The sequence below is a fragment of the Camarhynchus parvulus genome, chromosome 5 (assembly GCF_901933205.1).
Source record: "Camarhynchus parvulus chromosome 5, STF_HiC, whole genome shotgun sequence".
NCBI classification, from domain to species: domain Eukaryota; kingdom Metazoa; phylum Chordata; class Aves; order Passeriformes; family Thraupidae; genus Camarhynchus; species Camarhynchus parvulus.
In genome coordinates, this window is record NC_044575.1 from 43,918,211 (window position 1) to 43,990,299 (window position 72,089).

A 72,089-nucleotide genomic window follows, 5' to 3' on the forward strand; every position below is an offset into this window, starting at 1 on the left:
GCAATTAAGATGGTTATAACTTTTTAGGAAGCTACCGAAATGGAAGGCACTTAGAAGTTCAAAGCAATATTATTATATTGCTCAGAAAATGACACAATATGCTGACAGAAATTATGCAGTATACTGCTTAATAAACTTAGAGCCAGCATAGTAAAAATTCTGTCAGTAATAAACTGCTTTCCCAGTTGACTGCAGTTTTGCATTGCCAGAAATTATCATCTTGCAGGTCCTATAGCATTCCACCTTCATACTCAGTAAAATAGAACCCCAATGACATTGGCAGCCGTATTATTTATTATCTACAGTAATGAAAAACACAAATAATTGACCTTGGAATTCTTGGGCTTGCTGCTAAATTGACCCATTAAAAAAGTAATAATATTTTATGCACACTTAGGTGAATGTGTTTCCATCTAAGCGGGTATGCCATCAAGATGTGGATCTGCCTGTATTTAATATCTTGGAGGTAACCTTTATTCCCCTTTACATTTCTGCTCCTTGCTGCCCCAGATGTAACTTACACTTATTGTCTTATTGAAGGATCACCTGGGCAATCTGTTCTTGTGTCCCTGTCTGGCCTACAAAGTAACCAACACACATCCAGAAGGCTTAAAAACAATACCAAACAACAATAAACCATTAGCTGATATTTATTCTACTTTAGCACAGTGTCAGCTTTTCCTATTATTTTAAAAATGGTCATAAATGATGAATTTGTGTACATGGGTTATTTGGGAGAAAAAACATGTTACCACACATGCCAATGGCCAGTAATATCAATGGGACCCTTTTGAAAGGCCTCTGATTTACTTCCTGTTAGACATAAATGATCTGGACATCGATTATCTGATCAAAAACATCATCTTGTCCACTCGACTGTCAGCACTTTCTAAATGGAGAACAACACAATCTGAGAGTAATTTGTAAATAACAGAGCGAAAGCTGTTCACGTAAACAGATCGATGGACAAATGCATAAAGGGAATGGGGCCTCCTGGCAGATTACTCATAAAAACAAGTTATTAGAATTCATTAAATAAGCATTACCAGTTTACCAGCTTTAACTATCACACTGCAGCAGATGATGGATTTCAGAAGACACGGCTCAGTAGTCTGAGCACAACGCATTCAAAGTATTCGAATGCCGGTGAACTACTGGGTTGAATCCAGGCATAAGGCATAACATTTTGTCCCTCCGTGGATGATAAGCCACATATTGGGTGTTTATGGAATGTAGATAAAACTTAGAGAGCAGTCTCTCCTGCTGGGATAATAACAATCACATATCAGCTTTTCATTAAAGGAAAAGAATTAGTCAACAGTGTGCTTGGCCAATCTTCTCAAGTCCAGCGTGGGCATGTGTGACTCACATCTTTCTGCTCAGTGCAAAGCTTTGGTGAGTGGCTTTTTTTTAGAGAGACTATCTTTAACTGGCCAAAGCTGAATGCCAGAGTATGCCTGGTAAAACTGTATAAGGGGAAATGGCAATTCATCACAGGGCACAAACTGTGCAGACAGAAAGATGCTACCACCAGTGCTAGAGCAATAAATCTTTACCTGAATCCTATCAAAGGGTTTAAGCATCATCCTGATGAGATTCTTCTTTTTTGCTTTTGCTATGAGAGAGCACTCATGACTTGAAACTGATTCAGAGAAAAATTATTGTGTGAAACAAATTCTAAGACCAGCGTGGCTCCTTCTTGCACCAAAATTTTCTTATGAATCCTTAAAAAGAGCACACACACACAAAAAAAAAAGAGAACTGAGAAAGTAATTTGGCAACAGATATAATGAAGAGGAAAGTTCTTTTCTAAGCAGTAATGTCTCAAGAACAATACTGATTCATTGTAGTGTGGGAAACATCTACGTTTTTTGATATACGTCCAGTTACCCTGTGATATACAGTTACCCTGTGGTATGTCTTCTAAGAGTGTGATGACCAAATGCCACAAGGCCTTCTCAGAAATGTAGCATAGACCTAATAAATACATAAATAATCCAACATTTCTTTGACATTTATTGACTTCCCAGGGGCTTGTGGAATATGAAAGACCAGAATTTTAAGCAGTGTTGCCTTGTGTAGTTGAAAGGCAAAAGATTGAAGGATTTTGTTTACCTGTAGTTGGAGATGCAGAGAGAATATTAGAAGCTGAAAGTGGAGGAGAAGTAGCCACTGAACTTGTTCTGAAGCCAGAGATAAAACGGGTTTAGATCTCTGACACAGAGAGCAGAGGACCATGAGTTAAACCTCATCTGTCAGAATAAGCTAGGCTTGATGTTTAATATTCATATTCCATAAAAGAAGAATTTAGGGTTGGGCACAGTTCAAGATGCCTTCTCATGTCAGAGTACCTGAGATTTCTCCTTTGACCAGTTTATTAAGGTATGGATACTGCCACAACCCTTCAGTGTAGAATCAGGAAAAAGAGTTTTTACTCCCTACTACTTGACCTCCCTCCCCAGCCCATCAAATATATAAGACAGTGGTAAATGGGAAACATATTTTGCCATTATTCAGGTATTTATTCAGTCTTTCTACAAGATGCTTCTTCCAATTGGCTTATAAGGTGCTCAGTTTGGAAAAGAAGAAATGTACTGAAGAGGATTTTATGAAACAAAACTAGCTTTATTGGTGATAGCTGATCCAATATTGTGCTGTTTGCTTAAAATGTATTGTTGCTGTAAGCAACACACTGAATTGCAAAACTATAACTGCAAATAGTTTATATGTCTGTGGGTGTACACATCAGCAACAAAGCAGAATGCAAAGTTGTTGGAATAGCTCAAACTCTAATTCTGCTATCATGCTTGCAGAGCTTGATTTACTGTTTTAATAGGGTGTCTTCTCTATGCTGGAGCTGTCTTAAGCATCATTAAAATCCTAAAATTTGTTGCCAGCTAAGAACATACATATGTTTTTACAACAGCTCATCTCAAATATCATAACTCATCTGACAACAATTGTAAACTAGCATAAGATGAGGCTGACTCCTGAGTCAAGCCTCCTGTATCCCCCCCCAAAGTAGCAATCAGCCTCAACAATATGGAAACACAGACTGTCAGTTTAATTTCCAGGACTAAAGCACAGAGAACAAGGGTCCAGATCCATTCCCACTGACTCGACTGCCAGGCTGTGGGTTGCTCTGATATGAGTTCTTCTTTCTTCTATCTGAAAAATCCTGCTCTGCTCTGGAATGGTAATATGTACTTCTAAAATCAGCATTTCAAAGGGCTGTCCATGTTTACCATGAAATACTCATAGGAAATCATGCCTGAAATCACTTGTTTTGGTGCTTTTGGATAGGGGGGTGTGCCAGATACACCCAGTGGATTTAACAAAGAGTAACACTGAAAAAGGTTCCTCTAAGTTCTTATGCTTCTCAAGCACAAGAAAATCCAGGGAAATTATTGGGTTAGGGTTATCTCACTTTTGCACATTTTTTTTGTGAACTAGTGTGGCTTCTCAGTCTGAATTCTTCACCAAGTGAGTTGTAAGGACAGATTGCACAAATTAAGCCTAACCAGAGACCAGGGAACTGATCTGCAGAAGGGCTCACTACCCTCAGCTCCTGCTGAAGGTCACCCCTGCCTTCACTCTCCGTGGGAGCTAGCTCCATCCCTCGCTTAAAACATCCTACAGCTAGCTCAGGTTGCTGCTCAGCCAGCTACTCCCTTGGCCCAGGGGCTGACACAAGCCCTGCTCCTGGTGTGGTGTTTTCCACACTACAGCCCTCAGAAGCGTTTGCTCTGCCGAGTGCTATGCGCAGCTTTCTGAGGCATCGGATTGTAGTTCTGTTCTCTTACTAGAACTCTTCCTCCTCCTCCTCAGCTTCACTGCTCTGTGCTCTGCATTACAGCCCAGGGCAGCCCGAGCTCCCACAGTGCTGCAGCACCACGCCCAAACAGCTGGATTTTCATTCCTGGTGGGGAATCCAGCAACAGGAGCTCCCACCAGCAACTGGCAAGAACAGATTTACACCAGCATCCTGCCCAGGCTCCTCCCTCTCTCGCAGGAGCTAAAGGCTCTGTCTTAAAAAATTCACTCACTAAATAATGCAGGAGGAGCTTTTCAAAATTTTCCAAAACATTGCTAACAGGCTGCCAAGCTGCATGCCTGCCCTGGTTATACAAAGCACAGTCATCCTGGTGTTATCCTGCTGGCTGAGACAGGGCCCTGTTACTCATCTGCTCCAAAGATATTTGCAAAGAACCACTGTCCCCAACAGGCCACGTACCTTGGGATCTCTCTTTCAGTTTCTTGCATATCCTTCACTTATCCAAGCACGTTTTTTGGTAAGCAATTTGCCTTCAAAGCACTGTGGGTGAAAGGGAAAACCTGTCAAAGTTTCAGCAACCACATTTCTTTCTCACTTTTGCACAAGAGACTAAAGTTATAGCAAGGAAAAGCAAAATGAAAACCTGAGATGTTCCTGAAGATCACTTTCTGTCAGAGCAAACAAGGAAAAGAGACATGACCCTGAGGCACAGAGCACCTAAAGGCCTGTAAAAACAACCAGAGGAACTTCATAAAGCAAACAGACAAAGAAATACCCAGACAGTATTAAGATTATAAACCAATAATCAAAATTTCTCTAGTTTTTCAAAAAAGACCTTACCTCTCACTAGATAGAGGGGCATGACATTCCCACAGAAAGCATTATCTTCTTCTCCCACAGAAACTCACATTAAATACTGGTCTTAGGAGCCACATAAGACAAAGACAAATAAGCACCAAAGTCCTTGCCTTGTGCAGTCTCCCCACCCCACATATGATATATCCACCCATTAAAGAGCAAACCTCAGGGATGCCTTACATAAAAACAGGACTACAGAACAGCCTCCACCTCAGTTTCACACATCCTCTAGTTATTGCAACAATCTCTGTCAAAATCAGAAACATTTCTCACTTTGTTTCCCAGAAGACAAGGCATAGTGATACTTTTTCCTGTCAGGATCTTGTATCTTTGTTTTAATTTACACAAAGACTTTCTGCTTCCCAGTCCCTGCATACATCCAGGTAGGCTCTTTCTAGAATAATGCCAAAGGTACAGAAAGAAAACCAGGGAGCCCATAACTAAGGATTTCCTTGAGTAAGGTGTTGCTGGAGAGGCTGAGCTGAGATAGCCCACACTGATGTGCAGAGTTGTGCTGCCTGACCATGGGGGTCTGTGAGGGACAGGGAAGGACATCACCTCAAGAAGCCTGGGGCTTAATTCAGAGTGAAAGCAAATAGCAAATAGCTGGCTATTAACCTACAGCACATAAAGCTTTTGAAAACCTGGCATGAGGGAGTGAATTGCTTTCCCAGTGATCACTGCTCATTTACCTCTCCCATATTTCAGATTATGATGTTCTGAGATGCTTGCTAATGGACAAACCCATCCTCCCTTTCTGCTTTCACACTGTTGACCTCTTTCTTTTCATAAGTTTCTCGATCACCCCAAAGTCAGTCAGTTCCAAGTCCAGACATGATCTTTGTATCCCCCCTTCACATGTTTACAGGGCTGCTGCCTTTCCTTGTCTCCAGAGCCCTTTGAGCAAAGGACTGCCTTGCTCAAGTCTAAGCTGGATGACAATTCCTCTCAGTACAAATCTGCTGCTTCCTTCTCACAGTGTCTCCATCCCTTGCAGCTGCTCAAGCTATCAATTTCATATTTTAAAACTTCAGCAGAAAAATGAGCCCCACACCTCAGAAAACCTCAGACTGCTGGGAAATAACCATCTTGCAGCTGTACACTGTAAAAAGCTCCTGGACAGCATTCTCCTCCACTCGAGTCTGGGGTTTCACCCTGTGATCCCACCTGCACATGAGCACAGCTCTCCCAGACAGCCTCAGAGCTCACACAGCTGCACACAGCTCACACGGAGACCTTCTGACAGTGGGGCTGGGGCATGGCAGAAGCTTTTAGGATATAGGCTGTAGCAGTGAAGAGCAAACTCGTTGTACTCTAAAAATAATCACTGCAGATCCTTTCTTAGTTTGAACAAGAGTTTAAAATTACCAAGACTCACACAAAAGCTATGCCACTGGCAGCAATTAGAAATTGGCTTTTTCTTCATCTAATGGTTTAGATCCAGACAAACCACTGTAGGTAATAGACACTTTACAAAGCATTTGGGGTTTTGTAGGTTAATCTGCTTTAAGGCAATGCAAAATTATTAAATGAGGAATTAGTATTCCTTGTAAGGGAAGCCTTGAGTTTTGTGCACAGAAGGCCGCCCGTAGTCTCAGCCTTATCTTTCTTCTCAAGCAAAGCTGCCTTCATTCCTCGTTTTTCATGGCTCAGGGAGGCTGGCCCCAAAGCCCGCAAGGCAGCTGTTTCTGTAGCCATGCTTCTACTGCCATCTAGTGCCTCCAGCACAGACTGCAAGGGCCCCTTTTGCTTTACGAACTTGTCACAAAAGATAAAAAGTCCTAAGGTTCATGTCAAACCTCAATTTTTCATTCGGAAACCAATCTTTGTGATACCACTATAGTTTTTTTTTTCCGAGAACAGATCAGACTTGCTGTAATGAGGTGGGGTTTTTTTGCAGCCTGAAGTATGAGCTAGCCCTCCTGACTGTCTGGGCCGAGTGGTGATTTCAAATACCGTGTCAGTCACACTCAGTGAACTGGAATAGCATTGTTGTTTATCTGGTTTTGGTTAGGACTGAGAGACTTTTCACAGGACACAGAGGAGAAGAAGTAGCTATAGTCACCCAATAATGCGAGCAGTGTTCATTAGCTTCAGGAAAACACTGAGGAAATGTGACTGCAGATGGAAAACTGGACTTGGCCTTGTTTTTCTCTCATGCCATTCTGCTCTTTTGCTGGGTACAACTTACATCATTTTTTTCAGCAGAAAAGGAGAGAGCCTGGACATGAGACCATATTATGAACTCAGGTTTTTACAGATGCAATAACAGTCCTCCTGCCTTTTTAAGTCATATTAAATACACAGGGACGGATCCAACTCTGAGAAGACACTATGTAAGCTTTACATCATTACACTTTGTGTTTCTCTATCAAACAAAGCCATTTCCAAGCTATCCTGCTCATCTCTATTCTACTGGCCCCACTAGGAAGGCAACTCTGAAGCACAGCATGTTTCCTTAACTTTTCCAGATCTCCTTGCAGGGAGTGGGCAACTGTTAGTGATGTTATGTTTCAACTCACTGATTCCACCACTCTTGCCTGTTTTTTCTCTACTGTGAGACTGTTGGACTATGAACCCACAGGGTTCCAGTGTACACAGAATCAATGGAGTCCTTTTCAAAACTCTTGAAGAGACCCCCACTCATAGTGTGACTATCCTTAGGTAGAGCATTATCCCTGTTCTATGCAGACACAAAGAACAAAAAAGGCAGCATGTTCAGTGGCAGATTGAAATGAAAATAAAGTCATTCCTTCCAGTCCCCTACCACCTCTAACACAGAGCAGAGGCACACCCTCAGCAGATTGTTCTCAGGGCTGTCATTTCCTCACAATTTCAACAGGAAGTGACACTGAGGTGTTAATCAGTGTTGTCCCCACTAACACATTAAGTCTTTGTAGGAAGGAAGTTAAAGCAGCAGCTCTGTTTCTACTGAGGTCTACTAAGCAAGAGTGCTCAGTGCCATGGTATTCCTGTGTGCTTCCTCATGAGGAAACTGAGGCACATGAAATGATCCTAGGAACAACGCTAGGAGGTACTCCAGACCTCCATCCACCACTCATTTAAAGCTCTGATAACTGTAGTAAATTTAAATTTATTAAAAAACCCAAATACCAGGAGCACTATACACAATGCTCCATAATCACTTAAAATCAGAAGAGTACATTTTGAAAACTCAGTATATACACAAATTCATTATATTCTGATTTCTGAGCACTGTCCCAACAGAGAGAAACCTAAACAGAGACTCTCTAGAGCATGAAACACATATTTCTCTCATTTGCAGTAGAATATTTGCATGGTGTTGAGGTCCTTGCAGATTAAAGCAAGATGTGGCCCACCATCTTTTGAAGTGGTAGAATCGGGGAGAAAAAGACATTTCAGTTACAAAATGCAAGGCTAAAAGACCAAAGGGCAGAAAACGCCATCACACTTAGAATGAGCATGTTACTGTAGAAGAAACTAGCTACTTTTTCAGGGAAACTGCCCTCTGAAATGACTGAGTACAGATAACTAATGCCGGCAGAAGTCTTCAAAGGCATCTGAGGATGCAGTGTAGGCTCATCAGGGAGGTTGCTGAACACAGAATTACTGTAATCAAGTTTTGATGTAATAAAAGCAACCAAGTACCCTTTCTGCATGAAGCTTCTTGAAGAAAAAAATTAAAAAAATTAAAAACAACAAAGAAACATGGTTCAAAGGAAAAGAAAGAAAATCCTCCAGACTATTACATTCCAGTGCCTGATTGTATAAAAAAAGTGATCAAAAACCTGCCTGGCTTCCAGGAGGCTGAGCTCCACAGAGAAGGTACAGAAGATTGGCATTTATCATTCCCAAGTCACCATGTCACACAGAATAAAAACACCCACCTTCAATCACTGAGGATGTTACCCAGGTAGCCACCCTACATGGCACTGGAGAATGTGTGGGAGAAAGGAAAAATACAAGTAAGGTGACTTGTGCCTTGGGGGCTATAACACCACAAGAAATTTTAGATGTCTAGGTGGCCCTTCTGCTACCTCCTTGCAGAGCCGGTTTAGATTAATTTTATTTATTGTAAAAATCAAGAGATGTGACAGTATTCAGATTCAGCACAAGAAAAATATAATTAGCTGCAATACTGAGGTAAAAAGATTCAACTGTTCAAAAGATGAAGATTGTTGCATTTTCATGTGGCTAAGTATTTGTTTGAGAAGCATTCACCATTTTAAAAGTACAATCAGGAATGCAAAATGAAATCAAGATACATACTGAATGTATTTACATATGGGGAGGCTGGATTTTTTTTGTGAAGATTTATTAGAACTAACATTTAGGAAAAAAGATTTGTATCATACTATGGTATTTGAAATGAGTTTCCCATGTGAAGCAACACCATAAAAGAAACTCCCACTGGCTTGGGAAGTGGGTGTTCACAGTTGATGTATCTGTATGAAAGCATTCATCTAATCAAAGTATTTTGTTTCTCAAGGTAGAATCACAGGTGTTTCATGAAGGGCTCAGTCCATCCTGCAAGTAAACACTAGAGCTCAATAAACACAAGATACATTCTGCAGTAGCAACCTTGCTTTTATCATGAATTGGGAAGAAAAGTTGAATGATCGCCCTGCATCCCTTACACAGATCATAAACAAAAGCAATGATGCTGTTTGTCCCCAAATCCATAGAATAGCCATCTACAAAAGAGAAGTGGAAGCTCTGCCACCCTTTTGTCTCAGCACTCTACTAAGGCAGGTCCTAAAAACGTACAGTCTGTCTAGCAAGGAGATGGGCTGAATGATCAACAGGGTATTCTCAGCCTCCTCCTTCAGGTACAGGCTTGCCCTGCTGCAATGAGCATGTTCCATATAACGCTGGCAAAACAATTGATTTAGGACAAAGTATCAGCTGGGCTGCAAGAAAAAAAAAATTAAGCTGAACCATTAAACAGCAATCTCAGACTGAACAGGAAACAGGCAGCTCATGCCAGAGACATTGTGGATCCCAGTGAAGCTTTACAGATCTCTGCACCGAGCCATTTGTGTGCACCTCTGTTCAGCACAAAACCTGCCTGATCTCTGGCCAGTGAACACTACCATTTACTGCTCCCACTACAAGAGCAATCACATCAGAAGGGAATAGGGACATCCTTAACAGGATTTGCTCTTAGCCATTGCCAGCTGCTCTTTCAAATGACTGTTAACACTATATAATCAAGCTAAGAGGCTACAGAGTCACTCCTGAGTGATCTCAGATTGGCCAATGTACAAAAAACTTCCCAAAAACTTGGAAGTGGGAGTGGCAGTAACAGAGAAATATTTGTCTTCTGTTTTCCATAAAGTTCTGCTGCTAGGCTCACAGGGAAGAAATCTTCTGCAACCAGGAGAGGGATTGAGTCACACCTCACAGACGTGCCTTTCAGCTGCATAACCTGTTCTTATGTTTTATAACCTTTTCTGATTCCACTGTTTTTGGGAAACAGCAGTGCCTATGATTAGCTAAACAACATTTGCTTTTTAGCAACAATGAAGTCTTGTGTTCTCTATAGGCATTTTAACTGAATCATTGTCCATGGGAAACAGTAAGGAAGATGGCTGTGTTTTCCAGCAGTAACTGAACAAAGGAAGCCAAGCTAAATCCAGATTGTTCTTTGCTTTTCCCTGCACTATTTGGGAACATGTGTGCAGCTGGGGGGGGGTTTTGTTGGTGATGCTGTTTTGGTTTTTTTAAATAGTCATTTTGTTGTTACCTCCTCCATTTTGGACCATGAAGGATTCCCAGACCATAGCTGCATAACATTAGAATAATATTACACGCTAGGTTTAGTTTCCTCTTGCATACCCTGAAGTTAATTCTGTACTGAGATACCCCCTACAACAGTAATATCTTTGAAATGCCTCTGTGAGCACAGTAAAACCAAAGATTACTGTTTTCCTGCACTAAGTGAAGTCAAACTCAGTCAGGTACACTTGATACCAAGAGAAAAGGCATTTTTAACAAAAATAAAAGTCAACACCCCAACAAATACTTTTAGGATACTTTCATGTCTGCTTTCCTGAGACATGTGTAAGTTTAGCCTGGGGTACACAAAAGTAAGAGTGAGGTTTAATGCACTCATTGCAAAGTTACCAGGAGCCCCTGACAAAATTGGTGTTGGGTTGTGTGTCTGTTTCTAACCTTATCCAAACGTAATTCCTTGAGGGGAAAACCAGAGTTTCACAGTTGTTTGTCTTAGCCACTATGAAAACCACAGAGAAGTATCTTGGCACACAGCAAAAGCTTGGCTACACTGCTGCAGCACACTTTTTCCTCTCCTCAATTACTAGGGGCCTTTTGGGCTTTTTTTAGAACACAAGTTCTAGAAACACAACCCTTATTGTTTCAGCAACACTTGGGCATAAATGGAAGGAGCACAGCAAGAGGAATTTGCTCATGCTGCCTTTTCAACGCACACTACACTCAAAATTCTAAAAAAGCTACCTGATGATTCCACTACCAGCCTAGGAAGCCTTCAAAACTAGAGGGTTTTTACAACCTGCCTGTCTGCCACTCCCAGCATGTGCTAGACTTCTATGAATGTAGTACTTACAAAGGGTTTAAAAACAAACAAAACCAAAGCACAAACAAAAACCCAAAAAAAAAAAAAAAAAAAAAAAAACAAAAAACAAAAAAACACACAAAAACCAACCAAACAACAATACCAAAACATCAAAGAGAGGATAATAAAGTCTCCAAGTGCTGTCCCTCTTTGGCCATACCACCTGAAATAAGACAGCTATAATTATGATTGTTAAATTCATAATACCCACTCCCCTCCAGAAAATGGACTCTGGATAGAAACTTCAGGTAAACCAATGAAAATTTATAAAGTGAAAAGAAACAACCTGCTGCTATGATGCAGTAAAACTGATTCTATAAGGCAAAAGCAAACCACTACCACTCCAAATCAAATCTGGAAGCAGAAATTTAGTTTTGATACAGAGATACAAGGAGGCAGCTGCAAAAGGAGCCTAAAGAGTCTCCTGTAATTTTAAAGCAAAGGAGTCCTAGTGTTTTGCATGAGTTTGAAAATCCCAGAACTGCTCAAATCTAACCTGAAAGGTGGGGTGGCAGAGAAGGGATAGAATTGATTTTGATACAGTGTTTGTGTAGGTGGTAGCACAGAGCTGGAAGGCAATAATTCCAGGGTAAGCCATATCTACTGGTACAATGGGAACCGGGAAACATAACTAGCTCTATGGAATTTCTCCCTTCCATGTAAAATCAAACCCTAAAGTTTAAGTTTAGCTTAAAGAAAATAATGTGTTTGAAGACAGATTCAAAAGGATATTCAAAATAAAGAAGCCTTTAAACCACAGAAGTACATCCTTAAAACACTGTCTCTTTCCAAACCTAGAAACTGACTTTCAGCTAAATCTCACATGACCTTAGTACTCAGCAGTTTTGCATCACTGGTCCTCAAATACAATTTAATTCCCTTCACTAAATTTAAAAAAATCCAAATCAAAAAACCAGAAAGAAGCAAAATGTATATTTCTATAAGAAAATCATTTCGTCAATAGCACAAGTCCTAATGCATATGGATTTCGAGATATTTTTAATAAGGACTGGTTGGCTATACTCTTCCAATCCAATTAAGTTAATGTCAAGCATATTTATCAGAAATCACAATGAAAAAATTGTCAGCTTTCTTGCTGGAGAAAAACAAGACCCATTTTACAGAAGCATTCTGCACAAATAAAGCGTTTTTAAGTGGTTTATTTGTCCATTTGGAATGATTAGCATTTATAATCAACAACATAAATCCACCCCTCAGTGAAAAGCCCGACAGCTTGTTATTGCCAAACATATTACAGTCTACTGAAGGGTGAAGAATTACAGACATATAAAGATGAATAACATTATGTCACCATTAAATCACTTACTCTGTTCATAACACTTTAATCCTCCAACATTGTAAATTAAGATTAGGGGGAAAAAATCAACATTTCCAGTGATAAAATACATAATGTTTAGTACACAATATAACAGTATAGTGTATTACACTAGTGCATTAGAAAGTTAAAAACACGGACAGCTCCTTTGGAATAACTGCATCGTTGCTGATCTCTCTGCTTGCAGCCACAGAAGCTACCAGGAAGTCTCCAAGAAGCATCCAACTTCAGAAATCCATCACAGCTAAAATAATTTATTCTGAGATTATTATACTCATATTACCTGAATATGAGGACCTAAAATCAAATTCTTTCACATGTGGAGTGACCAGCGACATTCCATAGGAAATCAAGCAAGCAATGAACAGATCTGCATCCATACTTGAAAATTACATGGAAAATTGCCTTTCCTTTTTCACCCACTTAAGTAAACAGTTACTTAACATTTGGAAGTCTTCTACTAGAGTTTTAAAGTTTAGTGGTTTAAGCCATTTTTCAAGGTTACTGGCATGTATGAAATTTCCAAGTATGAATAAGTAGTATCAATATAACAGCTAAAAGACATAACATTTTTACTTACTAGAGACAGAATTTTAAGAACTCTTCTCCAAAAATGAAAATGGAAGATCACCTTTATAAAAATTTTCCAGGAATGATCTATATAACATTAACTTTATATTAGATGACAACTTCAAAGACTGAATTTAACAATTATTGGAATCAGCCTTCAAAATAAAGGGGACCAGAACAATAATCTCTATAAATCGAACTACACTGAAAATCTTTTTCTCCAGATGTTGCCTGCTACAAATGGCCTCATACAGCTATTAGAGCCTTATCAAGTATGTGGAACAACTTGCTTGTCAATTAAACAGGATGTGAATGTGAAAAGTAGATGGACACAGGAAGTACATTTCATTAAGGGAATGGACATCATCTTCCTTCAAACTGACCAACAACAAACAAGAAAAATTCTGGAGCAAATTGAACTGCAAATGGGTGTGAGGAAAAACCCATTCAGTACCTCATGTTCTCAATTAATTGCTTTTTTTATAACACAGTAACTTGGGGAAAAATAAAATGAAGCAACAGCTAAATAGAATCCCTCCATTCCCAAAGATCTGAATTATCCTCTGAACTTCACTCCACGATACTGAGGAAAAGTTTAAAAAAAGATACTCTTGTGTCATTACCACTGTTTGGCACACTAAACAATTCCCTCTGGGTCCACCAACTGTTATATACCTTTTAATCAGTTTGCAAGCACTCAAAGGCAAAGACCACTTTTTTTTTAAATTTCTTTTATACCAGGAAGTGATAGTATCCATATCTTCTCTGTGCCACAGTAATATAATAAACTAAATATCATTGTTAGGCTTTAATTATTTTCTGTTCAAAGCTCTAAACCTATCAAAAGAGAGACATGTTTGCCCAAGTTTCTAGGAACAAAAGGCCAGTTTCCACATGTGACCTGACATGGAAATACCCATGATGCAATGTTTTTACTCTTTGTACTATGCAAAAAACCCCACAATATTATCATCAACAAACTGTAAGTTATGGTATCTTTTCCTCCATTTCAACCCTTTCAGTGGAAAGAGGAGGTAGATTAGAAATAAGCCACATGCTGTACTCCCTGATCAGTCATAAGGCACATTTCCATTCCACTGAAAATAGGATATATTTTAGGGCTGGCAATGAAAGCTGAAAGATGTAATCAAATGCATTTGGAGAACTGCAATGTCTAGTCACAGACTGTAGCAAAAAAAACAGACAAAACATATTTTTTTTACTATAGGAAGTCTAGGTACTTTATCCAAATGAAATTTGAGAATGATAGACCTACAAAAGTATGAGGCCCACTGGCTCATAAGGCTTACTGGCATTTAATTCTTTCTTTCACAGTGAAAGCAATGGACGTAATAGAGAAGTCTTAAAAAATGCAGCTTAGGATGAATCTGTCTTCTGTTAACTTCTAAAGTTATCTTAGAAGTGAGCTGGTAAGTTAAGATGTTGTTATTAAAAGATATTTAAATCCAAAAATTTGTTTTCATCATTACCTTGAACTAAAATTTACCCCCAAAAACTGAAGGGCAAAAATCCCACAGCAATAGGGGATAAAGCTACAATCATGTTGATATCTACTCAAGTAAACCTTTAACAAATACCACGGACTGAATCCAGACTCTTTGCCAAGAGATCAATGACAGTTTAGCCCTCATCTCTCCTCCAGTTTGACTTGGCTCTTATTCAAAGTAACACGAGAACCAGGTTCTCCAAATGCCAAAGCCACCTCAGCAAGCTTCAATGTGAAAGTTGTCAAACTGTGCAAACTCAAAGGAGTGAGTTCCGAGGGCAGCCCAGCCATTCCCTGGTTTGGAAATGGTGACATTCTCCCAGAGAGGATAACCATTTAACAGTCCTGAGGCAGAGTTGCCCTGTCAAAAAAAGGAAAATGTTAGCTTTGTAAAATCCAAGTTCTGTGTAGACACCGAGCCTGCTAACATGGGAGATAAGACAAAGCAGAAGGATGTCAAGTCAACTTTCAACTACATTTCACACATTTTTCATGCAAAGATGCATCTAAATATTGTATAGAGTCCTCTGGTGTCTATCAGCTCTGTGGAATAGATCTAATGCCTTTATAGTGAACACACTAAAGGCTCCTCTTCTCCTACTCACAGCTTTGCTAACTCAGGGTAGAACCTGGAGTGTAAACTGGTTTTCCTCTTCCTTGTATCAGACTCTTTCAAAACAGCCCAACTTTCTTAAGGTGCTATGATACACTTGCACTGCTACTGCAGAATGAGGCAGAAGTCAAAAGTAAAGAAAGATGTAATTTAGTAATTAAGCTGAAATAAAGAGGAGACAGGAGAACTTTCAAGTATTACTCAAGCCACTTCAAGACACAAAACAGTTTCAAGAAAAATTACAATTTATCTTTTGTGTGTTCCACTTAACAGTAGTAACAGTATTTAGAAAAAAGTGCTTCAGTTTACTTGTATTTCTTAATCTGAAAAACAATTATAGACACAGGTAAAAGCAAAGAATGTCTTTCAAGGAGTCAGTGGGAGAATTATTTAAAGAAGGCTCTGTACAAAGACATAGTATGCTGCATCAAGCCATAAGAGGTTCAAAATATTTAATAATGTAGATGGAAGTTAGAAGCATTGTCATTTTGAAATTACCCACACTGTTTTGAGTTTTAAGTGATTAATGTTCATCTTCAGTAACCAAATGTCTTGGCCCATTTTACAGATGGCAACCATTGTCGTAAATGTAGCTGTACGAAAGCCAAAACCAAACTTCATCTATTTCAGTGAATGCCTTAGGGGCAAGTGTCCCTTTGTCTCCAAATGTGACAGTACAGGAGACAAAAAACAGCTTCTAATACTCAGTGGCATTCTAGCATGAAGGACTTGGTGCATAATTTTAAGAGTTACCTTCAGTAGTAAAAATCCCCAGCCAAGATTCCCCACATTTGAAGCCAGCTGGAGTTGCAAAGGTTACATTAGACAAAGGGATTAGGCATTCAGAAGAGGAACTTAAAGCCTTTTAGGTACTTGCACCAATGACACACCATCAAAGCACACAGGGATATTTAAAGTACAGTTTGGGGCTGCTTTCCTCCCCAAGTCACTATGGTTAAAAAAGGTGAAGTGGAAGGGAAGGACAAAATTGCAGACAGGCTTCTCATTAGCTGCAGCCCATTTATACAGTAGCACAATGCCTGTGCTCTTCCAACACAGTAGAGAAGGAACTCAGCTAATCTGAGTTTCCCAGTCCTTTATTAGCTCCACATACAAGGCCTTAGCCTGCAAAAGGAACTGGTGAGAGACAGATTTGTTACACAGGCTACCTTAGTATTTTACTGACTGTCCTAAGAACAGGAAGCCAGGCCATCATCTTTCCATCAGATTAAGTGAGAGACTTGCCTCTCTGACCCTTCTACCTCCAGCTTTCAATTCAGCTTTCCAGTTATTTTCCATACCTTCTACAGATTCTCAAGATCTCTTTTACAATACAGGCAGCAGAACTTGGTAGTGCATTTTAATACTAGTTCAATGTAACAGACATTGTTTCTGGTTTTGATAGGGTAAACTAATATAAGTACACCATCAATAGTATAGCACAGCTTTGTCTAAACTATTTAGGACTGGAAGTTTCATAACTGCTTTTCTAGCTTTTTTCCTGTGTCCTTACCTGAATGTTGAGAGTGAGTGTGTGCCATGCATTATCCCGGACACCAGCAAGTCCCTTCATTAATATTTCTTTTCCAGCTGCAAAACACGCTTAAGTTAGCAAAGTGTTACTTCAGCTCTTTGCTGAAACTGATAAATACTAAGCCAGCAAAAGGATAATAATATCTATTTTCCAGAAGTGTTCAGATTTGACATTTTACCAATTTCAGTTGCAGCATGGAAGGCTTAATATGCAAACCCAGACTCTGCACTATCAGTACATTCTCCTATTTTGCCAGAACTGCTTTGTCACTGAAATCCTCAATGCTCTTGGCAATTTGGCAGGAGATGAGGATTCACTCTATGAAGAGTACAGGTTCATGAAGTGTGACAGTAGCTATTGCTCTGCTCATTCTATAGACCTTCTTGTTTATTTATTGCCTGTAACAATTTTAAATCACAGGGTTTCAGTTGCCACACTATTGCGTTGCTTAGTTCTACCCAAAATTTAAGCTGAGCAAAAATGGGGTGTGAATGACACCTGGAGGGAAGATGAAGACCTGAAAAAAATTAAGTGCTGCAAGTCTTCATTTATTCAGTAGACAGTTTTTACTGCAACATAATTTAACATTCAGACTCCCTTCTAGAAAAATATAAAGATGACTGAAAATAGCTGTACAGAAAAAATTATCATATTGTGTAACAAGAGTCTCAGCTTGAAATAATGGGGTGATTGATCAAAATCCACTCATTTCATCTAGGAAAAATTACTTCTGACAGCCTGGGAAACTAATCAGGCAATGTTGTTAGGTCTTATTACAAATAGAAAATTGAGTCGATCCTAAGCACAAGTATGTATTTCCATACAGCTGTGACTTAAGTTTTTATGGAATTATACATTGCAAAGTTTTCCTAGGGAGCAGTGATATGTAAAGAGAAGCTATGTTAAAACCATTGTTATTCTACCTGTCTATGGTAGAAGTGGAAAGGAACACAGAGACACACACAAAAAATATATCCTGTCAGATATATTGTAGATCTAGAATATACATTTGACTCACCATAAACTATTGAAAATTTTAATTCATACTCCTGAAGGGATAGGAAATGCATTTAAACAACTAAATAGGCCAGTGCCTTTCAAGTGCTCTACAGATGAACACACATGAATGTTAACATCACGAATAGAACTCCACTGAGCTACACTAACAGGAGGATGCATAATTTGAGGAAACAGGAGGCCACTTATGATCATCACTTAAGCCAGATGTAAGTACAGTGACTTGAACTGCTCTCTAAGAAAAGCCATTTCATGTCAATCGGGATTTTCCTCATGCATAGTTTAAGAATACAGGTCAAATCTTTCTGTAACTAATATTGGATCAGAGTATTTATAAAAAGCAAAATAGTTCATATTTTCTAGTGTAAAGCAGACGTCAGTGAAAAAACAAAAACACCAGAAAGCTGAGCCTGAGAAATGGGCCATCCAGCAGCCTTCAGATGCTTTCTCCACATATGAAATGTGGCCATCATTAGAACCAATAGGTTAAATTCATAGTAATGACAAATGAACTATAAAATCTGAATGTTACCTATTTTTATCAAAGTTATCAAAATGACATGTCCATATGCCAGCATCCTCTTTTGCAAAGAACTGCTCACCTAGGTCACTAGTGACTCTGTAGGTGCCATCTGCAAAAACCCAGAAGAAAACTCCTTTGGAATCTCTCACATATATCCCACCATTGTCAACTCTTCCTGCAATAAACACTCCTCCATCACGAGGTTTTTCTATGTAGATGTCACAAGTGACTGTCATGTTTACCCTGTAAGAGAAGATTAGTGTTTTAACAAGGAAGAAATCCATGTTTTCAAATAGGCAGTATTAGAAATTATTTGATTTCCTGAGATTATACTCCAGCTCAACAGTAAAGCACTGCGTTATGCATGCAATGAGAGCTGTAAAGAAGAATAAAGCAAAGTAATCAAACAGAACCATCAAATAGTACCCAGAAAATTTACACAACTTCCTCCTCCTCAGAGCTGCACTACAAGGCTCTTAGCCATAAAATTTTTTTCCCTCTATTAATGGATCTACATCCCACATCTGAAAGCACTTGTAATACAGATACAGCCACAAGGTCATTTACTTAAGAAGTAATAGTTATAATTATTTACAGAATGTGAAAAGACTCTCTGTGACAGCATCTCAGCTGATTACTGAATTGGAGAATATCTATTCTAGCAACTTTTCTTCTCACTTCTAACAGAGTTTCATTCTGAGTTTTCATTCTAATGTAATGCTCCAGAGTCCTGAATATATAGTCATTACACAAAAAAGATTACTTTCTTGCCTTGCCATTTATCAAAAAAGAGACCCCCACATTTCCCTTAAGCCATTATAAAGAGACTCAAGGCAATACAGCAATAATTACATAGTAATACTTTCAGAATATATCCAGGTTCAATAAAACATCAGAGAAAAACACTAACAAATTCATGATAAGAGAGCAAAAAGCTTTCACACACACAAGTTTAAAATCCAAACAATCCTGAAATTGAATCATGACAAATTTCCACCGACAACTGAAGTAAAGTATCATCCTATGGAGAAATTTAATGCAAGATTGGCTCAGAATTTCAATAGCAGGCGTTCATTGTTGAAAATATCAGCCAGGTACAAGTTGAGTCTTAAACTGAGGATGAAGCAAGCAAACTTGAGGGCCTGAAATTGAGGGCTAGCATTATAAAAAGTTACAGACCAATAAAACTTGAATAATAAACTGAATATTCAGGAAGCAAGCTTGGTTTTGAAAGGAAGATGAGGACTCAGAAAGAAACTGAACCAAAACAAAACAATAGAAGTTTTTAGCAATCTCAGTACAGTACTTTAAAAATATGTCCTATGTAGCTGCTATAGGAATCACTGAGTATAATTTACTCCATGAGGGAAAGTTGATTATAGGGAGAATATGAGACTTTTCTTGACAGAGGGCTGCAAAATAAAACATCAGATAACTGAAGAACAACCTCCAAGTACAAGAGGGTGGTATTCTTCCAGGCTTTGGAAGTGATTCAATCACATCTCCAGGCCTGAAATTAGAAGTGTGAAGCAAGTTCTGAAAAAGCATTTGCCAGATCAACGATCTAATTAAAGTGAAAAAAAACCTGACAAAACTGCTATTTTAAAAAATGTATCAAAAGAATTTAGGCTATGCCTCTAAGCACAAAAGAAAGTTTTTAGCACGAAGCTTATTATTACTATTAAAATCATAATTAGTTAACAGGCTCTTTCCCAAATGCTTATTAATTTAAAATAAACATTATTCTAAAATACGCTGCTTGATTCTGAATTACCATCATTGTAGCTCCTAGTAATTTTTTAGTTCCTAGAAAGAATTACAATTGTAACCATACTTTAATCAAAGCAGTAAACCTCAGTTACTTTCAACCAGAAATAAAAGTGGTTGAAGCAGGATTAGCATCAAATCCACACAATTCTAGGAACTGCTCAGAAGATGGCAGTCTGCAACAAGTACAATTGAATTATAAATGAAATAGTCTGAGAGTTAGGAGACTGATCAAACTCCTAACAAATAACTCAAAACTATGTAATTCAAAATTAATCCTTTTCCTGGTCCAATTTAACAAAAAAGAAACACAGGGCACACATTGGTGTTTCTAGTATGCCAACTCAGATCCATTAGTGTAAAAAATTAGCTTGAACAAATATGCTCAGAAGGGCATAAGCAAAAAAAAAACCAAAACATTCTAAGACAGTATAGCATTAGGCTAAATAATTATGAAATGTGGTTGAGTCCCCATCCTTTAGGAGTCATTTATACAGCTGACCTTTGGCCCTGAGCAGGGCTCAATGATTTTTAGAAGTGCCTAAATCATCATTCCTACATGTCTACAGAGAATCTGAAGGCAAAAGCGAAAGATCTCTGTCCAAGAGATATGAAGCTTGAGACAAATTAACTGATCACTGCTCACACTGGTGAGGAGAACATTTCCCCAAATGTCACTACAAAATAATATTTACATACCACTTAAAATTTCCTATGACACTGATGGTCTGGTCTGCATCAGAAACCCAAGTGATGGGCCGCTGAACCACCACCTGGCGGAGTGTGAACACATGATCTCCTGGGTCAGAAGCATTTACAAAGTATTCAAATACACCCGTCTGATCTGCAAAATTTGGGGCTTCACTGAAAGGTGGATTACCTGTTCAGAAAATAAAATAAACATCAACTCTAAAACACTATTTTTCTTTGGTGTACTTGTTTACAGAAATTTCTCCTGAAAATTTTCTCCAGATTTTTGACTTGCTATATCAAAACAGCCCCCAAAATTGAAGTTTTTAAGCAGACACTGGTTTTTAAGCAAATACATGAACACCAGGTATGACATTAAATTAAATCACAGAATCACAGAATCACAGAATTTCTAGGTTGGAAGAGACCTTTAAGATCATCGAGTCCAACCCATCTTCTAACACCTCAACTAGATCATGGAACCAAGTGCCAGATCCAGTCTTTTTTTAAACACATCAAGGGATGGTGACTCCACCACCTCATTGCAAGAGTAAGGTGTACACTCATACAGGTGTAAGTTTTTGGAAAAACAGGTATAAATGAACAAAAACAAAATAGATCTTCAGGCTACCTCATGTAGATGATTCAAGTAACATAACTTATTGCCTTCCTACACTACAATTATATCTGTTTGTGAATGGAGTTTTTGGAAAAGAGAATTCTGGCTTACGTATATTGAAATCATCACTGTAAATGGAAGGAAAGGGCTGAGGAGGAGGCGGCTCTGGGTAACCACATTTCCATCCTGTCTTGAGTGTGGTTAAAGTGTAGACTTCATCCACATTCAGATCTAAAGAAAATCTTCCCCTCCATACCTGGAATTGAAGAAAGCTCAAGCTGCAAAAGTTAAGAACTAAATGACAAAATACCCAAGCTCCTGAAGTCAAGATCCTCTGAAGTCCTGATTTAAGGCAAAATTCTTGCCTCAGAATTTAAATATCTCTGGGGTATTTTTAAAACTACTTTTCCCCAAACTTGTTATTACCTCCAGGTACACTTGTACACAGCCAGTAAAACTGCAGTCAAACAGCCTTAAAACACACCCTAAATATGCAGCTTAAGCATGAAAGTTGAGGAGTTTCACCAAAGAGGGAAGTCACACCTGAAACTGCAGAGGGACTGATAATTAAAACTGATCAATTTACCTGTAAAGGATGGAGTTGCTGGAAAAGACTGGAGTTTCCAGATTCAAAATCAAGTCTAGAATGCCACACTTGAAGGGTTTGCACCATATACTACAATGGAACACACCACACAACTTAAAACACAGCAACAGCAAAATAAATAACCTTGAATATTCAACTTGACAAATACCAGTCCTCTATGGGTGTCTAATTTTTGTTACTTTAAAGCTGTTGATCACATTAGAGGCCACAATTTTATTCAGCTAATCACTACATATGCCTTACATTTTTATAGATTATACATCAGTAAGGCATTGCCCTAACAGGCCCTAATGTTGCTTATAAAGACAGAAAGCACTGCAAACACAGACACAATCTTTAGCTTCTCTATCATCTACAATACACCTTGGATAAAAGCTCTCTTCGAGAAGTAACCAGACTAAAATAATATCCCACAAGTTTCACTTTTATGAGGCCTTCAGTCTAGTTGCTAGATCTTTGATTTTAATTTTTGAGCAAAGTATTTTGCTTACATGTCTCCAGCCTTCTGCAATACTCAGCTCTGCATATAAACTATATTAGTTATCAGATTCTGATCTCACCTAACCCCTATAATTTCTTTTCAGTTACTAACATCAACAACAAAGCAAGCGACCTAGAGCTTGATTTGGATAAGCCATCTGATACTTCCCTAAAAGGGAGCTGTGTATCCAAATTGACACTCAGCTACTTTTCCTAAGTGAACCATTTTATTGTCAAAAGTATCATCCAAATTATCTCCTCCTAAAGAAAATTATTGCCACCAAAAAATCAAAATCAAATTCTAAATAAGTAACTGTCAAATTCTGAGAAGGAATCATCTGAATCAACTAACAATGATTCCTTCCAATTTAGACTGTGAAAGTATTGTTCACATTTCAGAGGGAAATATACTTTAGTGAGATTAAAAAATAGAATAAACAAATTAATAACTAGGAGAGTCTCAGAATATCTCTTCACAGGATGCAACAAAACCTACAATATAAAATCAACTACAGCTATTCCCCTGAAAATTAACTGATAACTAGAAAGGCCATGGCTGTGCCAGCCCAACAAACCATGTCAGCATGTCAGAGCACCCAGCCTTGTAATATATTCTAAAGAAAAATGTAGTTGCATTTCTGTCCCATTAAATTTCTTCTTCAATATACAGATGATTAGACTGAGAGGCAGCAATTCTACAATTTCAGTTATGACATTGCAACCTGCGATACTGACTTGCATGTATTTGATTATGAATGGCAATTCATTTTACAAACATGATCAAACGTATTCAAGTTTTACTTACAAATGACCCTCTGAGGTAGAAAGTTGCTCTCTGAGGTATGACATTGAAATTTGGCAATGGAGGCCTGATACATTTAGAGTGATTATGACTCTGAAGAAAAAAAACAAATGTAACAGAAGAGACACACATTACTGGAATGCAACACATGGCAACATTAATGAAAAACCTACAACATAGAATTGAAATTAAAAGAGCAATAATTTATTTCACTGCTATCTTAATAGCTGCACTTGCAGTAGTTTAATCATTTTATTCCAAATACAGATTTTAAGAAAGCACATGATATAACTTCCTCCCAGTGTGTCATGCAATTAAAGCTAATGTCTAATAAAAAGATAAAGAGGGCATATACATTGGCCTCCAGGAAGTCTCAATAAGGTATTTTAAGTTCTGATAGAAAAAACAGCCTCTAGTGAACTCACTAATAAAGCTACAGGTATCAAAGAACATTCACAGATATTGAACTACATAAATCAAGACAGGTTCTTCATAACAAAACATCTCCTGTAACTTTTCCAGTCCACTGGAATTGCTGATGCACATACCATAGTTTCAATGATGATGGTAAGGTTCCCTAGGCCATCTGTTAGAGCTACAAAACTGCCACCTCCTTCTAAGTGTCCATCCACTTGCAAGTATGACCAGCCTGGCTGAGTAAACTGTGTGGTATGTGCTGAGACAAAAATTAGAATACAATAATTAATTAATAGGAATGGTAACATTTGTAGGCTTAACTAAATTTCTTTCTCATACGTGCTGACAAAACTGAAACCTTATTTGGGGAAGAAAATAATAGAACTTTCAAAACAAAATTTACCTATATAAGAGGAAATATTAAAGAATTCTACTGTGGGAAAATTAAAAATATCAATGCTGTGGCAGACAAAACAGTAAAAGTGATAGCAATTATTTAGACATTAAGCACAAATAATATACAGTAATCATGTCCATTCCATTTGAATATTCATCACAGTTTAGATTTTCCCAAGTCTTTTTTTTCTTTAAATAAAGCAAACATTTCTTTTTTAACAAATAAATGGCAGGGAAAGCACAGATGGGCAACTTCACGAGGTATAACTAAATAAATAGGGTTTTCAGAAAGTAAGTGAAACTATCAAAGAAGAATATGACCAAGATCATGACAATCCTGAGCAATATGGACATAGGAACAACTGCTCAGCTGTTCTATTCATGGGAACCTGCAGCCAGTTTTGCTTTAATGCTTTTACAAATATAGATAACTAGCAGAAGAACAAAAATTAAAGCATTTGTCTTGTTCCTCCTTCATGGCACTGCATACTCTACAGAACTGCAGCAAAGACAGTAAAATATTACAGGACTACAAAGTAGCCAGTGAATCCATGTGTCCACAGACACTACATGAACATGCTTCCCTTTCCCAAGCTCAAGGAAATGCTGATTTACACAAGCCAAGAACGTCAAGCAGGAAAAGAATACAAAGGTTCTTTGTTCCACTTTTGCAAACTGAGAAGTACCAAATGGAATTGATTGATACTTAAAGATTAAAAATAAAAAAGGGAAAGGAAATAGGAAAGCATATTAACCTTTACGGGCACTTCAGATCAAAATATTTCAATACTAACAGCTAGAAAGGCAGTAGCTTATTACTTTCTGATACAGCTAAAGTTCAAGAGTAAATATTTCCCTTGCAATTATATCTTTCTGCTTGCTATTGAAATGAGATTATTTTCTTCTCTCTTAATGCGTTCACAAAACTTTCCACAAATCTACCTCAATTTGGTACAAAAAATAATCCACATAAAACCACTAAATAAGTAAATGCCTCGTAAAATACAGTGATGTTTGGTGTCAGATCACCAACTTATAACTGCAAGATTTTCACCTGTAATCCAGATAGGAGATTCAACTTTATAGTGGCCACTCCACGGCTCCTGTGCTGTCATTAATGCGCATCGACCAAAGGGCAGCTCCTCATAATAACTAGCCACCAGGTTCCATGCAATTGTTCTAGAAGAAAAACAGGTGTTTTCTCCATTCATATGGGTAGTATTAGATTAACTTAGTACAAGAATCCATTCCTCCTTTTTCTCCAGCATACAATGAAAACAATTTGGGGGGTGGAGGGAATATCTTCCCCACGAAGGAAACTCGCAGGAGAGGAAAATAAAGCAAATCAGCAAATCAGTGTTGAGAACTTCTTCCAAAAGAGGTGGTAAATTCTCTGGCTAGAGCACCACAAAAAGTTTTACATTAAAAGAAACATGTATTGAGGGTAAAGACTCCCTTTGTTTGAGGTTTTTTACTGTTCTGAAGAGAAAAAATTTTGTTAGCAAAGTCTACAGCTTTTTGCTGAGTGTTGTTTCATTGAGGTTTTTGTCATTGCTTGGTTATTTCTGTGCATGATAGTAGTTTTGGGTGGAGCTTTGTAGGGAAGCAGTTAAGTACCACAAAAAATCTTTATCCATATAAGTAACAAACAAAAAACAACTTTAACCAGCCATCCTCAAGGAGTATTTGCTCCATCCTGACAAGGATAATCACTTCACGCACTTTGATTTGGGTTTCATTGAAAACGCTTTGCAAAGATTTTAAACTTAAAGACCTCTGGGCCTTAAGGATGGAAATACAGCTTAACAGAGCAGTTAAGCAAAAGGCAAAAGCTGTCAATCAGTTTTGCTATTGCATCCAGGTGCATACAAAGGCCTCATTCTAAAGTCACTGCCACAGACTTATCACGCTATAGATACACACAGAAGAGATCCTGGAAGTCTACAAAAACATGATCATAAAATAAACAACTGTTGAATTGTAAATTCAACTTGCTCACATCAAACTTGTTCTGTTGATTTCAAACTTAGAAAGAAAAGTAGGAAACTCAACTTCAAAGGAAACAAACTTAGCAGAAAGATAAGCTGCCTTTCGTCAGAAAAGTTTTGTTTTCAGTATACAAGCCAAGATAACTTCACTGTTGGACATCTGGACTTAGAACTGTTCTACAATAATTTATAAATACATCACATATGCCTCACTGTTAGGCTGCAAAAGAAATGGGCATATATAATTTGAAAGGGCTTGGAAAAATATAAAAACAATGGGAAAAAAATTGCCCCAAATTAAGATATTAAGATATTAAAGTATGTGAGGATTAAGAAGCAAGCAGAATGATCAGGAATTCATGCAGGAAATAGTCACCTGTTTGAAAATTTCAGCTTGCAGAGAAGACAGAAGATTTGTAGGAACCAAGTGACTAAAGAAATTTCCCTTTACAAGTATTAGTGATTTTTCCTGCATTCCATATGAAGCGACAAGATTTCTCTTTATTTTTCCAAAATGAAGTTACAAAGCATCTAAAAGCTTTGAACAATTTTGCTCACATGTTGATGCCTACATTTTGTTTAATCAAACTTTTCCTTTCAGATTACCAGTTGCTGCACCAGAAACATCAAACTTTATTTTCTATTCTTTTCTAAAACTGAGTTGTGGAATTTCCCAGTAAAGAGAACATTTTTTTTTACAGTTTTCAGTTTGGAAAGAAAATGTGCAGAAAACAGTAAACTTATCATGCATGTTTAAGAATGGATTCTGCGAAAGAAGTTGTATGGAAAAACTAGATAATTACATCTGTAATTATCTGTTTAACTGAAGGCAATCTGATAAAGACCTTAAGAAAAATATGATACATTAGTTTTATTGTTATTTTCCTCCAATGTCACCTCTTCTTAAGAACATTCTCTTTTTAATAATTATACTCAATCTCAAAGGCATCTGAAAGTAACTGCATAAACCCACTGCATAAACTGCATAACCCCATCAAGTGCTGGGGAATAAGAATACATTGAAACTTGTAGGACTTCTACTCCAGAAAGAGGTCAGAACAGCAGACTTCCTATTTTACAATACCTGAATTCAGACCACATTGGGGCGACTTTCAGTTTACCTGTTTTCTCACCAGAGCAGATGGATGTGTTATACAGCACTTTAAACAATTCTTACACCCCGTGTCGTGAAAGCAAGCAACAGTGCCCAACACTTACGCGGTCATGTTTCCATTCACGTAGTTCTGGTTCAGGATCCGAGCCCAGCAGCCTGCACCAACATCATTATTGAAAGTACTATAATCTTCTGATGACCACAGTTTCTTCCCAGTTAATATGGCATTTTGTACTGTTTTTGTCCCAGGATAGTGAGCCCTACACAATATTTTGAAAAGAAAGAGCACTTAGTACAAGGAGAAAATCAAAGTTTGGAAGTACATATAGCAGCAGTGATTCACTTCCTTCAAACTGAAAATGAAAAAATTTCTTTGGAATACTACAAGTGGAATACAAGAAAATTGAACAAGGGGGAGCCGTAACATTCCAGAGCTTATTGTATTTACATTAGTAGATTATTTCTTCTGCTACATGATAGCATTTAGTTAAACTTAGATTTACAGATGCCATGCAATTTTCACAGCTTGCTAAAGCAAATCTCTGTCCTGAAATTGAGCTTGAAGAAGGTAATTACCATAATGTGCTGAATAGAGAAAATACATGCTAACTCACACTATCCTAAACAAAACTATAAATAATGTAAAACCAACAGTAAGATGCAGCACTAGGCATTATGCTAAGAATTTAGCAGCATGAAAGTCTTAGAATTAAACATGAACTTGACTGATTTTGTACATCTTTTTTAATAAACTCAGGTTTCAAAAAAACAAGCTAGTTGGACTAGAGAAGTTATAAGGTGTAAACTGATAATAGTTGAAACATATAATGATAGCTAATTTTCCTTTTAAGGTCCTCCTTAGTATGAGGAGAGATCTCTTCTTCCAATGGAGACTTTGATTATACTCAATCACAGCACTGACCCATGGTGCAAGGTTTGCTGACTGAAATAAAACCTTTCAAACCACTTGCAGAAAACAGGGTTGTGATTTTCCTCACTTAGCACATTCATTGAACATACTTAATATATACACTAAAATGGAACTATTTCCTTAACTGCAACTTGACAAATTGATTCATTTGTGGCAGGAACACAAAAACAACAGTTTTTCTAGGCTGACTGTTTTCATTATTTTCCTTCTAGTGAACAATGACCTACTTCCCAACGTTCTAGTCCTTTATATGCAGCTTCACTATCAGTAATGTAACAGATAGTGGCATTTTAGCTACATTCTGCTCTGCTGTACAGATTAGTGTATATTTCCCCTTTGGCTTCGAAACCTAAGCATTGCCTTAGTATCAAACAAAAGATTTTTGTAATGGCATAAAGTGCATAGCTTGCAAAAATAAAGCAGAGAAGGAATAATTTGTCTTTCTACACTCCTGAAAATGCATTTCTTAAGTGTCAATATCCCTGCCCAATAAAAGTCGAAATACACAAGAGATATTTAATTTCCCTGCTAAGACTGAATCAGAGTAGGGATGTAAAACTTACACTTACAGAGTTAAGAAAATACACCTTACTTAGTGTAAAAACTCTTAAGCTTCATCCAGACATGATCCAAGACTCCACCTATGAAAAACTGCCAGGATACGCTTCATGTTCAGAATGGGGGGAGGGGTTATTTGCAAGGGTAGATGACACTGACTTCCTACATCTATTTGCAGAAAACCCCCTTATTTCTACACCTCCTATGGTTCAGATATATAAAGATTAATGGAAAATACTCAAATTGAAGCAAGGAACTGACACATTTGAAGCATGTGATCGGGTCAGGCAAGTTTATGGGACCTAGTAAGTAAAGTTTAGAGCTACTGTAAAAAGAAAAGTTAATGAACATTTCGTACACACGTTTCCATTCAGCCATCAATCAATCTCAAATTTAGTCTACTAGTAAAATATTATTATGATAAAACCCAAAACTAGTATAACAAATCAACTGGTTTCATGTTTTTCAAATACAAATTTGTCATCAAAACAAAATGGGAGCTAAGAATCAAGCCATTGTAATGCAAAGAATCACAGCCCAAATTCATTTCTGGATTACAAAATTTCAGAAATAAACCAGTGGAAATTACAAGGCTGTGTACTAAGTTGTAAAGCTAAAGCACTTTTTGCATACCAGTTAAGAGTAACCAAAACCCTAATAATAAACAGTGCTGTCCAAAAAACCTTCCATCCATCAAAAGTGCAACCATGCCCAACAGGAATCTTCAGCATGATAGAAGACTCCTGATTCAATTAAAGGTTGAGGCTGTTACTGGGACAAGAACTGCGTGATTTGATTGGGTTAGTAAGAAAGTTTTATAGTACCAATCCTTTCCTTGCAGGTAAGAGTACAGAGAGGTAAAGCTTTGTCTGTGTTAGTTATATGTAAGATGAAGACAAACTATAAACAAACCACCAAGAAAGAAGAACAGAGAGAACCCCCTACCCAATCACATCGACCACTCCGTGGAGCTCAGAGTCAATCATCATGACAAAGGAAATGGGCTCCCACAGTCTATCGCTGGCTATGATCCTCACCTGCTCCAGACCATGCTTATCCAATGTGTACCTCAACAGCTTGGAAAAAAAAAAGGAGAGCAAAGAACAGAGAGAAGAAAAAAAATGTTTTTCAAATTGTCAAAACTTTATACTGGGAAAGGCAGCACCTTCTTCAGCACTAGCTGAAAAAACTACTATGCTTCAATTCATGTTTTTGCAACTTGGACAACTGTTACACCAAACAAAGCATACAAGACTGTTAAGCACAAAGTGACTTCAAAGGACACCTCCTTCTGCTACCATTCTGAATTCCAAAATTCATGATAAAAAGAAAAATTAAAAATGCTTTGTTTTTCTTACAGACACAGAAATACAAATAAAGACAAAGCATATCACATTTCATGCAAGATACTCTATTTGCCGATCATCCACTTAGATGTTACAGTGCTGACAGGCAAACTATAAGATGGGTATGAACTTTCTGAACCTGAGCATTTGAAGGACAGACACCTAAATACTATTATCTTTCACTAGGTCAGCAAGAACTCTCTATAGTAGTTAGTACCTTAAAGTCAGCATTGGTTGAGAAACATGGTGTTCTTGTTTTGTACTAACCTTAATTTCTTGATAGCCAACAAAACCAAAGTTTCCTGCACAGGAAAACTTAACGCTTCATTTTTTATGATCAGTGGTGGTGGGGAAGTTGGGGAAAAATCTGTATGACATTCAAGAAAAAACTCTGACAAAAAGAACTTCCCTTTTAAAGAACAACTAAAACTTGTCTGTGGTTCTAAAGGCACAAACAAAAACAAGTACTCCTGTCCTTGATTCTGCCAAGCTCTTAAAGAAACAAGAGCCATACAGAGTCAACGCATTCATTCTTCGAGCTGTATTGTCATGGAAGTCATGACATTTCTAAAACATTTCCTAATGCACCTGTTGAGCTGCAAGTCTTGCCTAACCTAAGAAAGTTTTTTTTAAGTTTATTTTAGACCTATGCTGACACTATAATCAGTATTTCTCAGGCAGCCACATTCAGGCGATCCATGTTTACAAACTCAACACATACGAAAGCTGTTTCTTTATAAAATCCCCTCTTAACTGACTTGCTATAACCCTTCAACCGTGCATTCACTTAAACTGTGATGAGCATATCATACTTCCTTACATACAGAGGATAAATGGTACATGAGTGACCATAAGAATGCTCTTATCACAGTAAGGTTAACAAAAGAGATAAACAAGTTAACAAATGTAACACAAGTGAGCAATTTGTATCTGCAAAGGTAATTTCCACTGGGAACATGTAATTTTGTAAAAACTATGTATAATTTTGAGAAACCAGAGTTTACAAAAAGAGCAAGAACAGCAGAGTAGATTGCCAAAAGCAAGTAAAAAAGTATATTATGGAACAAGAATGAAGATAAACAGTTGAGTTGACATTCGCTGAAAAACCAACAGAAAAAAATGAGATAGGCTGTATTAGTTTACAAACTTTGGGTGCTTGCTTTTACTTCTAAGCTACTGTCAGTGCATGCATAGCTAATATTATCTGTTATCAGAAATTAAACAAGAAACAGAAACTTCTAGCTCTAGTACATGACCAGAAAAATCTCAGCTGCAGCCACAGAAAGACCCAGGATGATAAGTTCCACTCTGAAAGCTCAAGTTCACCCAAAGTGCAAACCAGTTGCAGACCAAGAATCCAATCCTAAGGTTTTTCTGACTTGAAACATGCACATGCAGATTAGTTAGAAGTGTCCTGTCATTTGCTAGTGCTAAGAAGCCTAAAACACAGCTCCTAAATGGACACGTGAAAGAAATGATAGAAGAGTGATAAGGTCAGCTTACACATGTACTAAACTGAAAGAAGAAAGACAAGAAAGACTAATCCATCACCACGGTACACAATGATGGAAAAAATGGAAACAGCTAGGAAGTATGAAATAAGAATATATGACTCTTGAAATGGAGAGGAAGACTTACAGATAGGAAGGAATGTTTAAAAGGCCTCCCTTCTCCCACACTTACCCGACTACCTCAATAGCCTCATTAAGATAGGGATCAACTATCATCTCTTTTGAGATGCTCCAATCTCCATCCGCAGCGATGATGCCAACGTTCCATAGACCCAGTCTGTCCAAAGAATGTCGAAGCACCTTAGTAACAGACAACACCACTTAAAGTACAGCCTTCATCAATGAGGCAACATGAAATTTAAGACTGAAAACAAGAACTTCGGAAGGAGTCAATGGAAGCCTCTATTTACAGACCAGGATGGATAAGAGAAGTTCTCACTTCTCAGACAAGAGTTATGGTGGCAACTAAGACAAAGTTAATGGTAAGTATTTTTAAAACTTAAGGGTTACCTCTGATATTGAGATGGTCCTTACACAAAAATGGGCTTCTCATCACTTGGAAAACTTTTGACACCACAATTGCACACATATACGTGGAGGGATAGAATGTAAGAAAATAAAGGTAGTGCAGAAGGTAATCTCACACCTCAAGAGTTGCAGCTGTACTAATCACCAAAGATTAGGAACAGGCATGCCCTTAATAGGCCACAGCTGTGTCCAATAAGAAGATGAGTGCTACAAAAGAGTGGGTTAGCTGGGTGAGGAGAGAGATGGAGTTTGTTGGCTGTGCTGTGAGGAGATACCCATGAGAAATTACCAAGAAGGTATGGAACTTTGCAATAAGATGACAACACATATACTCCACTTGGACACTCTCAATATACTGACTCCCTGGCATGTACGTAATTCATTACACAACAGTAATGGATTTATCATCAAGACAGTCATGTTAAACTAATCTAAAAATCACAGCTGGCTAGAATGTGGAAGTGGACATACCTCCCCAGGTGATCAGAAGCAAAAGTTAACCTGATCCCCAAAAAAGTACATTGAAAAAACAGGGATTGAAGTTTTAAAATAGAAAAGACCTATCCATGCAGCTCTCTACAAGAACAGAAATCTCTGCCAAACACCTGTCCTGTTCAAGTGAAGAGCACCTAAACATTTTTTTCACTGCCCATTTTACTGAACAAAAAAAAAAAATCCTTGATGTTTTAAGTGTTTAATATTTAAGTTTACCCACTACTTGGTTCTCATGTTTCACTAACTTCCAGGGAAAGTAATGAATAAACCTAGAATTGCATATTTACAACAAAACTGAGGGCGGCCAACTTTGAATTCAAACATCCCAGCAGAAAAGAATTCCTATTCTGTCTTTCCAGCTTCTCTTTACCATTCACTGTTAAAGATGATAAACAGCTCACATTTTTCTGTGGAAATTCTTAGGTAAAATATACCCACACAAAATATACTCAGCCTTAATAGTTAAGAATGAACCACACTTATAGAGGGCTGGTACTATCTGAAAAGTCAAACCAAAAATTAAAAAAAAAATATTAAAAAATACATGCTAACTCATATTTTCAGCAGCTTGCACATACAGCTGCATCTGAAAAAAATCCAGTCCACGGTCTAAAATGGTGTTTTTTTCAATGTTAGTTCTAAAAGAATGATGCACTGTGTGCATGCATGCATAAAAGATTTTGCAACTTGATTCAAAATCAGTGGGCATAAACCCTCAAATTATTTCTTGTAATAGCCCTCTGGCAATGTGAAAAAGAAAAGGGAGCATTTCTCTTTTTCATGTAGTCAAGTGAGGACAGAAATAAAAGTCTAAATGTTGATGACAATCAAAGTCTAGATCTAAAATAATTAGGACTTACTAAGAAGAAAAAGCTTACTAAGAAGAAAAGTAGCAATGAAGTTCTATTCAGCTGTTTGAAACTTTTGAAACACAAAGTCTACCAAAAGAAAAATTCATAATACTAGAAGGTCCTTGAAATTTAAAGCATTCTAGCCACCTAGACACTCAGAAAAATTGCCTAACCACAGAGACAGCTCAGAAGAACAAAATGAATGATTTTAGAATTTCCATGCTGAAAGAGAAGTACCAAGGGCACAGAACTGCTTGCACCCAAAACACACTCCACATTTGCAGAACAGCTCCCTCACACACAGTATTCACATAACTGAAAGAACAGGGTTTTCTTGAACAAGAATTTAGAAGCATTAGTCTCCATTTCTTTCTTCTTTCTTTTTCTACTTATTAAGAAACATAACTAGTGCCTTTAGAGGATGAAGTATCTAGAATAACATTTTACAAGTAAAAACTTAGCCAGATAACTAAGAGCTTATCAGTGATGTATTTAACAGGAATTACAGAAAATGTTTGGTGTGGAGCAGTACATTTCAGTATATTGCCCTCTTGCAAAATGGCAGACAGCAAACAGAACTATAGCGCTGAGAAGTGGTGCTAAGTGACACTGTAGGAGAATGAATGGTAAAACAGGTGTTCAATAAAAAGCTCCTTATCAATTAACATACAGTGGAAGGAAGGCCAAAACCTTTCAGTAAATACTTGGGTGACTTTACGGTCAAATTTTAAACTAAATATTCAGTTCTAGAAGCCAAATGCTCAGTCCCAATTCAACAGTATTCAAAAAGCTGTAAAGTAGGATGTTGGCCCTAGACTCAACAGTTTGTTCTCCATATTCTTTCTCCCGACATGAGCAAGCCAAGACAAGCAGACAAGAAAGCATCAAGGTGACATGACACAGATTTGAGATTGCTCAGCCTGAAGAGAAGGTTTTGGGGTGACCTAATTGCTGCCTTCCAGTACCTTGAGAGCCCACAAGAAAATACAGAGAGGGACATTTTACAAAAGCATGTAGTGACAGGACAAGAGCGAATGGATGGCCCCATCCCTGGAATTGTTCAAGGCTAGGCTGGATGATGTTTTGAGCAATGTGGTCTAGTGGAAGGTGTCTCTGAACATTGAACATGGTAGGATTGGAACTGGATGATCTTTAAGGTCCCTTGCAACTCAACCCATTCTATGATTCTCTGAGTTTTGTTTGCTTTTAAGAAGAGATAATGCCACTGTGTCTTAGCCTCAAGCAAGAACAAGGAAAGGAATAAAGGAGGAGCTTGTGCTTAAGATCTCACCACAAGACAATGCAACAAACAGAAGAGAGATTTCAAACCAGGGCAGGTGGCACTGCAGGAGCATTCAGTAGTGAGAATATTACAGCTATCCTAAGGTTGGTTATGTGAAATACCGTGTTCTTCCAACTTTTTAGAACAAAAGTTACTGAATTTTGCAAAGTTAAAAACACAAAGCATTTACTGTGATTTAATAGCAATATTTAAGGGTACTGTAATCACAGAACTTAGTTACAGAATTGTAAGCAATTCTAGATCTTGTACTTCTAGCTATATCCAAGCTGGTATAAAGATGATTTAAGTTTGTATGATCGTAGCATCAACTGAAGCTTCTATAAAAATTTAGAAGCATTTAGCATACACTGACATGCCCAAAGTTCAAAGTAACAGTTTCAGACAGACAAAATAATCTGATATCTGAACATGTAATCTTTCCATGCATGCAACTACAAGAAACACAACTACAAGTTCAGTAAGTGACATAGTTGCAGAATTAAGGTCCCTTTCCTACACAAATTCAGAAAGCTTATTGTTTGTGTACGGTACGACAAGCACTTTACAGAAATAAGAAAAGAATACATACCTTAATGTATTTGCTACTAAATGCCCTTTCATTCCATATCTATAAAGAGAAAGTAAAATCCATTTAGAAAAATCAGGATACGTCAATGGAGAATTAAACGATTTTATTTATATATAGGTAAGATTATAGAGTCCATTAATCAGCTCCATGGTTTCCGTGTGCTAGAGGGAAGTGCTGGTTGATTTTGTTATCGGCTTTTCTGGGGAAAATTCAGTATGAAAGTTCATAGTGGGCACTTGTTTATCTTTCTCTAAGGTCTGCTGATTGCCTTCTCGCTGACAAGTATGCTAGAGCTGCTTGAGCTCTACAATGGCAGCAGTGTTACATTACCAATGGCTCTACAGTTTGCTAGGAATCATTGAGAAACACGTTGTGGCTTCAAGGTGTGGCCTAATGAATGGGCCCCTGTTGCAATACATGGTTATAGGAGAGCCAGAATAAGTAACATATTGAACAAAATCTATGAAGCTTACTGTTCTTTCTAATTTACACAGGACTACATCCAAGCTTGAACACAAAAGCATATTTTAAGTAAACAGACACAGAATGAGCTAATTTCTAAATTTTCCATCTTTTATGGAAGGAGAGTTTAAGCTAAACACAGCTCAAAATTCAAAAGCAGGAGCACTGATCTTCCATAAAACACATAGGTAGAAACCTTTTTTCTTTCTTTTCTAACTGCAACATGAACACTGTGACTCACATTCACCAGTAAAGGTTTAGCTTATGAGTAAAAACAATTTATTTTTATATTTCTACATCTTCCTATAAATGCTAACATGAAACTTCAGGAATGAGCCAATCAAGACATTAATTAGCGCAAGGCTCATCTCATCATAAAGCAAATAGTGATACAGAACATGTATTTACAGCAAAAAGAGTGGTAAAGACTAACCATGTACAACCATAATAGCATCGAAATTGTTTTGATAGTTTCTGAGCCTTCACAGACTTCTCATTGTTTCCCTGCATTTCAGATTATACCCACAAAGAAATTAGACAATATGTAATATCATCACATCGCCTGGATAAGCAGAAATTACCTTTTCTTAGAAGGACAGAATTTAGAAAGCTAATTAATGTGAAGTAACAACACTGAAGTCAATATTACTCAAATACATGAAGTAAGCAGAACTTACTTTCTACTCCAAGAACACAGGGTAGAGAAAAATGTAACAGCAATTGTTCTTCCTCTCCTCACAACTGAATTGCTGAATTATCACTATGTTACCCACAGTGCAAGACTGATCCAACTGAAATAAGCCAGCAACATCAAGGGGGATGCATTCCCCAGGAGATACAGGAGAGATCCTGACCATCCCACATTGCGGCAGAAACATCTGACTTCTAAGAGATGGGAACCACAGTTTTAGAAGCTTAGTTCTGGACTGCTGAAATGATTTTCAGCTTTTCTGCAGTTAAACTTCTCATATCAAAACATTTAAGACTCCAAAATAAGTGTTCAGTAAGTATAGGTTTTATTTTAGAGGACTCCTAGACACACTTTCTTGCTCAAATAGTGAACTTGAAGAGTTTTTTCAGATTGTCTGCTTCTCTCTCTCATCTCCAATTTATGACATTTTTTCTCAGACATTCATTCACTACTTCCCTATATTGCACTATAGGACAACACAATAGTTGTACTGTAAAACATGAACTTTTATCTACTATAAATCATTCAGGTAAAAATGCAAAAAGTTGTAGAGGTCTGCTCCTCTGCAAAATAACAACCATACTTTATGCTAAGTCATGTTAGCTGACTTTCAAACTGTGTTAACTGATGCTTTTGTTATGTGGTAACGGCTGAAAGGCAAGCAAAACAAACAAGGCAGAAAAGGAAAAAGAACTCTCAAATTATTTGCCTACTGTTTTAGAACTGTGAAGGTAGGAACCACTTGACACTTTTTCTGCTTTAACAGCCATCATTTCAGGAGAACTGCAAACTAACACTACTGCCTTTCCCCTGGTAACAGTACAAGCCAAAACTGCAATTATGAAAAAAAAATTCTCTTGCCATCCTCCTCCTCCAGTCATTCACAATGAGAGGCAAAACCAAGATTTTAGGAGTGAAGATAGATAAAATATACATAAAATACAGAGGAGATTTTGCTTTACTGACCCCAACATAATCAATGTCCAAATCATGATACTGTTTTGCTCCTAATATCCAAGAAACAATATAGTAAGCAGTGATATCTGGATAGTCATAGGGCCAATTTTCACCCTTCCCTATCCATCCTGGAAATGCCCAAGGTAACCCTGGAAAGAGAGAAGAAAAACAAACGAATACGGTAAGTGGTGGGATTACATTACTCAATAAGCTTAAAGAGCAAGCTGTAATTTGCTCTACCTGAAATGAAGGAACAAATATGCACTTGAAACTGGCTTGATTCCAGCGAAGAGAATGAAATGTAACTTCTCCAACTGCAGAGCATGGTCTAATACAAACTATGATCAAGCAATTAATAGCTGCTTTTTTCAAAGAGCTAGGAAGCATTCATTACTAGAGAACAACTGACTACATATAATTTGTCAATTTTATGGTACTAGCTCTAACTGGTTTAAAAATCCAAAGATTTTAGGATAAATAATTACAAAGCTAAAGCAAAGGGTCAATACAGAACATGAAAAATTGTTTATCTCATGAACATGAATTTAAGAAGACATGATGATCTGATCATAACAGAAGGAGGAAGATTAGGATAATGAAAAAGCATTTCCAAGTCTCAGCTGTTCAGTGGATCTTGTAGTAAATAAGAAAAAACAAATTAATCTAACCAGATGATGCTAAGCATCCAGCCAACTTGTATAAGATACCATAGGCTAATTTAAAAGCAAACCTTCCTTCCTTTATTGAGAGTTTGATGTGAGGGAAGAGGGATATTATTAATAATTACAATTAGTCATAAATAGTTGGCTAACAGAACCTGACTGGCAAATCCTGCACCAAGCCTTGCTTCATGGCTGGATATGGTAAAGCCCCCTGGAAGCTGAGGGAATCAGATACCTTTTAACCAACAGACTTCTTACCTTGTTTCATTTGAAATACATTTGTGTTTCCAAAATACAAAAATACAGCCTAGGGTTCCACATTTGTATTGTCACAACACACACGTAACTCACAATCAAAACAGGAAGAGAGGAAACTCGTCTTACAACTCAACTACACATGTAGGACAAATCAGAAGACCAGAATCACTACAGTGAAGAAGAGGTGTGTGATTGGATTGTAATAAGAGCATTTAATCAAATGCAGTGTGTAAGATTTACATATTTATGCTTGCAGTAACTTAACTTTATCCCTCCCCATTTTTTTACTCTATTATTCAGAAATTCATCTCTCATGATAAATCAATCATGTTCATTGCTGCAATACACTAAAAGCATTAGTTACTTAATACAAGCAAATTATGAGAGATTTGTTATCTTATGCTTCTTGTCAGGATGTTGTGCTGCAGTAACAAGGTAAAATACAGCAAGCATCAAGAAAAGGTTAACAAATACTAGAGATTCTACTTTGTCTACTGCAACATCTAAACATCTCTCCATTAAAATGTTAACTAAGGGTCAGATATGTAATTTAGTCAGGGGAATAAAAAGACATTTAAATGCAAAAGCTCAAAGCAATTTACCAATCAGTTTAATTTTGGGGTTCCTCTTTTTAGCTTCTTTCATCAGCCACCATTCATAGCCCCGGAAGTAGTTCTCATCATTTTCATAGTGCATATGGGAGGGTTCAGTACCATCTAGGAAGGAAAGAGACAGGCAGCTCACAATTATCTTCTGTGTCATAAGTTGTTACACATCATAAAGTCTGCTGCACTGCTCATTAACATAGTGTACAAGCACGTATCTCCAACATGGTCCACAAGTTCCTTGGTATGTATTTTAAAGCCAAAGAAATAGTGGGAGGTAAATGCAAGATTTTCTACCCTTTGTTCTTAGCATCTTAACTTAGCATAATTTTAATATTTTTATTTTGAAGGGTGTTTGCCTGCTCTTAACATCAGATGTAGCTAACTATTAGGCATTTTCTATCCCTAGCTATGATAACACTAAATTGGTATTTGCTATTGTCTCATATCTTGATACTGACAACCACATGGAATGTTACAGCATTAAGATTAAGAGTAAAAAAAATCATTATATAAGCAAGTTATCTCTAAACCAAAAAACAAACAAAAGAAGGTTATATAGTTTGTTTCTTCTGCACAAGGCCAGGGAGAGAAAAGAAAAGAACTACCATGATTTTTTTCAATTACAGGAAAGAGGCTGTGGGTTTTTTATTTTTACAGCAAAATATCTCGTTTATAATTTTCATGGTGTTCTGTGACTGCAGGAAAAGGTTTTGGAATTTAATGCTATGTGCTGAATTTCCTCAGGCAAAGGTAAACAATCTAGAAATGCGCAAAAGAATCAGTGTTGCATGGAAAATCACTACACACAAAAGTCAAGTAACAACTTGTATACATGATTGCAACAATTATGCAACTGATGTTAAATTGTACGCAGAGACCTTTTCTGATGAAACTTTGTTTTAAATGAAGCCTGCTGAAACAGCACATTTCATCACAGAAAATAGGATAGATTTTTTTGCCTTACTAACACTTGGCTATATGTAAGTTTGTCAGGGACATAGAACAATTACATTCCAAATTTAGGCTTCATATCACATTTCAAATTAACTCCTGATCATACCTCTCAGGCCAGGAGAAGAGCTGCAGTCTCATGCACTGAGATATATGCATCTTATTGTTCTTCTTTTCAAAACCGGACCATCACACAAGCATGTGACAGTCTCCTGAGCCAGCAGTAAGAGTGTTTGAAGAGAAGGTCTGTGCATGCCTCAAGACAATTCCATTCCCCCCACCCAGCAATTCATGGCCAAGCTCTTAAACCTAGCATAGTACCTTTCAGCATGTTAATTTTTGTGAAGTAAACACAAGAATGAAAAACAGTATCTAACTATACAAAAGACAGACATTACAGGGGAAAAAATGTGTATATATACAAATATATATATATATACACATATATACATACAAGTATATATACACAACATATATATAAATATATATATAAAACACCAGAAAATCAAATTCTATGGTATTTATTAACTGTGTGCAATGTGGCCAGATTTACTTTAAGAAAAATACCAAAAAATATCAAAAAACAAGATACAAGCTGTAGTCTCTGCTTCTCAGCTTTTTGTCACAACCAGTTACTAAATAGTTCCTCCTGTATGTAAATGTAGTAGATAAGCTAGGCAAATTACATCAAGACATTTTCATTTGCAATTCTTCCCAGGAAGAAAAAAAATCCTGCCTAGTGGAATTGGCTATTCCAGCCAATGCTGTTCTAGTGAAACATTGCAGCTCATTAAACCAAAGAAATGTAACTGTTTCTGATCAGATGCCTTTGTATTTCATGCTTTTAAGATATAAACTATCTGGTATTGCAAAACATTTGCATGAGAAATGCTCTGCAACTCAGAAACCTACTATGGGGGGAAAAAACAGAACTCATTTGCTCTAGAATGCAACCTATTAACCATATGATAGTGAGAACTGCTTCCAGAATGTAGGCGTAAATCTCTCTTGTAAAAGCCATTATGGATTATTGCAGCTCAGTTCAGCTACCTCCATGCCTCAGCTCCCTGTGCAGCACACTTTACTTACAGCATCACTGCAACGAGAAGTTAAATGCTGCTCATGCCAAATCCATACCTGTTGACTGTGCATCACCTCCAATCTCTACCTTGAGAATATGTAAAGAAGCACCAAAATTTGGCTGTGGAAAAAAGAGACAGAAAAACAGACAGAATCCTGCTGTTAACAAGAAGAATGAGATAAGTCAGTATACAATTTTGAGCATGCTGAAATTTTTTTTACCTTTTTAAACACCCATTATAAATGTAATGAGAGATTATATAAACTTCTGCTTTTCAAAAGAAAATCCACCAGGATAAATAGCACACTGATCTTTAACCAGTTCCATTGACTTTTGCACCATTAACAACACTTCTCCACAACCATGCAGATTTTAAATAGGTTATGCTCAAGAAAATACCAAAGCACTACTAAAGAAGAACACAGAATATATGAGGAACACAGTAGTATTTTAATGTTATTAGAAGCCAAACTTGTTTTCTTTTTAAATCAAATTATTGAAGTCAGTATTTTTTATTCTTGTTTGTAAAGTGTTACACTGCTTATGTGAAAGAGCATACAGGTCAGGAATAATCTGGAAACTACAGACAGATAGGCAAGAGAAGAAAAAACCCACCACACTGGAAAACAATTGGCTAGTCCACCATCCCCCTCCCCTGGCTGCTGGAGCCATATATAAAATACAAGCTCATACAGGTGATTCTACTGCCAATATGTTCTTCCAGCCATTAGTGGCTTAAGAGTTGCTCAAGCCAGAAGTTACAATTAATCATTATTTTAACAACCACTAATAAGCTGGCCTCCTCCATGGAATGACCCAACTATAATTTTGGTATCTAAAAAATTGTTTTAAGACATAAGAATGCAATTTGATTTTTAAAAAATGCTGCATACATGACATGCCTTTTGGCTTACAAGTCTGGGATTTTTGTTTGCTTTTAACAGCAAAGTAAATATTCCAAATTTACCATTTCTCTTTTTGACATTTTTTTGTTTTAAACTTCTAACACATTCATTCTCCCATTCATGAAAGTTGACTGACACTAAAAGACAAGGAGAATGAGGCAAGGTACACCACTCCCAAACAAGACAGTTTAAGAGGTTTTGGTAAGAGTATGTCAAAAGTTCTTTGAAAATCATGATGTGTCTAGATTTTCTGTTACCACATGCCTAATCAGAACATTCATATTAGTAACACACAGCTTTAGTCTCAAAAAAAACCATCAGCTTTGATTCCCCAGGCACATATTACACCTTACTCTATCCCCAAAAATTAATTCTTTAAACTGCATGGTTAATTATTCCCCTCCAGCCATCTGGATTGCATTACTTGAAAGTGACATGACATCCTCTTCCAGCAGAGTAATTTACAGTGCCAAAAGCAAAACAAGCTATTAATGTCCAGTGCAATGATCTTACCATATATTAAGTTGGGTAACTCTGCAGGTTACACTTGTTAACTAACACAGCTTACAAACCAATGAACTTCCTACACCTTCGAGAGTCACTTCAGTTGTACTTGAGACTGGTTTAGAATAGATATGCTGTTACAAACCTGCAGTCTGCACAGTCATTTTTATGGTATGTTAATCTATCTGTACTCCAAAAAAATCCAAACTGTCTCTAAGACCCCCTTTCTTCAATCACTATGAACAGCTAAACACCCCATTTTAGCCACAGAAACAACTTATGATTTAGCCCCCACAGAGGATCAAATATATAAACACATTTTTGAAAACATATTTTCAAAACACATTGTGAAAACACAAAAGGAATTTTCACAACAATATGAAGAAACAGTCTCCTGAACAAAAACACCACCTAAAATTTAAGGTTCTGATAACAATCAGCACTAAAATAGACACTTTACAACATGGGATTTTGTCTAATTTCAAGTAGCATAGAATATACTATAGGAGTTCCCATATTACACAGTAAGAAATTCTGCATGAAATCAAACATTATTGCAGCAGTGAAGCCAGCTTTACCTTGAACAGGTAATCTAAAATCTCGGAGCGGTAAGGTTCTTGGTAGTTCACCAGGAGTCTTGATGTGGCCTAAAATGGAAAGAAAACATGGAAATGTGACACACAACTTTCAAATGTTTAACTATATCCCAGCTTTTCAGTCTATGCTTTTCACAGAGCTAATAAACCTACAAAAATAATTATAGCATCAGGAACTCAGCTAAGCCCTTCGTAATTTGTTTCTAAACCTTCAGCTGTGCCTTTCTGGTTTCACAGGTTGCAACTGCCTTGTACTCCAGTTACCTGGAATTTACTGAAAACAGAGTCCAAAGAGCAGAGAAACAAAGAGATCACACGGCTTTATGACAAGCAAAAGGCAGCTCCCTCCCAGCAGTACTACTCCTGCTCTACTCAGCTCTCCCGGCTGTGGCTCACCATATGCCAAAGCAAGGGGAGCTCACAGGGCACACAGGTGGGAAGCCAAAGAAAGCATCTCAGCAGGTCGAAGAGGGGATAAAAGCTCCGGGAATCTCACAGCTCTGCTGTCTGGACCACATGAAAAACGACGGACGGCTGTGTCTCGTCCAGCATTTTAAAATGCAGGGACTACTAAGACCCTCTACATAAAAGCCCAGCCCGGCTTAGCTCTCATTCACCAGCACCCAGGACACGGCTGGCCCTGAGCACTCCGAAAAGCCACGGGGCAGGTGGCCGGAGGGCGAAGCGGAGCCCGGCTCCATCTCCCCGCAGCCGGACCGCCGCCCGCACCGCTCCCCTCAGCGGCTCCACCGCCCGCACCGCTCCCCCCTCAGCGCCCCCAGGCCTCCCCCGCCGAGCCCCGCTCACGTCGTGGGGCTGTCCCCACACCCCGCCAGTCCTCAGGGCTCCCCTCCGCGACACTCCCGGCCCAGGCCCCGCCGAAGCCACCACACGCTCCCACTGCCGGGATGCCCAGCCCAGGCGTCCATTGCCGCGCCGAGGAGGGTACCAGCACCGCATCCCCGGCGGAGCCCCTCACCCCGCCGCCGCTGACAGCCCCGATCCCGTCGAACTCCCTGCCCAGCCCGTTGGCATCGTCCAGCACGTAGGTGGCCGCCAAGAGCGGAGCGGCACCGACCCTGGGGGGCCCCGGGCCGCAGCTGCAGGCAAGCAGGATCGCGCCCCAGAGCAGCGCCTCGCAGCCCATCCCGGCCCAGCTCCGCTCCCGCGGCCGCCCCGGCCCCGAAGCGCCTCCGCACTGCCCGGCAACGCGCGCACGTGACCGCGCCCCCCGCCAGCCCCGGGGCGGGGCGGCAGCACCCGGCACCGCCCAGCGCCGCCATCCTGCTCAAGGGAAAGGAGCCCGGGAAACCTTCCCAGCCCTTATGGGCGGCCCCGCCCGGTTGAAGGCTACGGCTGCCATTTTGAGAAAGGGCAAGGCGAGCTTGTGAGGCGCGCGTCGCCATGCTGGAGTTGGGCACTGAGCCGCGAGTGGAGCCATTGCGGGGCCGTCCTGAGTTTGGAAAAGCCCTGTGGCTGTGAGGCGAGGCGGGGTTTGTGTGGGAGCGCCGCGGGAGCGGCGTTCAGTGCAGTGCGATCAGCCGCGCCTAGGGGCCTAGTTAGGCTGTCTTTTTCGGGGTCTCTGGCTCTCCTTTTTGGGGCCTCTGGCAAGGCACGATATTTGTTCCGGGCGAAGAACGGCGTTTCGTAGTGCGTCTTTCATTTCCAGGCCCTCCCAACACCTCGCAGCCAGTTTCCTGGTTTTGCGCCGCTCTCAGGCTGCCTCCAAACGCCCCGAGGGGCGAAGCGGCGCTTTGAAGGAGCACGTTCCAGCCCGCCCTGAGAAGGATCTTGGGTCGCCGCAGGGGCAGGTGCTGGGAGCGGCTCCAGGCCCTGCCCGTAGAGGTTGCTGGCAGCGCCGCGCCCTGCCCGGGGAATCCCAGTTGTCTCCAGTTAGATCCACAGCTCCGTCAGCAGGGAGGATACCCAGAGAGGGATGCTGAAAGCTGGGGTTAAGTTATGATGGGCTGAACGTGCCTGTTTACGCCTTCAGGGGTGCGCTGTAGGGCAGCCGCGTCGTAATGAGAGGAGCCGAGGTGATACTGAGCCAAAGATTTCCGTGAGGACTGGCGGGGTGTTCCCTCAGACTCCAGCTCATACAAGCGTGCGGCTCGGAAGAAAAGTAACCCGGAGATCGGCGATCAGCTTGATTATCGTAATGGGGATCTCTCTTGTCTGTTGACCTCCGTATTTCATAAGAGATGCTTCATGTGCCTAAAGGAAGAATGAGCCATGAGGAGATGCAGGGGCTAAAGCCCTGCGTTGTGTAAGAACTGTGAAAATGCCCGGTTTTGCACGCATTCTAACCATAAAGAATGCTGTTATTCGAGCCTCGGTCACTCTTATTGTCACTGTGTCTCTGCCACTCATTGAGGGATCTAATGTCTCAGTGATGACATTACCTGACTGACGTTTCCTGTTTATTTCTTTTTAAATAACAATACCAAGCACTCAGAAAACATTTTGCACTTTACAGCAATATCGAGTATTAGCTAATGAGCCTGCTCACACCCAAATGAGCTATATGACACCATTATTACATGCAGACGGCCAGAATGACTTCCTCAGGGGTATTGTGAGTCAGTGCCAGAGGTAGCATTATGCTCCTGGTCCTACTTCACATTCATTCCAGCAGACTGTAGAGCTTTGCACACCTGGAAGGTTTGCAAAACCATTATGAATTATTAATTGATTCATTTTCATAGTTTAATTGATTACTGCATCATTTTATTTCATGTAAAAGGCATCAGCTGTGCAATTCAGTATCTTATTCACTCATGAGATCCTAAAATTGTCCGCTTTCAAAACTCGTATTTGCAATCCTGTGGTGTGCCGAGTGCCCACCCTTTTCAGTTGGTATAGGAAAACATTCTCATAATCTGTTTTGATGGAAGGAAAAGTATATTTTGGTGTGACTCTGTCAACTTTCATTCTGCATCTTGACCTTGTGTTGAACCACTTTTTTCTTTTCGCTGAAAGGAATGAGAAGGAGGTGTCTTTACAAACAAACTGTGGGCCACATATGGAGAGGTGAAAGAAGCAGCGGGGGAACCATGAATGCCATAGGAATTCCACTAATTGACAAAGACTCTTACTCACTCAAGACTGTCCTACATGTCTGGATTTAGAGAAAAAGAACAGAGACACAAGGAAAAAGAAAAACAAGGGGGGTATACATTAGAAGGGGATATTACACATTTTGGGAAGTCTGTACCTCCCAAGTGCCTCCGCCTATGAGGAACTATGGCCAGGAAATTAGGATAAAAAGGAGGCTGCATCCCCTAATAATTTTGAGAGACCCCATGAGGAATGCCCTTTATTGAAATAAAGTTACAGGACTCCTCTGTCGTCTTTTTGGACATTAATCCACAAACATCAGAGGTTTATTTTCCTGACAACACTTTTGTTCATGGACCCTTTGTAAACTCAAATTTAAACAATAAACTTATTGAGGACTTACTCATTGCTTCTTTTCTAGAGAAGATTGTTTTCCACTGTTAATGCTTTTCTGTTTTAGGGTTGGGGTATTATGCTAATAATACCTGTTGGTTTTGGATGACTGATCTAAGATACTGTGTATGTTCAGATCTCACAAAAACCCTGGAAAATTGCACTGCTTACATCAGAAATGAAATTTTTGCATATGGACACAATTAAGAATTTATTTTAACGTACAGCTTTACTTCCAGAATGCATAAAAGGCATCATCTCCTCTCTTGCTTCCTTTGATCTTTCAGTTCTGCTGTCATCACAGCAAAGAACTGTAGAGATGTTCCAATTTATGTTTCTCTATTTCTAATAATTATAAGAACTGTTTTTTCTTTACCAAAGTATAGGAATGCTCAACAAAACACCAGAACCAGCATACTGGACACTTAGTACATACAATGTTAGGAAAAAGCACATGGAAATTGATGAAACAGGTCTTCATGTGATGACTTTTCTCTCAGTGAAAATGAAGGTGTGACTGAAATTTATTTTAGAAATTTATCTAAGCAAGTGTTCTTCCATTCACCGGACAGCTATTATAACAGTTTGAGAATGGCCACAAGTGTTGGATAATTTAGGCTTCAGGTAAAATCAGATCAGTAAAAAACTGTGGATGAAAAGGTCACACGGACTGGAAAAAGGGAACCAAATCTCTGCATACAGTGGTTAAATATTATGGAGCTGCCTGGTATTCTCAAGGAAGTCAGTATGCCCCTATTTTAGAACTTTTCAATTTGTTCTCTTTCATTTCTCCTTAGCATCTGAATCATCAAATGATAGTTTTGGTGTTACTCAACAGAGGGACATTTCAAGTGGAATTGTACCCACTTTCTTAAAGCAGAATTGTATTGTTCCAAACAGAATTTAAGAAAAAATACAATAAATTATTCTGATCGCAGAGAAGGAAAAGAACTATGCTTGTATAACACCTTTCCACCAGTCTAATTGAATAGAATTATCTGTTAAAACAATCACTCCCCTGAAAACTGCATCTAACCTCAGAGTCAGTTTATATAAAAATATGTAAATATGTAACCGGTCACCATGCATGAAATGCTGTTATCCTTTGTTAACTAGAACTATTCATGAACTTCTCATAAATTCTGAAAATACTTAATTCTTTTTCCACAAACTCCTAAAGTCATTGTAAAACATTTTTGAGCTCTTCTCAGGTGGATTCTTATTTGATTCTGTGATCAGTTTGTAGGGAAAGGCAGGTGAGGTCCTTCAGTCAACAAAAATCATACACATTTTGAACTTATACAAGTAAACACAAATCAAACACAGCACTTTATTTCTGTGGATTGGATTCTCTGCAGAACATAATGTCTCCTAGATAAGGAGTGTATAATGTACTATGCTCATATAATTAGGCAATATTTTAAATTAAACTTTTATGAAGTCTCTAAAATATTCCTGTATCTACCGAGGTTGCTTCCCATCCTTTGTTCATCATCTTTTTTCTCATGGGTAAGCTTAGCTTAACAAGGAATTGGAGACAGTAAAAAAAAAAAAAGGAAGCAAAACCAAGAGATGTGTGAACTGCTGCCTGTTTATCTACGAGCAGCTTCCTGTCTCTGCATCTGATCAAGCAGAAGCAGACACTTTTCTTAGAAGCAGATACGGGTTACACTGCCAGTGGCATAACGGGAACTGCTGCACAGGGACACGTGGCGGCCAAGGTGAGTGCTCAGGAGCCTGGGACAGGTTGCAGCATTCTGGGACAGGTTGCAGCCTGGCTCTCCCTATTGGGATGCTGACATCAGACATCTGAAAAAAGGGACGCGAAAGGGGCTGGAAGAGGTTGCTTTGGGAGAAGGATTATTTCAATCCCAGTGCAACCAAAACATGAGACTGAGGCAAAAGACATGAAGAGATTGAATTAGGAAAGACATGCCTAGGATTACAAAAGAAAACTTGATTCATTGTTTGTTGTAATAGCATTGTCATGATCAAAATACTGGTGATTACAAAAGGGGGGAAGAATGGAGAAGAACTGTGTTTGGGGGTGAATTTTCAACACTCTGAGCTGTCCCATCACTGCAAAATGTGCCTCAGGCCTCAGAGAGGGTTCCAGTAACTCTTCTCTTAGTGTTCTCCAGTATTTTCAGACACTGTTAAGATACCAAGGGGTATTTATATGAATATGCAAAATGCTTAAAACTTAGCAGAAAAATAAGCTCTGGTACAAGTAGCTTCTTTGAATGTATCACGTATGTGAAAATATATTGTACATCTTTCTGTATGCATAGAGGAAAACATGATGCACTTAATGATAGAGCAAGATAATACTTGCCTACATGGCCTACATTCTAAAAGAATGTGGGGTTTTTTTCCTATTTGCTCACATTAAGTGAATGTTTATGCTCAATTAAACAGTCTGTAAAGTATATCTTTAAAAGGCTGAGCTCTTTTAGACCTGTTTGAGTCTCTACAGAATCTCATGGAGACCTGTGGGTGAAATTTAATGTTCCATGAGGAAAATTGCTGCTAATTTTAAGCAAAAAAGGCCATGTTTCTAAAAGGCATATTTCAACTCTCCTAAACTGTGAAGTTTTTCAGAATTGAGATGCAAGATCTGCTCGTTAGGTAAAAAGAATTAGCTATGGAACATCCCCTGTGCTTGAAGAACTCAACGTGGCAATAGAACTTATTTTGAGAACACAAAGCAATCTACTTTGTTGAAATTGCTTAAAGAGAAAAAGGAAAACAGTTTTCTTTCCATCTTATGATTGATATACGGTATCACCAGTACAGCAGCTACTGCAGTAGCTCACACAGCATTATTCCTTTCTTCCCTTACAAAGTTTTTTACAGACAGGAGTATGGAATATCCTTTTGTATTTAAGCTTATGAAAGTTTAACTTTGTACTTTGCGACTTTCAAAATGTCATAAATTAAGAGACCACATAAAGCTCTCTGTGAACCTGAAGGAGATGCTGTAGAAATGTGTTGATACAGTGTATAATGACTACTTTTCACTAAAAAATCTCACAGGGTTCTTTTACAGGCTTGTTTGCATACAGTACTTGAAGCGTAACGTTTGCTAGTGCATTTCTCTAAATTTTTTGTTTTAGTGACTCTTCAGAAATCCTGTACAGTACGTTTTCTGTAGCAAAATGACAGAGTCAGGAACTATGGTAATAATTGAATAACATGTCTAAAAGAAAAAATTACTGTTAAGAATTTTTATATTTTTTTATTTGAAACATCCTATACCAAAACAAGTCTGTAAAATAAGTCACAAGTGTATGGAATTAGTCACAGTAGGTTTGGACCATGAAAGTCAAACCATTAGACCATATCATTAAACCAAAACTCCTTGATGGTTAAAAAAAGTATATCATTGGGGAAAATAATCAAGTGTTGTTTTTTAGGATAGCTGTAAGCCAATACCATCCTCCTAGACAAAGCCAGCAAGTGTGCTCAGTAGCAGAGAAAAAAACTGGGAATGCTTCAGATCATGCATTCAGGTAAGGAAAAATCATCTTGCATTACAAAGTCCTAATTATGAAAAAAGCAACTCAGCAAGAAAGTGTGATATGGACTACTTCCTCTGAAATAAGGCCCAAAGCAATTTGAGTGAAATGTGTTTTAATCAGGACGAAGTGGTGCTTTCTGCTTTTATATTTCTGTGCAAGAAACTGCAGCATTCCTTGTGGTAGGCTTCATTTGCTGGCTCTTTGACACATTTAAGTATAGGTCATCAATAAGTGCCAGAATGACACACTTCTCGTTATTGTCATCATTGAAAGCATGTCCTCCTGTAAGTACCATCAATGTGTCATCAAAATTCAACATGGATTACCTGGCAATGCTGCACGGCCTCCAGGGCTGTGTTCAAAGGAACTAAGGAACATACTGGTTAAGAAGAAAAGAAAGCAATGGAGTACAGTGGCTTGTGATTATGAAGGACAGAAAAAACTTTCTGAGGTGAGAATTTTCACGTAGTCTCAACTCACTTCTTTGAATTTCATTTTTAGTGTCCCAGCCTGCCATTAGCCAATGACACTTTCAGATATTAGTTCCGTAAGGCAGATGGCAGAAGAGCAAAGCAAAGTCTTGCCCCAAAGAACATGTGGTTTATTCAGATAAGAGCAATATAAGGACAAGTATTTTACCTTATCATCAGTAAGATCAACAGAGTGAAATTCTTCGAAACAATGAGCTAAAATGAAAAAGCTGAAAAAATCCAAGCGGTATGAGGAAACTGGCATGTTGGTTTAAGAGTAGATACAAAAGAATCTGTTGTGGGTAATAAGAGAGAAGTTGGGAGCTTACAAAGATGGTGAGTCTGTAATACAAGTTGACAAAAGAGAAAGAGTTTATGGGGGAGGGAGAAGGAATTCCAATTTCTCAAGTCACGAGACCAGGAAACACTGCCTCATACACTTGCTGCATTACACACATGCTTCTGAAAGGGCTTGTTTCCCCTCTTAGACATGAAGAGACCTGTCACAGGAAAAGAGATGCTAAAGTGTGATTAGGAGAACAGGTAGGTATTTTATCTTTGATTCATCTGGTCTGTCTGCATACATTTGATTTCTCTTTGGTGAGAAGTGGGTCACAAAACCCTGGGATCCAATTTCTAGAGCTAGATTTTTATTTTGTGATACTTACAATGCCTTATTTACTGCGTGGTTTTATGAAACCAAGCTGAAATGCAGACATCTTATGCTTGTCTTAAATATAGACACTGCTTTTTTTTAAATTAGTCATCATGTTGATGAGATTCCTCAATGGAGCAAATTGGCAAGTCCTTCTCAAGAATTTTCTTTGGCTTTCAAGCTTGTGAATGAGTTTAGCTCTAGCTGATAATTTGATCAAATAAGGCAGTGGCAGGTAAAATTGAGTATGTGTTTTCTGGGTAGTTTTGTCATTGCTCCTTTTTTTATGAATAATAATGAAAGAGGCTTTTTTGTGGACAAGAGGTACGTATAATAACCTCTCAGCACAGACAATAAACCTGGTTTGGGTTTTTCTGATAAACCCACAAACACATCCAAACTATAAAAGGATGTATTTTTTCTTACCACATAGTAAAGTTTCTGCACACAAGATGTGTTGCATTGGAGTTCTTTCCCACGTGAGAACAGTTGTAGATGTGCTGTCTGCAACCTACTCATTCTTCAGCCTCTTCACCTCCTCTGCTGCAGGCTCAAAGCACAGATCAGCTATCACAGCAGTCTCACAAGCAGTTAGTATATTTGGCAGTATAACTGGTCTGCAGCCAATATTTTCCATTCTTGTATTTCCTGAACATAACAATTAGTTCTCTGGAGAAGGGAACTGCCAAGTGTCAGAGCTGTGATACTATCAGTGAATACCAGCTGTCTCACAAATACAGTTGTACACTCTTTCTTACCCTCTCTTCACCCTTTCTAAAGGTCAGCTCTTCTATGTGTTCCTAAGGCTCACACACACCTCCAGTCCCACTGCTTTAGTCAGGGCTGCCATTTTACTGATATTTTCATGTTGAAGCTGTTGATAATCACAGTCCTGGAATTGACTGAGAAAAATTTAATTGCTCATGAATTTATGAGCTCATGCATCACAGCTGCAATTTTTAGAGGGGAGAAGTGTTAATGAAAAACTCTGCTCAGTCGCCACCTCACATGTTCAAAGGGACACCCACCAGATTGTCATGTGCATGCAGGAACCCAATAGCCCGGCAGGTTTCACATGAGGGTTTCTGGTACATGCAGTGAGTCTTGCTGGAACAGCATACTTGATGGCAAGTTCGTGTGGGATCACATACAAAGGAGGAGAGAGGGGTGTGTGAGGATGCAAAAAAGACGAGTGATTTGCAATACAGAGAGATACCAGACACATATTTTCCTTTTCTGAGCAGATCCCAACATCCAGTGGTACCTGAATCCCTGTATTTCTATCCTTGTCTCTCCATTGTCTTGCAGGGGAGGAGGTTGTTTGAAATAAGAAATCTGCCATATTCATATGCTCAAAGCAGTGCTTACCATAATAATAGAAAGGGCACTTCTGTTATTTTATTTGTGGTCCACTTTCTGGTCTCCTTTAACTCTCCCACAAGAGAGACCCAGGATTGCAGGAAAGCACCCCACTCCTAGAAGTGTTTTAACTAGTCATCCGACTTCTGCTGTGGAAGCTTCTATCTAAGTGACCTTGACAACCTTAGATTTTGGGTTTCTCTTCCTATGCATTCCTAACTCCAGGAACACTAACATCCTCCAATCTAAAAAACAGTTTCTTTCTTCTAGGAAAAAAACCCAAAAAACAAACAAACAAACAAAAAAAAACCCACACACCAAGAATCCCATAAAAACAACTGAAATGTAATAGCTGACATTTTTCCTTTTTCCTTTTTGGTAGCAGACGGCTGGAATCTTGTCAATGAGGTCCTAAAGAACTAACAGATGACAACCCATCAGACTACAACAGGGGGTTTTATTACACCCAGGCTGGAATTATCTCAAGGGTGCTGCTGGGGTGGACAATGAACAACAGCACTGCGTGCCATGATGATCACACCCTGGATAAGTATTTGTTTCCATTTGTGTACAGCGTTGTGATGATGATCAGTATTCCCATCAACTGCATATCCCTCTATGCGTCTTGCATTCAGGTGAGGAAAAAGAATGAGTTAGCAGTCTACATCTTTAGCCTGTCTCTGGCTGACCTTTTGTACTCCTTGATTCTGCCTCTGTGGATTGATTATGCCTGGCATGGAGATGACTGGAGGCTCTCTGCTTTGCTTTGTCAGATTTTTGCCTTCCTTACGTATATGAATTTCTACACCAGCACTGCGTTCCTTGCTTGCATCTCTCTTGACAGGTACCTGGCATTAGTTCACCCCTTGAAGCTCCAGTACTTGCGCACAAGAAGATTTTCATTGATTGTCAGTATAATTGTCTGGCTTCTGGAAAGCATCTTTAATTCTGTCATATTGGTGAATAAAGAAGTATTCAATGATCCTTGCAATTTCACTAATCATAAATTATGCTATGATAACTACCCCCTGGAAAGGTGGCAGGCGAACATAAATCTATTCCGGATATGCTCAGGGTACTTGGTCCCTTTGATAATCATTGTGTTTTGCTACCATAAAATCTACCAAGTAGTGAGGTGTAACCAAGCCACAGTAGATGAAGAAAAGAAAAAAGTGAAAAAACTTATTGTGAACATCACAGTTAGTTTCATTGTTTGCTTCACTCCTTATCATGTTGTACTGCTTATCCGCAGCATCAAAGAACCTTCCACCTCTGACCCACATCTTTTGTTGCTGATGTATAAGGTTTACAGAGTCACACAAGCCTTAACAAGTTTGAATTGCATCGCAGATCCCATTCTGTACTGCTTTGTGAGTGAAACTGCACGGACAGAGATAGTGAATTTGCTCAGGTATTGCTTGTGCCTACGAAAGCGTGGGGAAGACCAAGTGAAAGGACATGCTCCGTGCAGTTCTGCTACAAAAAACACTGCACTGGTCACCTACAGAAGTTCCTGTGAAACCCAGACTGTCAAAATTTCCTAATGAGCACATGCAAATGAAAACTGGATAACCTAAAAGGAAAAGAAAGAAAAATTCTTCTCCTAGGAACTTGTGCATCTAGTAAATGCCCCAAAAGTCAGAGATACCAGTCTAAGCAAAACCAGTAGCTGGAGCCAATAAGAACTTACTATAAGGTCAATGAAATAGGTGGAGTATCAACACATATCTTTAAATCATGTGTGGTATATAAATCAGTGACAACAGACAAATGCACAGTCAAGAAGGATGGCTGTGACATGCTGACAGAATTACTGAGGATCCCCCACAGAACTGTCTCCTGTGGCAGCTTGCTAGCCAGCCTGCTGCAGTGTACTAAGCTGGAGGAAGGCTAAAGTCCTCTTTGTCCTGAATAGCAAAGGACCAGACAGAGGGAGTGTGGTAAATTTCATGTTGTGATTTATGCTGCTATGATAGTTCTTGGGTTTCATTAAAGACTCCAATTCTCCTTTAGCATATCCCTGAGACCAGAAACTTCTTAAAAATGTTTACCCTGCTGTGTACAGACACTTACTTGCACTTAAGATTTTGTTTTCCTTGAAAAATATATGTTCTAATGTATAGCTGTATGTCATGCAGTTTCATTACAATACCAGTACTGGGTTTCAGATAGTTGAAGATTCATTAATTCAAGTGCCAATAAAGAAGTGAATTCTAGTCACCAGTGTTTTAATTTGGATGAAACCTTTCCTGATACATGCAGGGGAGGAAGAGAAGGATAGAAAGGTGAGGTTTCACATCTCAGCAATGTAAAGGGCCAGCCTTCAGAGTTGCTTATTGTGACTGAAATCTGGAGTGTGGTTCTGTTTTCTGACTCAGTAGAGTGAGGTTTGTATCCATTTACTTAACTGCACATGCAGGCCTCAGATAGAGGTTCCAGGGCTCTCCATCTGACAGTTTTAAAAAAATTAAACAAGCCAGCCAGCAATACTGGCAAACCAGCAAAGAGCATGAATGTACCAACAAAGAGTAAGAATGGAAGCAAAAGAACCATACTTTTAAAAAGTTGGTGTTAGCGCAAATCAGAAGTGCAGCTGTTAATTCAGGGACGTGTTCATGTGCAGGCAGAAACAGCTGCCTGGCTCCCTGGTTCCTTGTCCCATCCAGACACCTGATCCTCTGAAAAGAATTAAAACATTACATTTTTTTCCTCTTCTCACAATCTTTTTACTTTTTCTCAATTCCCAGGAAAAATATTTGGTTATAGTGGTTTTTTCATTTCATAGGGAAAAAAATTTTCTTTCCATCAAAAAAACAAAAGAATTGCCCTCTAGCAAATTTGTGTGTTGGAAAGATTTTGAACAGCATTTTTCAGTACCCTTTTAGGTCTGACATTATGTGTGGAGGATGTGCATAAAGTGGTCACAAGCGATATGATATTTCTTATGAGAGTGTGCATCTGTGTTTAAATAAAAAATTTCTCCATTTCAAAGAGCATTTCCACTGTTTTTATGAGTTGCTGTGTGTGTCTATACTTTCTGGTAATTTCATGCTCTGAAATGGGACCTTGCCAGGCTGTGCAAGCTAGGCTTGTTCAGCCTGGAGAAGAGAAGACTTTGAGGTACCTAATGACAGCTTTGCAATCCTGCAAAGAGGATATTGAGAAGATGGAGCCAAGCTCTTCACAAGAGCTCATAGCAGGAGTGGTGTGTTTTCAGCCTGGCTGGAAATTAGTGACTACACAGCCACTCACTCAGCCCCCTTCCGTCCCCCCACAGACAGGTGGAATGGAAAGGAGAACCAAAGTAAAACTTGCAGGTATAGATAAAAACAGTTTTATAATAAAAAATAATTTTAAATGTAGAATAATGGTCAATAATAATAACAATAATAATAATAATAATAATAATGGGAAAAACAAATTATGCACAACACAATTGCTCACCACCCACTGACCAATGCCAGACCCCACTTCCTGAACCCAGATCAGCCACCCTTCTGGATAACTTCCCCCAGGTTATCTACTGGGCAGGATATTCTATTGTGTGGAATATCCCTTTGGCCAGTACAGGTCACCTGTCCCAGCTATGCCCCCTCCCAGTTTCTTTTGCAAACCTCCTGACTGGCGGAGCATGAGACAAGAAAAAAGTCCTTTACTTGGGATAAACACGTAACAAAACCAAAACACATCAGTGTGTCATCAACACCATTCTCATTCTGAATTCAAAACACAGCCCTGTAACAGCTATTGAAAGGAACTTTACCTGAGCTGAAAACAGGACAAGGAGGGACAAGAAATCATGTGTAATTCTTGAAGCAAGAAGGGTCAGAGTTGATATAAGGAAGAGTTTCTGAGCTATGAAGAACTGATAAGCTGTGGAGCACGTTGCACCAAGATGTTCTGTGTGCTCCATCCTCAGCAGTTTCCAATACCCAACTCAACAAAGCTTGAGCAACATCTGACCTTGTAGGTGACCTTCCCTTTAGCAGAAGGCTGCACTTGAGGTTCCCTGACACCCCTTTGAATCACAATTGTCCTGTGGGTAGTCACTATTCTGGCTGTTGCCTTCCTTTCTAGAAAATTACATTCCCTTCTTTTTTGTCTCCATTTACTGAATTTTGTTTTGATGTGGGTTTGTTTTTCTGATTTGGGGTTTTTTTTCTGTAGTTCCTTCTTATATATTATGAAGGAAGAATTATGCAAGCAGCAGCAGTGCAAGTTACTTAATCATGATCTTTTTCCACTGCTGACCTATGTATTTTGCAACAGAATGTGAAATTTCACTCTGGCATTGAAATGAAAGCAGAACCAAACTTCACTGTAACTTCATGGAAAAAATAACTCAGTGGTTCATTTTTAAATCTTTCACATGCCATAAAGGTTGGAAAGTTAATTCTATTTGGGCTTTTAATTTAAAGAATTTAAGAATTAATTTTAAGAATAATGAAAGCTGAAAGAGTAACTGAAGCTAAGCAACAAAATTGAGTCAAAATAAACCTCTTTGTCAGGGAGTAGTGAGAGCTGTCAGCTCCACAAGGGGCAGTGAGCCAGGAGCTGAGGGTGACAGCCAGGCAGACTGGGCAGCATCGTCACCAACAAGCCACAGTCCCATGGCACCCAGCAAGGCAGAAGAGCAGGTATGGCCAACTCTGACCACAAGACAAATCTCTGGTGACAAGGCAGGTCACGGGCCAAGCTGGGAAGCCAAGTCAGGAAGGCAAGGTTGGGATCAGTCAGGTACAAGGCTGGACATGGCAGCAGCATGTCAGCATTGGCCTATGCAGAGGCAGTTAATTCCTAACGTAGTAGAAGAAGAGACCACAGACTGTTGGTAAAGTGACACTGAGCCTCTGCAAAAAGTTTCATTTCCACAAAATTTCACCCTGAGATTTTACATTCTTTAATATTTCACCAATGCTCATGAAAGCCATAGCACGGACCAAACTTACATGGGTATCTGTGGATGTTTTTCATAGCATAATTTCCTGTGGTACCTGCTGGAGATTCAATTCAAGATAAAGGGAAACCATGACAGTGGCTGGCCCATAGGCTGGGTTTCATGAAAAAGCTCAGATAAGTCCAGGGTCTTATCCCTTTATGATAATGAAATGTAGTTTTCTAATTCCTTAGATTGCTCAAAAATGCTTCTGGTCTCAGATAGCAGCTCCTGGTGGTCCCCAAGCCCTGTGAGATGGCAGCTTGCCCCTGCCCAAGGGCACCGACTCCTCTGCACCTGCAGGGTCCCCAGTGGGGCTGATCCAAGGCAGCATCTGATAAGTGATGCTCTAGCACTGATAAGGGGAAAGAGCAAAACATATTGTGCATGTGTTTTTCATGAAGTTTTTTTCTTTCATTGCTGCACCACAATGGCTGTGTTACACACAAATTGCTAGCCTGAGCTGACACAGGGAGATTTTGTCTGTTCAGCTATAAATTAAAAGTAACCAAGCTATTTCACCTAAATCCTTTAATACCTTAGAAAGAGATAAAGTATGTTCTGGACTGGGACTTCACAAAAGAGAAACACAAACCAAAGCAATAATAATAAAATAAAATTTAAAAAAAAATTAAAAAAAAAACACCAACAAAAACAAGACAGAAAACATTTAGGAGAAGACTGCATCAGATGATATGTAAAAAGCCCGATTCAGGTGAATTATGAAGATCCTGCACAAGAGAGAGTCAGATTCTCATCTCTGCCAGCCTAGAGGTATTGTCTTCAGTGTATCACTTACAGCCTGTATCCAGGATCTGTACAGCAGTGTGTGTCCTATAGCTTCTCTCATTGAATATCAGAGCACACACATCATATCACTAATGTGTCATGGAAGTGCTAAAATAGTGGGACATGCAAAAAAATTGGGCAAATAGGTCAATTCCTTTTTTGTTTTCTTTTCAAAATTAACTTTGAATATTTTGGTGATGGGAGCACAGACTCACAGCTTCTTTAAATGGAGTGTGACAGAAATTGAAAAAAGAAAAGATGATGTCTCAAGAGCAAAGGTAGCTGGTACTTTGAATTTTGTATTTTGAGAAATGTTATTGCTATAGCAACAGCTAAAGGCTCAATACAGAGATAGAAGATTCTTTTTTTTACTTTTGTTTAATTTTCCTGGTAGTGTCAAGATCTGTTGCTGCATGAAAAACAGAGCTGATGACCAAGTGGGTAAAAGCACTGTACTAGTGCCCAATCACATATAGCCTTTGTGGGGTGCTGGTGGATGAAAGGCTGGACATGACCCTGCAATGTGCACTCACAGCCCAGAAAGCCAATCCTGTCCTGCATCCAAAGCAAGCAGCGTGGGCAGCAGGGAAAGGGAGGGGTTCTGCCCCTCTGCTCTGCTCTGCTCTGCTCAGACCCCACCTGCAGTGCTGCATCCAGCTCTGGAGTCCCCAGCACAGCAAGGACGGGGACTTGTTGGAGTGAGTCCAGAGGAGGATCTTAAAAGTTATTAGAAGAATGGAGCAGCTTTCATATGAAAAAAGGCTGAGAGAGTTGGGATTGTTCAGCCTGGTGAAGAGAAGGCTTCAGGACGACCTAATTGTGGCTTTCCAGTACCTAATGGGGGCCTATAAGAAAAATTGAAAGGGACTTTTTACAAGGGCATGAAGTGGTAGGACAAGGGGCAAAAGCTTCAAACAGAGAGAAATTAGATTTAGATTAGATAATGGGAAGAAACTCTTTACTGTGAGGGTGGTGAAGCACTGGAACCCATTGCCAAAGTGGTGGGGGCTCCATCCCTAGACGTGTTCAAGGCCAGGTTGGATGGGGCTTGGAGCAACCTGGTGTGGTGGAAACTTTCCCTGCCCATGGCAGGGGGGTTGGATCCAGGTGATCTTTCAGGTGCTTTCCAGCCCTGGTCACTCTATAATTCTATGATGATTCTTCAGATCATTTAGATATGGCACGTTGCCTTTCAAATGACTTACTGAAGTTCACTTAACATAAAAAATGATTTGCACAAGCTTTTTTCTAGAGATGGTCCTAATATCCCTAAATTTTGCTATATTTCATACCTGCTGCAGCTTTATTTTGATTTCTTGTAGAATCTTGGTCTTACCTGCCATTTCTCCTTGTTTAAAACATCTTCCTTCCTTTAACAACAGGGGAACAAAGTAATGGCTGTTTTACTGACCCCACATGAAGAACACCCAGGAACAATCTTATTTCAAATCCCTAGCATTTTAGCACAGATTTTTTGGTTTTTTGCATCTAAATCCTACTCATATCTCAGGTATATATTGAACGACTGGAGAAATTGTCACCACAGTTTCCTTCATCTGATAGCTGTTACCACCAGATGTCCCAACAAGTACTAAATCCAGAAAGCTACAGTCTAAAGGAGAGATCCATACATTGTGTTCTGTTTGATATACTTAATTATACGTGTGATGAAACTCTGTGAGGAAAGTGCTGTTGATCCTGTAAATCAGGCATTCCTTAGACTCACATCCTTAGGCTCACATCCTTAAATGAAATGAACTGGGAAGGCTGAGGTGAGTATCCTAATTTGAGGTACCTGCTCTGAACAGGTGGTCTGGCTTATGGCAGTTCATCTTCTTAGATATCATTTCACCACAGGAGACCCAAGGACTCTTAAACAAAAAGGTAGTTCTCAGTGGGCAAAAGGAATTCTCATCTCTGCCAAATACCTACCAAACAATTCCTGAGATTCATTGTGTGCTCAGAAAGAGAACATAAACACATAGCTTCACTGTCTTTGCTTTCCTCGTGCAGTGCAACCCAACAAATAATCCTCGGTAAACCAAAGTTTCTGTTCCTTCTCAGAATTTGTTGCAGGAGAAAAAAAAGCAGAAAAGGTCAAACTATTGAGGGCTGCTGTATTCACGGTAACCCCATGCAAACTTGTGAGCTCTCCTTCCTGGCATGCAAAGAACAAACACATGTCACTGTCTGGCAGCTCAGTGTATGTGAACCTAATATAGGTTCTGTGGAGCACAACCAGCCTAGGAAAAGCTTCATCCTGAGACATTATGCAGGGAAACAATGCTGCAGTAACATTTGTTACAGAATTTGTGCCAGAAATGTGTGAAATTCAGGATATAATTTCTTGGACATCTGCTCTGATGTGATCAGTGCCAGTCTTCCTTCCCTGTCTGATGCCTGTTGGCTCCCAATGCAGGGTCTAAACCCTGTTCATGCATGACTCAGACCTCATAACATAACAGAAAGATAAAGATACTACAGTGTACTGTGAAGCGTGCTGTGTATTGCCTGTGACTCCACATGTAACTTTGCATTGAATTTTGCAGCTGTGAAAATTCCCCATGCTCTAAAAAGACTATTTCATGATGAAGTCTAGTGTTCAAACTTAGAGGATGATTTACTTCTGTGGAAAGCAGGAAATAAATTTAGCCAGTAGCATTTAGCAGTTTAAAATTAGACATGTTTAGAGAGGAAAAAAAAATCCTGAAGGTTTTTTTGATCCCTAGTACACTGCTAGTAGATTCCAATTTTGATTTTATATAAGCCTGACATATGTGGTTTCAAAAAGATCTAGAAATATTCATCGGCAGTAAGCACCATAACTGTATCTCTACCAAGGCAAGTCAAAGAAAATAACTTTATCTGAAGGAAAAAAAACCTCTGATTCTTCCTGTCTCACTGTTGTTTTTACTCAAGTTTTCTTCAGAATTCTTTCATGTGGTTACCTAAATGTCATAGCTCTTTTATTTGGAGGTTCATGTGTATTTTCTCTTACTTCCCCTTGCGTTTTATGTTCATAAATGTACAGTCTTTACAATGTTAATTTTAAAAGACTAAATGTAGGCCAGGAAAAATTAATCTAAAATATATTATATTTAACTGTAATTGATTTTAAATAAAATCTTAAAAGTGATTTGCTATGCATTTTTTTTAAAACTTAACAGTCAATTTCTTCAATGTAACAGGAAAAAACTTACATATGGTGTGTCGTGGTGGAAATAATAGAAAAGTCTCTTGATCACTCAGATCAAGCAAAAGGAGCCTGCAAAATGGATTTAGCTGGAAGCCTTTCAAAAACTTGCCAACATGGTACATAGGGGTTTATCTTTTCTTGCACATTCACTTCAATTCATTACAAGCATACTAAAAGTGAAACCACTTCTTGATACTTCTTTGGGTTTTGGCCAGTTATGCAGTCTGTTTATTTTTAGCAATTCATTCAGAGAAACAAGGAGGAAGAACTCAGAGACCTTTTGCAGCACTACCTATGCAGGAGGCAAAAGACACCCAACACAGACATTAAACCTGGCTCTTCACTCAAGATTCCTGTAAATACATTTTGAAGACAATAAAGTAAGCATCTTAATGATTGCAGTGAGAAGTGGTATGAACGCCTGTCCTTGGATAGATATTATTTTATGGAAAATGCCTGTGTTCCTGTCACTTCAGCAAATACATTTTTTTCCTTAAATTCTTGGGGTTTTTTCTTGCAGAATATTATTTATCGTTATCACTCAAACTTAAATGCAGTGGGATATCAGGATTACTTCAGTTGTATTTACAAAAGCCTTGTGTAAAGTGAGTGAGCTGAGAGGCTGTCCTCACTAGGTGGCGATTTTGGTCTGTTTAGGCAGGCTTCATGGAAAAGCATGAAAACATCCCTAGTTTAAAGCTGGGTTTCTTAAAGAGAAGAAAAGTTTGAGAGCGGAGCTGGCCACTGCTGCCCGAGTTCCCGTGAGGCTGCAGGGAGCCACCATGGTCCTTTCAACCTCTGCCTTGAGCTGCAGCAAGCTGTCAGGCTGTCAGTCATCAGAGCCAGGAGCAAAATCAAGCAGCCCAACAGGGAGCCTCGAGAGCTGTCTACAGTAGTACACCATGAGCTGTCATTTTTCTGGTTCAGTCATCTGTATCTAAACATTATATTTAACAAAGAAAAATGTTCAGTGTTATGCTGTGCAAGTCCATCCAATATGAAGCCTTAGGTTTCTCTTCTTCCTTCTTCTACCTCCATTTCACTAGTCCTTATGTTCATTTGCTTTTTTTTTTATTTTTCCAGAGTTCATTCTTCTATATTGCTCTACCCTGGTCCATTATGTGTCCTGAAGAATATTTATTAAAAATCTCTGCTCAACTCCTCGCATCTTTATTACCAATATAAGCAACCCTGAGCCATGGCACAGCTCATGGAACTGTCATGTTGTTGGGGAAGGAAAAAAAAGCTCACTAGGTATCAGTATTTTTTGCTAGGTCAGGAAGGACATATTTAATACAATGGCAGCCGCAAGCAGGATTCAGGAGAATTTTCTCAGAGCTTAAATGAACTCTATGAAGTTTCATATGAATGTGATGGCAAAATAAATAGATGTCATGCAACCCAGGTTGTTTGTTTCTGCAGCCTTCTGTGCTTTTCCCCACGTTTTTTCCCCTTATATATGGGCTACTTTTGTCCCTGTTAGTTACTTCTCTGAAGAGCTCTTTAATATGCAACTGAAGTAACTTAGAAAGTGCACTTTTAAAATTAAAAGTTGTTTGCTAGAATAAACTGCATTTCTTTACCTTACCTTAGAATACTATGAGCATGATCTAAATTCATACTGAATTTCAAGAGATTGCTTCAGAAAGATAAATTAGCTTGGTCAGAAAAAAGAAGATCTTGCTGAGGTCTTACATCATAACAATAATTATATGTGAATGAACACAGAACAACTGTAGAGTGCTATATTGGGCAGGAATAACAACTACTTATTTAAACAATATGATTTTTCCTCTTGCAATGAAAAGCATGGAAAAAAAGACATTTTCTCCATATTCTCAGATATGAGTGGCAATGAGAAAAGTATTAAATGTCTTTTTTTGCTTTGGAATGTTTTGTAGATATATAAGCATTGCAATGAGGTTCTCAAATAATTATATGAGCTATACACATTTAAATGGTATCCTAGCTATTGACCATGGGGCTTCATACAAGATACACAAAAGAACCTTTCCATTCTTCCCTTTTGCAACCTTGGAATAGTTATGATGTGCAGAGCTGAATGCAGGGAGGATTCCTGCTCTCACCTCAATCAGTATTGACTCTGTAATGGTCTGTAGTTGTCAACAATGCCAACAATGCTCATCAACAACAAAAGTAGAACCAATCAATAATGTGTCAGGAGGGCCAGTGGTATGTTCAGGTGCTGGGAATATAAATCTTTGTCAAGAAAACATGATTTCAGCTTCAGGCTCTGTTGCTTCAAGTGTTGAAGTGTTGGAAACAGACTGTTTTTTATCTCAGAATGTTTTGGTAATGTTCTCAGTAGCTCCCACCAACATTATTCCTATTACTATTAATATTATTTTAAAATAATTATAGTAGTAATCATGATAATTATTATTATTTCCCACTTAAACAATCTTTTTTTCAAGAATAAATGGCTGTGTAATTTACCATAAGAATAACACATCCCAATAATTCTCACTCTATGCCATTCAAGACGGAACAAGACACTATTTGCCCAAATATTCTTATCAATAAGGAAGGTATCTGAAACATTTGGTTCTGTGGGAGCATGATCATATGAAACAGATATTAAAGGAACAGAGAGCCCTGATGCTGTGCTGAGTGTCTGCTAGGCTAGAGTCACTTTGCCCACGCTCTTCCCTCTGCTGCCCTGCCGCCATCCTGGGATGGTGCTTTGCTCCTTTCTTGTGTTGGGCATCACTTCTCCTTGAAGGTGAGTGCATGCAGTCAGCAGGGGAGCAGCATATATATATGTGTGTGTGCAGATATACATATGCACTCACAGGCATGTAAAACTGCTGGAAAATGGCTTTGCAGAGAATCACTGTAGCCAGGAGAATTCCCATAATTCCCACTGAGTTATGGGAAGCCATGATCCTGTATTGCATAGCCACTCCTACCTAACCAGTATTACATCATCTTCAACATACATCACTAGCACAGTCCCTATCTCCTAATGAATTTAAAAGCAGAGATATAATAGCTGTTATTTTCCAAATAAACTTTTTTTTTCTGTATTAACTACTAGCAAACTGCTACTACCAATAGTATTTGCCTTACTAATGACTGTGCCAGACAGTGAACAGTCAGTCAGCCACACACCTGGATATAAATCTCCCACAGCAAAGATATAAATAACACCAGAGTCTGAATACAGTGCAGCTCAGAGTCTGAATACAAGTGCAGCAAGGAGTCCAATTGTATATGTGTTATATATGTCATGCACGTATCAAGTGTTATAAAAAACCAATGCCAAGCAGACAATACAGAGCTCTAAAAATAACTTCTTGGTCCTGAGATAATTGTATTTCTTCCTCACTGTCAGCTATTTGTGGAAAATTGTTAAATTTCATATGAGGTGCTAAACCACAAAGATTCCTATAAAGAGGATATTAAAGAAGTCATCATCTCAGCCCAGAAGGGAAGAACCCCCTTGTCTCCAACATGGCTCTCATTTTTCTATCTATTTCAATTGAGAAGTCACATAAAATATGCAGCTATTAAAAATTACATGTACATGCTGACTTTAAACTATAGCATGCACTAATTCAATAAATTAATTCAGCTAAGTGTAAAAATAAAATTGTTTCCTTGGGTATGGCAACAGTGAAGGGAAGCACTTGTGGCAAGGTATATTACTTATTTCTCTTTCTCATCATCTTGTCTCACCTTGTTAATTATTTTTCATGCAGCAACCTTCTTTCCAAAATCAATATGAATGTACAAAAGGCATAAACTAGCTCCTGTCAGATTGTGAAGAAAGATTATTGGGGAGTTTGGTGAGCTCTGGGCTATGCTCTATTTCATCAAATAAGTAGCACCTGTCATATTAGTAATGGCAAGTTCAAATTTTAAATAGAAAGTAGTATTTAATCAGTGTGATTCATTTTTCCATACCAGTGTCATTCCTAAACATTTCATTTGGTTAGGCTGCTTTCATGGAGCATCACAAGCATTAATATATTGTTTGAAAACACTATATTGCAAGTAAAACTATGATCTCTAACATTACCAAGAGCTGCCTTCTTCAATCGAATTGTGGCACTCCTGTACTTATCACATTTCAGGAGATGATGTGGTATGGTACATTCTGCTGGCAATGTGCTTGTCACCTCGCTGTCGCTGACTACAAACTGTGGGCATCTGGGGAGCCCTGTCAGTCAATCCAGAGCACACTCAGACACTGCAGCAGTCATACCTGAACACATTATGTGGTTTCTCACCCTGGCATTCTGTTCTGAAAGTGAAACACTGCCCTTGGCTATTGCAGTGCAGCTGCTGAGCCATGCTCGTGCTGGGATGAGCAGCACTGTGAGCGCGCCTGCCTCCTCAGCAGAGTTATTTTGGTATCTGCTGGTTTTTGCTACAAGTGCACATTGCAGGCTGTTCCTGCTGGCAAGAAATTAGCCCCAGTGCTCTGTCCCAGTGTAAACCAGTGCGTGAGACGTGAACCACACCCAGATCCATCTGCTCAGATCCATCTCTTCCCATCTGCCGCCATGCTCCATGCTTTCCATAGGACGTGGCCTCAGAATTGTGAATCAGCCTCTCTAGGCTCCCAATATCCTACTGTAACAGATGGGCACGACATTTATTCCATAATATCCATTCTGGATATAGCTCCCTTTGTTACATTAATGAGAAAGGAGCCAACTAGCTGGCATTACTACATTGCTGACCTTTCAGGTAAAAAAGGCTGAAGTTCCAAGTCTGTGTTAGTAACCCCAGAGAAGGCACACCTGTGAAATAATGCATTTCTTCTTGGTTTGATTGGAAATCTATACGTGAGGTAGAGTCCAAATCTTTGTTAGTACCACTAACTATGGCAGAGTAATTCCTAGAAATAATTAGTGCTGTCTTACAAGCGCTATTAAGGCTAAAAAATTTAATGTTCAAATTTTATGACATTTTGTCAATACATCAGTAAACAAAAATAATTATTTATTAGGAGTGAAGCACAGATGAGTCCACAATAGGAGAGAAGTGTCTTTCTGCTGGTTGTTTTGTATGATAAAATGCTATGTGCATGCCAATTTTTAAGAGATGTGAACTGCTTTCTGCTGCACAGTCTAAATTTCACAAATGAAGATCCAGGCACTAGAAAAATGTATTGCATGTCTTAAGAATTCAAGATATTTGATCACCCAAGAAGAAAGCTGAGGAGTAATTTGATCACTTTCTTACATGTTTAGACATTGAAAAGGCATGTGTGACAGGAGAAGCTTATCTGCCTGGCTACCCAGAAAGGATCACAGGTCCTAGTGCCTGGAAGGTGCAGTCTGATATATGGAAAAGGCCATTTCTGTACAACAGTGGTATTTAAACATTGTTAAGCTCCAAGGCAGCAGCCTGTCACTTGGAGTCTCTAAAATGAGGCAAGGTGGTTTCAAAAAACCTATAATCCATTTTTCCCCATAAATATTCTGCATTTAAAGATGCAGGCTAGATAAGCAGGATGTGATGACCCATGAGTGACTGAATCCTTGCCACTTATCCTGAATGCAAGCAGAGACTTTTTACAGTGGCTGAAGGAGCTGCAGCAGCCAGCAGAGGAGTGTGTTTGAACCACTCTGTGTAACATGAAGGGGGGAACAGACTGTGCCTTGAAGTTTCATTCCTCCTGCTCCCTCAATATCACAGATACAGCCACTAGTGCTGAAATCAGTAACTCAGTACCAAGGAGAGGGACAGAAATACACAAAAGCATGAGGCTCAGTGTGTGCAGTGTGTGATTTAAAACAGTATTTATGATAGGAGATAATTGGAGAAACATTATTTTAGGAGCTGTGGGTTTTTTTTTTTTTTTTGGTAACACATTATAGGTTGCATACAGAATTGCTGAGGCATTTCAGAATAAAAGAGCACAAAGGGATCTTCAAGCCTTTCACTATAAAAATCTCTGTTTCCATTTCTCCAGCAACAGTGGCAGGGACTGGTTCCCATTGGGCTATTGGGTTTTTCCTTAGACCTGTTGTTTCCACTGGATGTGAGGGGGGGTGTGGAGGTATTCAGGTAGGTCACCAGAATACAGCAAATGGCCTCCAGTTCTGTTGAGGATAAACATTTCTTCAGCTACTTTGGAGATCTCCTCATTGGTGATGGGATTTTTTTAATCAGCACCTCGAAACTTCCAAAGGAAACAGCTACTGTAAAACTGTAATTGGTGGTGCATGTGACACTCTAGTGGTGAAAGTGACAAAGCCAGGCTGCATTTTATATAAACACATGATTTTGAAGGCAGTTGTCCATCTAAATTCAAAGGATGGAGGACATTGCTAAATGAGTAGCTTCCTTGACTTACATGTGCTGGTGGCATCTCCACAAGAGTCTACTGTCCCTTGCTTCCAGGCAACAAAGCCAACTTACTCTTAATATTGAAAACCAAGAATAAAATGTGCTTTTTTGCAATGGCTGTGGTGAAACTTGAAGTCAATTAATTTATTTTCCTTAATAAGTGACAGAATTCATTCTCATAATGTAACAGGTTTTATCTAAACATTTTATTTTGTTTTCAGTAATCTTTTATTTGCACTCAATTCCACAGTGGCTAATTAAGATTTACAAGCAAATCCAAAAATTAGACAAATTCAGCAGAATTAACTGATAAAACAACCATAATGCATACTATTATAATGCAGCTTTCTACTTATGAATATCCCTTAAATGTGTAATTCCAGGCTATAAAAAAATGCTTTCCCTGCATTTATTTAAGATTTGTACTAATGGCTCTTAGCATGGTATAATCATTAATAACAATAATAATTAGATTCACAAATCATTAAAGGAGTGATTTCTGCAGCATTTCATGCTGTTCTTTCACCTTTAAAAATCTATTTTTCTCCTCCATTGCTGAAGGAAGGGCTCTGAATCCCCCTGTGATTTGCTGTGGATGGCCCCTAGTACATAAAGCAAACCCTGTACACAACTTGTGGCTGAGGCATCAGAGGAAGTCTGGCAAGAGATCTCCTCTGCTCTGAGATTGCTCTTGGTGCCACACTAGCACAGACAGTTCACCTTTCCCAAAGATAATTCAACACCATCTAGAAAAAGGGCATATGCTGGCAAGAAAACATCTCTCCTTACATTAATAGCACTTTTTCCTCATAATCCATCTAATAGGACAAAGAAAGAAGCAGCTGATTACTATGAGTGATATACTAAAGGGAAAAAAATTGTCTTTGCCACTATTCCCTTTGCATGCCATTGCCATTCTGTAAGTGAACTGCACTTTTGCAGGAGATAATTGATCTTCAACTTGTTTCTAGGGAATAACTTTCAAAGTTTCTCTGGAAACAGCACTATCATGATGGATTCATTTATTGAATAACCATGAGACACCTAATATTTCAATTTAAAAATTCCTCCCTCAACCTGCGTTTCTCCATTCTTCTTGAAAAATGCCATGAAATACCTTTTGATAGAAATTATGTACTTTCATACTTTCATCCATCCAACATTTGGTTCAAGATCCCATCAGTTAAACTATGTCAGACATCAAAGAAATATAACAGCCAGTTTCAGACTTGCTGTAATGAAATGCAAATCCAGATCCTGTTTATTCATGATCTGAATTTTTCTTGAATAGGGCAAGGTTTAGTACTGGCTTTTTGCAGGATTAATTTGCAGATATCCCACTAAAAGAAAAGTGGATAAAGGTAGGAAGGAGTCAGTTTAAAGTTGTGATTTGGAGTCCAGAAAACTATTAGCACAAAAGTGTGTGTTCTAAGAGAGCTGATGATTAAGGCACCCTGATGGCATGTGTGAAATTCAGCTGTGGTTTGAAGACAAATCTCATAGCAATGAACATTACAAGGCACTGTTATGAGTTCAAAAAGGAACTCAGTCTAAAAAAAGTCCTTACTACTTCTGTGCACCCACATTGACAAACATGAGCCAAGTTCAGCCCTTTTTTGCCTTATAGACTTCAACATGAACAGATCAAAATCCTCTATGAAAAACAATCAAACTCTCACTTACCACACAAATGTTATGTGCCATTGGCAGACAGGTGAGACTCGTGGGGATGGTGCTGTGCAGGGCCAGGAGCTGCACTCAGTGATCCTTGTGCTCAGCTTATCCCATGACTCTGTGATTCTGGGACATACTAAGAGTTCAGAACTGGAAAGACTGAGTACCAGAGTCATTTGGGGTCCCTCATTCATGATCCATATTCAGAAATATCATCCACTGCTCAGACAGACAGACAGACAGGCTTGCCCTAATGCTCTCCATCAATGGCAGAGAATGGAGACCACTCCCCTCCGGCCCCAGGCTCAGTTCTGCTGTAACCTCTGCAGCTGCACAGCTCTCTCCCTGGAGCTTCATAAAAGCAATGAATTGGTGACATAGTTATGGGTCTGTTGCAAAGTTTGTGTAAAATTTGTAAACAAAATCAAAGCTGGCTATTCCGGAAAGGAAATAATTGCCAGACTGAATTGGGAAACAGATTGTTATAATTAATTCACTTGGATGACACTTCAATCTCTATAAGCATGTCACAAAGACTCTTCATTCAGGAACACAGATGTGATTGTGTCTTTCAATTCTTTATCTATTCCCCCATAATTGAGCATGAATAATGTGCACTAAAAGCCAATGTCACCCAAATTAATGCCATTAAGAAGGAACAAACATCTATCTGCTAGCTGAACTGTTGCTGAACCTGCAGGCTTATGTGATTCTTGTAATTAAACATACCATCAGCATTGTATAATGACATGTAAATGAATAAGAATTGTTCTGAATGAAAATGAAATGGTTGAGAAATAGGAGGCAAAAAAAAATTGCGCTACATATCAAAACATACACCTAGAAAGTTCTGTTTCTGGCGGGGGTTGTCGGTCAGATCTTTTTGCAATTCACTTCAGGTGAATCTGCTAATGGCCATCCATGTTTCCCTCTCCTTATTCCCTTCTTTTTTCTGCTTAGGCAAGTAATTCCCACCGGTAATTTAACAAAATAGATATACTTAACTTATGCATTATTAGATAATAATGCCTTCTTAGATGAACAAGACTAGCTTAAATACAATAGACTTGGCCAAAAGAAATCTTTACATTTTTATGTAAACAGAAGAAAATAATAGAAGCTAGCAAGACTCCCTGTTCTGCCTGTCCTCCTTGCCTGAAATATGTATTTAAAGGCTCTGAAATGCTCCACAGAATGAATTCATCATTTCCACTTTGAAGAAGGAGAAACTTAGGACACACTGTTTTCTTCATGTAAAGTTCATATGGTCAATCATAGCTTTCAATCATTTTGTTCAAGCATCATAAGGTTTAATGTCCAACTCTGAGCCCTGTACACAGCCCCAGGGCTCACATTGCTTTTTAATCCACAGTGAATCTTGTACATATGCCCTTTTGTGTTCACACCTAAATGTATATTTATACTTCATTTTCTTTCTCTGCCTTGTGTGCATGCAGATAACACTTAGGCAGAAAACTACAATTTCAACATGAGAAACATTTTGGATTTTTGATTACATATTGAAATGTAAAGTTACAGTAAAGTGACTATATAACCTAGACAACAAAAATAGCCATGAAAAATACTTCCAAACTCACTTAAGCTTTTACTACTTATCCTCCTCATCGATATGTGTTGATTATTAATTTTAAAGCAGACACAGTGCAGAGCCAAGACAGCCTCTTTACGCTAATGGCTCAGAAGACACTGTTAGTATGCTTATAGCTCTTTTCTGAAAATCAAATTATTTCAGTTTCCAACAGCATACAAGTAAATTACTGGAGGTGCCCTTTGCCATTTAGTGCACAGCCAATTACCAAATGCCATTAGTTTCAAATACAATGAAATGTTTTGGTACCACAAGGTTAAAGAGAAAACCTATTTAGAATGAATGAAAGGGCATAAAATGTCACACACAGAAACAGAAAGACAGATTGAAGAGCTACAGCAGGAGTCAGAGGTCCAAAGCATAGATGAGCTGGTTTCCCCAGCATGATTGCTGGCTGTGAATGAAATGGGATATTCACCTGAGATTCAGAAGGCTCTGCACAGTAAGGGATATTGAAGTAGATGCTAAATGCTTTGTGCAGCCTCCTGTGAGGAAGATAAAAGGTTTTTGCTTTTATGTGACATTGTGTGAAAAACATGCAATAGAAAACTTTTAGTTGAAAGAGCTGTGCTGTGTCAGGTTAATCTTTCTGTATTTCAGTAATACCCTTTAAATATGTGAATATTGTTGCATTTGTTGCTTTGTTTTTTTTTTTTGCTTTTTGGGGTTTTTTGGGTGAAACATCTATGACAGGTTTACAAATTTACAGATTGACATTCTGTAATGTTAGTACAACAATCTGTAGGTAAGAATTACCTTTAAGGAGAAGTTTGCCTGTGTTGTTTCACATTCACCTTTCATGAAAGGCATTTTGCAATCCAAACTGAAATAATTTCAGATCAAAAACAGTTCAAAAGTCTGGAGCCCAGTTTCCATGAGAGAGAGTGTCTGCTTGAAGAATAAATATAAGTTTGGAGCATACAGCCACCTTCTTTAAAACAATGATATTATTACATACATGAGAAATCCTGGTGGTTGTGTAGGTATACACATTGCCCATCAAATCAAAGAAACTGCTGACATCAGAAGAGGCTTTCCAAATATATTCTCTATGATCTGTCCACAATTGTAAGCAATCACTATCAAAATAAAGTAGCAAGCATGTAGGCAGAAATTAACCATCTAAATTAATAAAAATACATCATCTAGG

The 72,089-nt window shown here is 38.7% G+C and overlaps 2 protein-coding genes across 2 annotated transcripts; one reads left to right on the forward strand and one right to left on the reverse strand.

The window, feature by feature from the left end:
* Window positions 1-12,353: 12,353 nt before the first annotated feature.
* GALC (galactosylceramidase) lies at window positions 12,354-44,362 on the reverse strand. The gene is given in 18 exon segments (XM_030949806.1): window positions 12,354-14,984; window positions 16,750-16,826; window positions 18,390-18,553; window positions 20,777-20,957; window positions 21,498-21,642; window positions 21,973-22,062; window positions 23,279-23,368; window positions 23,824-23,951; window positions 25,143-25,267; window positions 27,295-27,450; window positions 29,625-29,755; window positions 35,282-35,320; window positions 37,401-37,540; window positions 38,914-39,027; window positions 41,008-41,071; window positions 42,939-43,007; window positions 43,936-44,238; window positions 44,240-44,362. Coding segments are annotated over 18 exon segments (2,283 nt in total). The 3' UTR covers window positions 12,354-14,840.
* Window positions 44,363-52,890: 8,528 nt separating this feature from the next.
* GPR65 (G protein-coupled receptor 65) lies at window positions 52,891-54,081 on the forward strand. The gene has a single exon (XM_030950017.1). The coding sequence runs from the start codon at window positions 52,918-52,920 to the stop codon at window positions 53,953-53,955; it is 1,038 nt and encodes a 345-aa protein (XP_030805877.1). The 5' UTR covers window positions 52,891-52,917; the 3' UTR covers window positions 53,956-54,081.
* Window positions 54,082-72,089: the final 18,008 nt, after the last annotated feature.

Coding starts and splice junctions, on each gene's coding strand:
- GPR65 (XM_030950017.1), top strand. CDS start 52,918: ATGAACAACAGCACTGCGTGCCATGATGATCACACCCTGGATAAGTAT.